This window comes from Ranitomeya variabilis, chromosome 6 (genome assembly GCF_051348905.1).
Source record: "Ranitomeya variabilis isolate aRanVar5 chromosome 6, aRanVar5.hap1, whole genome shotgun sequence".
Classification (NCBI taxonomy): domain Eukaryota; kingdom Metazoa; phylum Chordata; class Amphibia; order Anura; family Dendrobatidae; genus Ranitomeya; species Ranitomeya variabilis.
In genome coordinates, this window is record NC_135237.1 from 61197 (window position 1) to 133285 (window position 72089).

The window sequence follows — 72089 nt, forward strand, 5'->3', positions numbered from 1 at the left end:
TGCCTCATCTACCACATAGTGATCCATACTCCTCAGTGTCTCATCTGCCACATAGTGATCCATACACCTCAGTGCCTCATCTGCCACATAGTGATCCATACACCTAACCCCTAACCCTAACCCGAAACTTTACCGTAACCCTAACCCTCATCTGCCACATAGTGATCCATACACCTCAGTGCCTCATCTGCCACATAGTGATCCATACACCTCAGTGCCTCATCTGCCACATAGTGATCCATACACCTCAGTGCCTCATCTGCCACATAGTGATCCATACACCTAACCCTATACCCTAACCCTAAGCCTAACCCCTAACCCTAACCCTAACCCTAACTGTAACCTTAACCCTCATCTGCCACATAGTGATCCATACACCTCAGTGCCTCATCTGCCACATAATGATCCATACACCTCAGTGCCTCATCTGCCACATAATGATCCGTACACCTCAGTGCCTCATCTGCCACATAGTGATCCACATACCTCATTGCTTCATCTGCCACATAGTGATCCGTACACCTCAGTGCCTCATCTGACACATAGTGACCCTAACCCCTCACCCTAACCCTAACCCTTATCTGCCACATAGTGATCCATACACCTCAGTGCCTCATCTGCCATGTAGTGATCCGTACACCTCAGTGCCTCATCTGCCACAGTGATCCATACACCTCAGTGCCTCATCTGCCACATAGTGATCCATACACCTCAGTGCCTCATCTGCCACATAGTGATCCATACACCTCAGTGCCTCATCTGCCACATAGTGATCCATACACCTCAGTGTCTCATCTGCCACATAGTGATCCATACACCTCAGTGCCTCATCTGCCACATAGTGATCCATACACCTAACCCTATACCCTACCCCTAACCCTAACCCTAACCCCTAACCCTAACCCTAACCCTAACCGTAACCCTAACCCTCATCTGCCACATAGTGATCCATACACCTAACCCTATACCCTAACCCTAACCCTAACCCCTAACCCTAACCCTAACCGTAACCCTAACCCTCATCTGCCACATAGTGATCCATACACCTCAGTGCCTCATCTGCCACAGTGATCCATACACCTCAGTGCCTCATCTGCCACATAGTGATCCGTACACCTCAGTGCCTCATCTGACACAGTGACCTTAACCCTAACCCTAACCCTTACCCTAACCCCTAACCCCTAACCCTAACCCTAACCCTCATCTGCCACATAGTGATCCATACACCTCAGTGCCTCATCTGCCACATAATGATCCATACACCTCAGTGCCTCATCTGCCACATAATGATCTGTACACCTCAGTGCCTCATCTGCCACAGTGATCCATACACCTCAGTGCCTCCTCTGCCACATAGTGATCCATACACCTCAGTGCCTCATCTGCCACATAGTGATCCATACACCTCAGTGCCTCATCTGCCACATAGTGATCCATACTCCTCAGTGTCTCATCTGCCACATAGTGATCCATACACCTCAGTGCCTCATCTGCCACATAGTGATCCATACACCTAACCCCTAACCCTAACCCGAAATCTAACCGTAACCCTAACCCTCATCTGCCACATAGTGATCCATACACCTCAGTGCCTCATCTGCCACATAATGATCCATACACCTCAGTGCCTCATCTGCCACATATTGATCCGTACACCTCAGTGCCTCATCTGCCACATAGTGATCCGTACACCTCAGTGCCTCATCTGACACATAGTGACCCTAAACCTAACCCTAACCCCTAACCCCAACCCCTAACCCCTACCCTAACCCTAACGCTAACCCCTAACCCCTAACCCTAACCCTCATCTGCCACATAGTGATCCATACACCTCAGTTCCTCATCTGCCACATAATGATCCATACACGTCAGTGCCTCATCTGCCACATAATGATCCGTACACCTCAGTGCCTCAACTGCCACATAGTGATGCATGCACCTCAGTGCCTCATCTGCCACATAATGATCCATACACCTCAGTGCCTCATCTGCCACATAATGATCCGTACACCTCAGTGCCTCAGCTGCCACATAGTGATCCATACACCTCAGTGCCTCATCTGCCACATAATGATCCATACACCTCAGTGCCTCATCTGACACATAGTGACCCGAACCCTAACCCTGACCCTGACCCTGACCATAACCCTCATCTGCCACATAGTGATCCATACACCTCAGTGCCTCATCTGCCACATAATGATCCGTACACCTCAGTGCCTCATCTGCCACAGTGATCCATACACCTCAGTGCCTCCTCTGCCACATAGTGATCCATAAACCTCAGTGCCTCATCTGCCACATAGTGATCCATACACCTCAGTGCCTCATCTACCACATAGTGATCCATACTCCTCAGTGTCTCATCTGCCACATAGTGATCCATACACCTCAGTGCCTCATCTGCCACATAGTGATCCATACACCTAACCCCTAACCCTAACCCGAAACTTTACCGTAACCCTAACCCTCATCTGCCACATAGTGATCCATACACCTCAGTGCCTCATCTGCCACATAGTGATCCATACACCTCAGTGCCTCATCTGCCACATAGTGATCCATACACCTCAGTGCCTCATCTGCCACATAGTGATCCATACACCTAACCCTATACCCTAACCCTAAGCCTAACCCCTAACCCTAACCCTAACCCTAACCGTAACCTTAACCCTCATCTGCCACATAGTGATCCATACACCTCAGTGCCTCATCTGCCACATAATGATCCATACACCTCAGTGCCTCATCTGCCACATAATGATCCGTACACCTCAGTGCCTCATCTGCCACATAGTGATCCACATACCTCATTGCTTCATCTGCCACATAGTGATCCGTACACCTTAGTGCCTCATCTGACACATAGTGACCCTAACCCCTCACCCTAACCCTAACCCTTATCTGCCACAGTGATCCATACACCTCAGTGCCTCATCTGCCATGTAGTGATCCGTACACCTCAGTGCCTCATCTGCCACAGTGATCCATACACCTCAGTGCCTCATCTGCCACATAGTGATCCATACACCTCAGTGCCTCATCTGCCACATAGTGATCCATACACCTCAGTGCCTCATCTGCCACATAGTGATCCATACACCTCAGTGTCTCATCTGCCACATAGTGATCCATACACCTCAGTGCCTCATCTGCCACATAGTGATCCATACACCTAACCCTATACCCTACCCCTAACCCTAACCCTAACCCCTAACCCTAACCCTAACCCTAACCGTAACCCTAACCCTCATCTGCCACATAGTGATCCATACACCTAACCCTATACCCTAACCCTAACCCTAACCCCTAACCCTAACCCTAACCGTAACCCTAACCCTCATCTGCCACATAGTGATCCATACACCTCAGTGCCTCATCTGCCACAGTGATCCATACACCTCAGTGCCTCATCTGCCACATAGTGATCCGTACACCTCAGTGCCTCATCTGACACAGTGACCTTAACCCTAACCCTAACCCTAACCCTAACCCTTACCCTAACCCCTAACCCTAACCCTAACCCTCATCTGCCACATAGTGATCCATACACCTCAGTGCCTCATCTGCCACATAATGATCCATACACCTCAGTGCCTCATCTGCCACATAATGATCTGTACACCTCAGTGCCTCATCTGCCACAGTGATCCATACACCTCAGTGCCTCCTCTGCCACATAGTGATCCATACACCTCAGTGCCTCATCTGCCACATAGTGATCCATACACCTCAGTGCCTCATCTGCCACATAGTGATCCATACTCCTCAGTGTCTCATCTGCCACATAGTGATCCATACACCTCAGTGCCTCATCTGCCACATAGTGATCCATACACCTAACCCCTAACCCTAACCCGAAACCTAACCGTAACCCTAACCCTCATCTGCCACATAGTGATCCATACACCTCAGTGCCTCATCTGCCACATAATGATCCATACACCTCAGTGCCTCATCTGCCACATAATGATCCGTACACCTCAGTGCCTCATCTGCCACATAGTGATCCGTACACCTCAGTGCCTCATCTGACACATAGTGACCCTAAACCTAACCCTAACCCCTAACCCTAACCCCTAACCCCTACCCTAACCCTAACGCTAACCCCTAACCCCTAACCCCTAACCCTAACCCTCATCTGCCACATAGTGATCCATACACCTCAGTTCCTCATCTGCCACATAATGATCCATACACGTCAGTGCCTCATCTGCCACATAATGATCCGTACACCTCAGTGCCTCAACTGCCACATAGTGATGCATGCACCTCAGTGCCTCATCTGCCACATAATGATCCATACACCTCAGTGCCTCATCTGCCACATAATGATCCGTACACCTCAGTGCCTCATCTGACACATAGTGACCCGAACCCTAACCCTGACCCTGACCCTGACCATAACCCTCATCTGCCACATAGTGATCCATACACCTCAGTGCCTCATCTGCCACATAATGATCCATACACCTCAGTGCCTCATCTGACACATAGTGACCCGAACCCTAACCCTGACCCTGACCCTGACCATAACCCTCATCTGCCACATAGTGATCCATACACCTCAGTGCCTCATCTGCCACATAATGATCCGTACACCTCAGTGCCTCATCTGCCACAGTGATCCATACACCTCAGTGCCTCCTCTGCCACATAGTGATCCATAAACCTCAGTGCCTCATCTGCCACATAGTGATCCATACACCTCAGTGCCTCATCTACCACATAGTGATCCATACTCCTCAGTGTCTCATCTGCCACATAGTGATCCATACACCTCAGTGCCTCATCTGCCACATAGTGATCCATACACCTAACCCCTAACCCTAACCCGAAACTTTACCGTAACCCTAACCCTCATCTGCCACATAGTGATCCATACACCTCAGTGCCTCATCTGCCACATAGTGATCCATACACCTCAGTGCCTCATCTGCCACATAGTGATCCATACACCTCAGTGCCTCATCTGCCACATAGTGATCCATACACCTAACCCTATACCCTAACCCTAAGCCTAACCCCTAACCCTAACCCTAACCGTAACCTTAACCCTCATCTGCCACATAGTGATCCATACACCTCAGTGCCTCATCTGCCACATAATGATCCATACACCTCAGTGCCTCATCTGCCACATAATGATCCGTACACCTCAGTGCCTCATCTGCCACATAGTGATCCACATACCTCATTGCTTCATCTGCCACATAGTGATCCGTACACCTCAGTGCCTCATCTGACACATAGTGACCCTAACCCCTCACCCTAACCCTAACCCTTATCTGCCACATAGTGATCCATACACCTCAGTGCCTCATCTGCCATGTAGTGATCCGTACACCTCAGTGCCTCATCTGCCACAGTGATCCATACACCTCAGTGCCTCATCTGCCACATAGTGATCCATACACCTCAGTGCCTCATCTGCCACATAGTGATCCATACACCTCAGTGCCTCATCTGCCACATAGTGATCCATACACCTCAGTGTCTCATCTGCCACATAGTGATCCATACACCTCAGTGCCTCATCTGCCACATAGTGATCCATACACCTAACCCTATACCCTACCCCTAACCCTAACCCTAACCCCTAACCCTAACCCTAACCCTAACCGTAACCCTAACCCTCATCTGCCACATAGTGATCCATACACCTAACCCTATACCCTAACCCTAACCCTAACCCCTAACCCTAACCCTAACCGTAACCCTAACCCTCATCTGCCACATAGTGATCCATACACCTCAGTGCCTCATCTGCCACAGTGATCCATACACCTCAGTGCCTCATCTGCCACATAGTGATCCGTACACCTCAGTGCCTCATCTGACACAGTGACCTTAACCCTAACCCTAACCCTTACCCTAACCCCTAACCCCTAACCCTAACCCTAACCCTCATCTGCCACATAGTGATCCATACACCTCAGTGCCTCATCTGCCACATAATGATCCATACACCTCAGTGCCTCATCTGCCACATAATGATCTGTACACCTCAGTGCCTCATCTGCCACAGTGATCCATACACCTCAGTGCCTCCTCTGCCACATAGTGATCCATACACCTCAGTGCCTCATCTGCCACATAGTGATCCATACACCTCAGTGCCTCATCTGCCACATAGTGATCCATACTCCTCAGTGTCTCATCTGCCACATAGTGATCCATACACCTCAGTGCCTCATCTGCCACATAGTGATCCATACACCTAACCCCTAACCCTAACCCGAAACTTTACCGTAACCCTAACCCTCATCTGCCACATAGTGATCCATACACCTCAGTGCCTCATCTACCACATAGTGATCCATACTCCTCAGTGTCTCATCTGCCACATAGTGATCCATACACCTCAGTGCCTCATCTGCCACATAGTGATCCATACACCTAACCCCTAACCCTAACCCAAAACTTTACCGTAACCCTAACCCTCATCTGCCACATAGTGATCCATACACCTCAGTGCCTCATCTGCCACATAGTGATCCATACACCTCAGTGCCTCATCTGCCACATAGTGATCCATACACCTCAGTGCCTCATCTGCCACATAGTGATCCATATACCTAACCCTATACCCTAATCCTAAGCCTAACCCCTAACCCTAACCCTAACCCCTAACCCTAACCCTAACCCTAACCGTAACCTTAACCCTCATCTGCCACATAGTGATCCATACACCTCAGTGCCTCATCTGCCACATAATGATCCATACACCTCAGTGCCTCATCTGCCACATAATGATCCGTACACCTCAGTGCCTCATCTGCCACATAGTGATCCACATACCTCATTGCTTCATCTGCCACATAGTGATCCGTACACCTCAGTGCCTCATCTGACACATAGTGACCCTAACACCTCACCCTAACCCTAACCCTTATCTGCCACAGAGTGATCCATACACCTCAGTGCCTCATCTGCCATGTAGTGATCCGTACACCTCAGTGCCTCATCTGCCACAGTGATCCATACACCTCAGTGCCTCATCTGCCACATAGTGATCCATACACCTCAGTGCCTCATCTGCCACATAGTGATCCATACACCTCAGTGCCTCATCTGCCACATAGTGATCCATACACCTCAGTGTCTCATCTGCCACATAGTGATCCATACACCTCAGTGCCTCATCTGCCACATAGTGATCCATACACCTAACCCTATACCCTACCCCTAACCCTAACCCTAACCCCTAACCCTAACCCTAACCCTAACCGTAACCCTAACCCTCATCTGCCACATAGTGATCCATACACCTAACCCTATACCCTAACCCTAACCCTAACCCCTAACCCTAACCCTAACCGTAACCCTAACCCTCATCTGCCACATAGTGATCCATACACCTCAGTGCCTCATCTGCCACAGTGATCCATACACCTCAGTGCCTCATCTGCCACATAGTGATCCGTACACCTCAGTGCCTCATCTGACACAGTGACCTTAACCCTAACCCTAACCCTAACCCTTACCCTAACCCCTAACCCCTAACCCTAACCCTAACCCTCATCTGCCACATAGTGATCCATACACCTCAGTGCCTCATCTGCCACATAATGATCCATACACCTCAGTGCCTCATCTGCCACATAATGATCTGTACACCTCAGTGCCTCATCTGCCACAGTGATCCATACACCTCAGTGCCTCCTCTGCCACATAGTGATCCATACACCTCAGTGCCTCATCTGCCACATAGTGATCCATACACCTCAGTGCCTCATCTGCCACATAGTGATCCATACTCCTCAGTGTCTCATCTGCCACATAGTGATCCATACACCTCAGTGCCTCATCTGCCACATAGTGATCCATACACCTAACCCCTAACCCTAACCCGAAACCTAACCGTAACCCTAACCCTCACCTGCCACATAGTGATCCATACACCTCAGTGCCTCATCTGCCACATAATGATCCATACACCTCAGTGCCTCATCTGCCACATAATGATCCGTACACCTCAGTGCCTCATCTGCCACATAGTGATCCGTACACCTCAGTGCCTCATCTGACACATAGTGACCCTAAACCTAACCCTAACCCCTAACCCTAACCCCTAACCCCTACCCTAACCCTAACGCTAACCCCTAACCCCTAACCCTAACCCTCATCTGCCACATAGTGATCCATACACCTCAGTTCCTCATCTGCCACATAATGATCCATACACGTCAGTGCCTCATCTGCCACATAATGATCCGTACACCTCAGTGCCTCAACTGCCACATAGTGATGCATGCACCTCAGTGCCTCATCTGCCACATAATGATCCATACACCTCAGTGCCTCATCTGCCACATAATGATCCGTACACCTCAGTGCCTCAGCTGCCACATAGTGATCCATACACCTCAGTGCCTCATCTGCCACATAATGATCCATACACCTCAGTGCCTCATCTGACACATAGTGACCCGAACCCTAACCCTGACCCTGACCCTGACCATAACCCTCATCTGCCACATAGTGATCCATACACCTCAGTGCCTCATCTGCCACATAATGATCCGTACACCTCAGTGCCTCATCTGCCACAGTGATCCATACACCTCAGTGCCTCCTCTGCCACATAGTGATCCATAAACCTCAGTGCCTCATCTGCCACATAGTGATCCATACACCTCAGTGCCTCATCTACCACATAGTGATCCATACTCCTCAGTGTCTCATCTGCCACATAGTGATCCATACACCTCAGTGCCTCATCTGCCACATAGTGATCCATACACCTAACCCCTAACCCTAACCCGAAACTTTACCGTAACCCTAACCCTCATCTGCCACATAGTGATCCATACACCTCAGTGCCTCATCTGCCACATAGTGATCCATACACCTCAGTGCCTCATCTGCCACATAGTGATCCATACACCTCAGTGCCTCATCTGCCACATAGTGATCCATACACCTAACCCTATACCCTAACCCTAAGCCTAACCCCTAACCCTAACCCTAACCGTAACCTTAACCCTCATCTGCCACATAGTGATCCATACACCTCAGTGCCTCATCTGCCACATAATGATCCATACACCTCAGTGCCTCATCTGCCACATAATGATCCGTACACCTCAGTGCCTCATCTGCCACATAGTGATCCACATACCTCATTGCTTCATCTGCCACATAGTGATCCGTACACCTCAGTGCCTCATCTGACACATAGTGACCCTAACCCCTCACCCTAACCCTAACCCTTATCTGCCACATAGTGATCCATACACCTCAGTGCCTCATCTGCCATGTAGTGATCCGTACACCTCAGTGCCTCATCTGCCACAGTGATCCATACACCTCAGTGCCTCATCTGCCACATAGTGATCCATACACCTCAGTGCCTCATCTGCCACATAGTGATCCATACACCTCAGTGCCTCATCTGCCACATAGTGATCCATACACCTCAGTGTCTCATCTGCCACATAGTGATCCATACACCTCAGTGCCTCATCTGCCACATAGTGATCCATACACCTAACCCTATACCCTACCCCTAACCCTAACCCTAACCCCTAACCCTAACCCTAACCCTAACCGTAACCCTAACCCTCATCTGCCACATAGTGATCCATACACCTAACCCTATACCCTAACCCTAACCCTAACCCCTAACCCTAACCCTAACCGTAACCCTAACCCTCATCTGCCACATAGTGATCCATACACCTCAGTGCCTCATCTGCCACAGTGATCCATACACCTCAGTGCCTCATCTGCCACATAGTGATCCGTACACCTCAGTGCCTCATCTGACACAGTGACCTTAACCCTAACCCTAACCCTAACCCTTACCCTAACCCCTAACCCCTAACCCTAACCCTAACCCTCATCTGCCACATAGTGATCCATACACCTCAGTGCCTCATCTGCCACATAATGATCCATACACCTCAGTGCCTCATCTGCCACATAATGATCTGTACACCTCAGTGCCTCATCTGCCACAGTGATCCATACACCTCAGTGCCTCCTCTGCCACATAGTGATCCATACACCTCAGTGCCTCATCTGCCACATAGTGATCCATACACCTCAGTGCCTCATCTGCCACATAGTGATCCATACTCCTCAGTGTCTCATCTGCCACATAGTGATCCATACACCTCAGTGCCTCATCTGCCACATAGTGATCCATACACCTAACCCCTAACCCTAACCCGAAACCTAACCGTAACCCTAACCCTCATCTGCCACATAGTGATCCATACACCTCAGTGCCTCATCTGCCACATAATGATCCATACACCTCAGTGCCTCATCTGCCACATAATGATCCGTACACCTCAGTGCCTCATCTGCCACATAGTGATCCGTACACCTCAGTGCCTCATCTGACACATAGTGACCCTAAACCTAACCCTAACCCCTAACCCTAACCCCTAACCCCTACCCTAACCCTAACGCTAACCCCTAACCCCTAACCCTAACCCTCATCTGCCACATAGTGATCCATACACCTCAGTTCCTCATCTGCCACATAATGATCCATACACGTCAGTGCCTCATCTGCCACATAATGATCCGTACACCTCAGTGCCTCAACTGCCACATAGTGATGCATGCAACCACAGTGCCTCATCTGCCACATAATGATCCATACACCTCAGTGCCTCATCTGCCACATAATGATCCGTACACCTCAGTGCCTCAGCTGCCACATAGTGATCCATACACCTCAGTGCCTCATCTGCCACATAATGATCCATACACCTCAGTGCCTCATCTGCCACATAATGATCCGTACACCTCAGTGCCTCATCTGCCACAGTGATCCATACACCTCAGTGCCTCCTCTGCCACATAGTGATCCATACACCTCAGTGCCTCATCTGCCACATAGTGATCCATACACCTCAGTGCCTCATCTACCACATAGTGATCCATACTCCTCAGTGTCTCATCTGCCACATAGTGATCCATACACCTCAGTGCTTCATCTGCCACATAGTGATCCATACACCTAACCCCTAACCCTAACCCTAACCCGAAACTTTACCGTAACCCTAACCCTCATCTGCCACATAGTGATCCATACACCTCAGTGCCTCATCTGCCACATAGTGATCCATACACCTCAGTGCCTCATCTGCCACATAGTGATCCATACACCTCAGTGCCTCATCTGCCACATAGTGATCCATACACCTAACCCTATACCCTAACCCTAAGCCTAACCCCTAACCCTAACCCTAACCCTAACCGTAACCCTAACCCTCATCTGCCACATAGTGATCCATACACCTCAGTGCCTCATCTGCCACATAATGATCCATACACCTCAGTGCCTCATCTGCCACATAATGATCCGTACACCTCAGTGCCTCATCTGCCACATAGTGATCCACATACCTCATTGCTTCATCTGCCACATAGTGATCCGTACACCTCAGTGCCTCATCTGACACATAGTGACCCTAACCCTAACCCCTCACCCTAACCCTAACCCTTATCTGCCACATAGTGATCCATACACCTCAGTGCCTCATCTGCCACGTAGTGATCCGTACACCTCAGTGCCTCATCTGCCACAGTGATCCATACACCTCAGTGCCTCATCTGCCACATAGTGATCCATACACCTCAGTGCCTCATCTGCCACATAGTGATCCATACACCTCAGTGCCTCATCTGCCACATAGTGATCCATACACCTCAGTGCCTCATCTGCCACATAGTGATCCATACACCTCAGTGTCTCATCTGCCACATAGTGATCCATACACCTAACTCTATACCCTACCCCTAACCCTAACCCTAACCCTAACCCTAACCCCTAACCCTAACCCTAACCCTAACCGTAACCCTAACCCTCATCTGCCACATAGTGATCCATACACCTAACCCTATACCCTAACCCTAACCCTAACCCCTAACCCTAACCCTAACCCTAACCGTAACCCTAACCCTCATCTGCCACATAGTGATCCATACACCTCAGTGCCTCATCTGCCACATAATGATCCATACACCTCAGTGCCTCATCTGCCACATAATGATCCGTACACCTCAGTGCCTCATCTGCCACAGTGATCCATACACCTCAGTGCCTCCTCTGCCACATAGTGATCCATACACCTCAGTGCCTCATCTGCCACATAGTGATCCATACACCTCAGTGCCTCATCTACCACATAGTGATCCATACTCCTCAGTGTCTCATCTGCCACATAGTGATCCATACACCTCAGTGCCTCATCTGCCACATAGTGATCCATACACCTAACCCCTAACCCTAACCCGAAACTTTACCGTAACCCTAACCCTCATCTGCCACATAGTGATCCATACACCTCAGTGCCTCATCTGCCACATAGTGATCCATACACCTCAGTGCCTCATCTGCCACATAGTGATCCATACACCTCAGTGCCTCATCTGCCACATAGTGATCCATACAACTAACCCTATACCCTAACCCTAACCCTAACCCTAACCCTAACCGTAACCCTAACCCTCATCTGCCACATAGTGATCCATACACCTCAGTGCCTCATCTGCCACATAATGATCCATACACCTCAGTGCCTCATCTGCCACATAATGATCCGTACACCTCAGTGCCTCATCTGCCACATAGTGATCCACATACCTCATTGCTTCATCTGCCACATAGTGATCCGTACACCTCAGTGCCTCATCTGACACATAGAGACCCTAACCCTAACCCCTCACCCTAACCCTAACCCTCATCTTCCACATAGTGATCCATACACCTCAGTTCCTCATCTGCCACATAATGATCCATACACGTCAGTGCCTCATCTGCCACATAATGATCCGCACACCTCAGTGCCTCAACTGCCACATAGTGATGCATGCACCTCAGTGCCTCATCTGCCACATAATGATCCATACACCTCAGTGCCTCATCTGCCACATAATGATCCGTACACCTCAGTGCCTCAGCTGCCACATAGTGATCCATACACCTCAGTGCCTCATCTGCCACATAATGATCCATACACCTCAGTGCCTCATCTGACACATAGTGACCCGAACCCTAACCCTGACCCTGACCCTGACCATAACCCTCATCTGCCACATAGTGATCCATACACCTCAGTGCCTCATCTGCCACATAATGATCCATACACCTCAGTGCCTCATCTGCCACATAATGATCCGTACACCTCAGTGCCTCATCTGCCACAGTGATCCATACACCTCAGTGCCTCATCTGCCACATAGTGATCCATACACCTAACCCCTAACCCTAACCCGAAACTTTACCGTAACCCTAACCCTCATCTGCCACATAGTGATCCATACACCTCAGTGCCTCATCTGCCACATAGTGATCCATACACCTCAGTGCCTCATCTGCCACATAATGATCCGTACACCTCAGTGCCTCATCTGCCACATAGTGATCCACATACCTCATTGCTTCATCTGCCACATAGTGATCCGTACACCTCAGTGCCTCATCTGACACATAGTGACCCTAACCCTAACCCCTCACCCTAACCCTAACCCTTATCTGCCACATAGTGATCCATACACCTCAGTGCCTCATCTGCCATGTAGTGATCCGTACACCTCAGTGCCTCATCTGCCACAGTGATCCATACACCTCAGTGCCTCATCTGCCACATAGTGATCCATACACCTCAGTGCCTCATCTGCCACATAGTGATCCATACACCTCAGTGCCTCATCTACCACATAGTGATCCATACTCCTCAGTGTCTCATCTGCCACATAGTGATCCATACACCTCAGTGCCTCATCTGCCACATAGTGATCCATACACCTAACCCCTAACCCTAACCCGAAACTTTACCGTAACCCTAACCCTCATCTGCCACATAGTGATCCATACACCTCAGTGCCTCATCTGCCACATAGTGATCCATACACCTCAGTGCCTCATCTGCCACATAGTGATCCATACACCTCAGTGCCTCATCTGCCACATAGTGATCCATACAACTAACCCTATACCCTAACCCTAACCCTAACCCTAACCCTAACCGTAACCCTAACCCTCATCTGCCACATAGTGATCCATACACCTCAGTGCCTCATCTGCCACATAATGATCCGTACACCTCAGTGCCTCATCTGCCACATAGTGATCCACATACCTCATTGCTTCATCTGCCACATAGTGATCCGTACACCTCAGTGCCTCATCTGACACATAGAGACCCTAACCCTAACCCCTCACCCTAACCCTAACCCTCATCTTCCACATAGTGATCCATACACCTCAGTTCCTCATCTGCCACATAATGATCCATACACGTCAGTGCCTCATCTGCCACATAATGATCCGCACACCTCAGTGCCTCAACTGCCACATAGTGATGCATGCACCTCAGTGCCTCATCTGCCACATAATGATCCATACACCTCAGTGCCTCATCTGCCACATAATGATCCGTACACCTCAGTGCCTCAGCTGCCACATAGTGATCCATACACCTCAGTGCCTCATCTGCCACATAATGATCCATACACCTCAGTGCCTCATCTGACACATAGTGACCCGAACCCTAACCCTGACCCTGACCCTGACCATAACCCTCATCTGACACATAGTGATCCATACACCTCAGTGCCTCATCTGCCACATAATGATCCATACACCTCAGTGCCTCATCTGCCACATAATGATCCGTACACCTCAGTGCCTCATCTGCCACAGTGATCCATACACCTCAGTGCCTCATCTGCCACATAGTGATCCATACACCTAACCCCTAACCCTAACCCGAAACTTTACCGTAACCCTAACCCTCATCTGCCACATAGTGATCCATACACCTCAGTGCCTCATCTGCCACATAGTGATCCATACACCTCAGTGCCTCATCTGCCACATAATGATCCGTACACCTCAGTGCCTCATCTGCCACATAGTGATCCACATACCTCATTGCTTCATCTGCCACATAGTGATCCGTACACCTCAGTGCCTCATCTGACACATAGTGACCCTAACCCTAACCCCTCACCCTAACCCTAACCCTTATCTGCCACATAGTGATCCATACACCTCAGTGCCTCATCTGCCATGTAGTGATCCGTACACCTCAGTGCCTCATCTGCCACAGTGATCCATACACCTCAGTGCCTCATCTGCCACATAGTGATCCATACACCTCAGTGCCTCATCTGCCACATAGTGATCCATACACCTCAGTGCCTCATCTGCCACATAGTGATCCATACACCTCAGTGTCTCATCTGCCACATAGTGATCCATACACCTCAGTTCCTCATCTGCCACATAATGATCCATACACGTCAGTGCCTCATCTGCCACATAATGATCCGTACACCTCAGTGCCTCAACTGCCACATAGTGATGCATGCACCTCAGTGCCTCATCTGCCACATAATGATCCATACACCTCAGTGCCTCATCTGCCACATAATGATCCGTACACCTCAGTGCCTCAGCTGCCACATAGTGATCCATACACCTCAGTGCCTCATCTGCCACATAATGATCCATACACCTCAGTGCCTCATCTGACACATAGTGACCCGAACCCTAACCCTGACCCTGACCATAACCCTCATCTGCCACATAGTGATCCATACACCTCAATGCCTCATCTGCCACATAATGATCCATACACCTCAGTGCCTCATCTGCCACATAATGATCCGTACACCTCAGTGCCTCATCTGCCACAGTGATCCATACACCTCAGTGCCTCCTCTGCCACATAGTGATCCATACACCTCAGTGCCTCATCTGCCACATAGTGATCCATACACCTCAGTGCCTCATCTACCACATAGTGATCCATACTCAGTGTCTCATCTGCCACATAGTGATCCATACACCTCAGTGCCTCATCTGCCACATAGTGATCCATACACCTAACCCCTAACCCTAACCCGAAACTTTACCGTAACCTTAACCCTCATCTGCCACATAGTGATCCATACACCTCAGTGCCTCATCTGCCACATAGTGATCCATACACCTCAGTGCCTCATCTGCCACATAGTGATCCATACACCTCAGTGCCTCATCTGCCACATAGTGATCCATACACCTAACCCTATACCCTAACCCTAAGCCTAACCCCTAACCATAACCCTAACCCTAACCGTAACCCTAACCCTCATCTGCCACATAGTGATCCATACACCTCAGTGCCTCATCTGCCACATAATGATCCATACACCTCAGTGCCTCATCTGCCACATAATGATCCGTACACCTCAGTGCCTCATCTGCCACATAGTGATCCACATACCTCATTGCTTCATCTGCCACATAGTGATCCGTACACCTCAGTGCCTCATCTGACACATAGTGACCCTAACCCTAACCCCTCACCCTAACCCTAACCCTTATCTGCCACATAGTGATCCATACACCTCAGTGCCTCATCTGCCACGTAGTGATCCGTACACCTCAGTGCCTCATCTGCCACAGTGATCCATACACCTCAGTGCCTCATCTGCCACATAGTGATCCATACACCTCAGTGCCTCATCTGCCACATAGTGATCCATACACCTCAGTGCCTCATCTGCCACATAGTGATCCATACACCTCAGTGTCTCATCTGCCACATAGTGATCCATACACCTCAGTGCCTCATCTGCCACATAGTGATCCATACACCTAACCCTATACCCTACCCCTAACCCTAACCCTAACCCCTAACCCTAACCCTAACCCTAACCGTAACCCTAACCCTCATCTGCCACATAGTGATCCATACACCTAACCCTATACCCTAACCCTAACCCCTAACCCTAACCCTAACCGTAACCCTAACCCTCATCTGCCACATAGTGATCCATACACCTCAGTGCCTCATCTGCCACATAATGATCCATACACCTCAGTGCCTCATCTGCCACATAATGATCTGTACACCTCAGTGCCTCATCTGCCACATAGTGATCCATACACCTCAGTGCCTCATCTGCCACATAGTGATCCTTACACCTCAGTGCCTCATCTGACACATAGTGACCCTAACCCTAACCCCTAACCCTAACCCCTAACCCCTACCCTAACCCTAACCCCTAACCCTATCCCTAACCCTAACCCTCATCTGCCACATAGTGATCCATACACCTCAGTGCCTCATCTGCCACATAATGATCCATACACCTCAGTGCCTCATCTGCCACATAGTGATCCATACACCTCAGTGCCTCATCTGCCACAGTGATCCATACACCTCAGTGCCTCATCTGCCACATAATGATCCATACACCTCAGTGCCTCATCTGCCACATAATGATCCGTACACCTCAGTGCCTCAGCTGCCACATAGTGATCCATACACCTCAGTGCCTCATCTGCCACATAATGATCCATACACCTCAGTGCCTCATCTGCCACATAATGATCCGTACACCTCAGTGCCTCATCTGCCACATAGTGATCCATACACTTCAGTGCCTCATCTGCCACATAGTGATCCATACACCTAACCCTATACCCTAACCCTAACCCTAAGCCTAACCCCTAACCCTAACCCTAACCCTAACCGTAACCCTAACCCTCATCTGCCACATAGTGATCCATACACCTCAGTGCCTCATCTGCCACATAATGATCCATACACCTCAGTGCCTCATCTGCCACATAATGATCCGTACACCTCAGTGCCTCATCTGCCACATAGTGATCCACATACCTCATTGCTTCATCTGCCACATAGTGATCCGTACACCTCAGTGCCTCATCTGACACATAGTGACCCTAACCCTAACCCCTCACCCTAACCCTAACCCTTATCTGCCACATAGTGATCCATACACCTCAGTGCCTCATCTGCCATGTAGTGATCCGTACACCTCAGTGCCTCATCTGCCACAGTGATCCATACACCTCAGTGCCTCATCTGCCACATAGTGATCCATACACCTCAGTGCCTCATCTGCCACATAGTGATCCATACACCTCAGTGCCTCATCTGCCACATAGTGATCCATACACCTCAGTGCCTCATCTGCCACATAATGATCCATACACCTCAGTGCCTCATCTGCCACATAATGATCCGTACACCTCAGTGCCTCATCTGCCACATAGTGATCCATACACCTCAGTGCCTCATCTGCCACATAGTGATCCGTACACCTCAGTGCCTCATCTGACACAGTGACCTTAACCCTAACCCTAACCCTAACCCTTACCCTAACCCCTAACCCCTAACCCTAACCCTAACCCTAACCCTCATCTGCCACATAGTGATCCATACACCTCAGTGCCTCATCTGCCACATAATGATCCATACACCTCAGTGCTTCATCTGCCACATAATGATCTGTACACCTCAGTGCCTCATCTGCCACAGTGATCCATACACCTCAGTGCCTCCTCTGCCACATAGTGATCCATACACCTCAGTGCCTCATCTGCCACATAGTGATCCATACACCTCAGTGCCTCATCTGCCACATAGTGATCCATACTCCTCAGTGTCTCATCTGCCACATAGTGATCCATACACCTCAGTGCCTCATCTGCCACATAGTGATCCATACACCTAACCCCTAACCCTAACCCGAAACCTAACCGTAACCCTAACCCTCATCTGCCACATAGTGATCCATACACCTCAGTGCCTCATCTGCCACATAATGATCCATACACCTCAGTGCCTCATCTGCCACATAATGATCCGTACACCTCAGTGCCTCATCTGCCACATAGTGATCCGTACACCTCAGTGCCTCATCTGACACATAGTGACCCTAAACCTAACCCTAACCCTAACCCCTAACCCCTACCCTAACCCTAACGCTAACCCCTAACCCCTAACCCTAACCCTAACCCTCATCTGCCACATAGTGATCCATACACCTCAGTTCCTCATCTGCCACATAATGATCCATACACGTCAGTGCCTCATCTGCCACATAATGATCCGTACACCTCAGTGCCTCAACTGCCACATAGTGATGCATGCACCTCAGTGCCTCATCTGCCACATAATGATCCATACACCTCAGTGCCTCATCTGCCACATAATGATCCGTACACCTCAGTGCCTCAGCTGCCACATAGTGATCCATACACCTCAGTGCCTCATCTGCCACATAATGATCCATACACCTCAGTGCCTCATCTGACACATAGTGACCCGAACCCTAACCCTTACCCTGACCCTGACCATAACCCTCATCTGCCACATAGTGATCCATACACCTCAGTGCCTCATCTGCCACATAATGATCCATACACCTCAGTGCCTCATCTGCCACATAATGATCCGTACACCTCAGTGCCTCATCTGCCACAGTGATCCATACACCTCAGTGCCTCCTCTGCCACATAGTGATCCATACACCTCAGTGCCTCATCTGCCACATAGTGATCCATACACCTCAGTGCCTCATCTACCACATAGTGATCCATACTCCTCAGTGTCTCATCTGCCACATAGTGATCCATACACCTCAGTGCCTCATCTGCCACATAGTGATCCATACACCTAACCCCTAACCCTAACCCGAAACCTAACCGTAACCCTAACCCTCATCTGCCACATAGTCATCCATACACCTCAGTGCCTCATCTGCCACATAGTGATCCATACACCTCAGTGCCTCATCTGCCACATAGTGATCCATACACCTAACCCTATACCCTAACCCTAACCCCTAACCCTAACCCTAACCGTAACCCTAACCCTCATCTGCCACATAGTGATCCATACACCTCAGTGCCTCATCTGCCACATAATGATCCATACACCTCAGTGCCTCATCTGCCACATAATGATCCGTACACCTGAGTGCCTCATCTGCCACATAGTGATCCATACACCTCAGTGCCTCATCTGCCACATAGTGATCCGTACACCTCAGTGCCTCATCTGACACATAGTGACCCTAACCCTAACCCTAACCCTAACCCCTAACCCTAACCCCTAACCCCTACCCTAACCCTAACCCCTAACCCTAACCCTAACCCTCATCTGCCACATAGTGATCCATACACCTCAGTGCCTCATCTGCCACATAATGATCCATGCACCTCAGTGCCTCATCTGCCACATAGTGATCCATACACCTCAGTGCCTCATCTGCCACATAATGATCCATACACCTCAGTGCCTCATCTGCCACATAATGATCCGTACACCTCAGTGCCTCATCTGCCACATAGTGATCCATACACCTCAGTGCCTCATCTGCCACATAGTGATCCGTACACCTCAGTGCCTCATCTGACACATAATGACCCTAACCCTAACCCCTAACTCTAACCCTAACCCTCATCTGCCACATAGTGATCCATACACCTCAGTGCCTCATCTGCCACATAATGATCCATACACCTCAGTGCCTCATCTGCCACATAATGATCCGTACACCTCAGTGCCTCATCTGCCACAGTGATCCATACACCTCAGTGCCTCATCTGCCACATAGTGATCCATACACCTCAGTGCCTCATCTGCCACATAGTGATCCATACACCTCAGTGCCTCATCTGCCACATAGTGATCCATACACCTCAGTGCCTCATCTGCCACATAGTGATCCATACACCTCAGTGCCTCATCTGCCACATAGTGATCCATACACCTAACCCTATACCCTAACCCTAACCCTAACCCCTAACCCTAACCCTAACCCTAACCGTAACCCTAACCCTCATCTGCCACATAGTGATCCATACACCTCAGTGCCTCATCTGCCACATAATGATCCATAGACCTCAGTGCCTCATCTGCCACATAATGATCTGTACACCTCAGTGCCTCATCTGCCACATAGTGATCCATACACCTCAGTGCCTCATCTGCCACATAGTGATCCGTACACCTCAGTGCCTCATCTGACACATAGTGACCCTAACCCTAACCCTAACCCCTAACCCTAACCCCTAACCCCTACCCTAACCCTAACCCTAACCCCTAACCCTATCCCTAACCCTAACCCTAACCCTCATCTGCCACATAGTGATCCATACACCTCAGTGCCTCATCTGCCACATAATGATCCATACACCTCAGTGCCTCATCTGCCACATAGTGATCCATACACCTCAGTGCCTCATCTGCCACATAATGATCCATACACCTCAGTGCCTCATCTGCCACATAATGATCCGTACACCTCAGTGCCTCAGCTGCCACATAGTGATCCATACACCTCAGTGCCTCATCTGCCACATAATGATCCATACACCTCAGTGCCTCATCTGCCACATAATGATCCGTACACCTCAGTGCCTCATCTGCCACATAGTGATCCATACACCTCAGTGCCTCATCTGCCACATAGTGATCCATACACCTAACCCTATACCCTAACCCTAACCCTAAGCCTAACCCCTAACCCTAACCCTAACCCTAACCGTAACCCTAACCCTCATCTGCCACATAGTGATCCATACACCTCAGTGCCTCATCTGCCACATAATGATCCATACACCTCAGTGCCTCATCTGCCACATAATGATCCGTACACCTCAGTGCCTCATCTGCCACATAGTGATCCACATACCTCATTGCTTCATCTGCCACATAGTGATCCGTACACCTCAGTGCCTCATCTGACACATAGTGACCCTAACCCTAACCCTAACCCCTCACCCTAACCCTAACCCTTATCTGCCACATAGTGATCCATACACCTCAGTACCTCATCTGCCACGTAGTGATCCGTACACCTCAGTGCCTCATCTGCCACAGTGATCCATACACCTCAGTGCCTCATCTGCCACATAGTGATCCATACACCTCAGTGCCTCATCTGCCACATAGTGATCCATACACCTCAGTGCCTCATCTGCCACATAGTGATCCATACACCTAACCCTATACCCTACCCCTAACCCTAACCCCTAACCCTAACCCTAACCCTAACCGTAACCCTAACCCTCATCTGCCACATAGTGATCCATACACCTCAGTGCCTCATCTGCCACATAATGATCCATACACCTCAGTGCCTCATCTGCCACATAATGATCCGTACACCTCAGTGCCTCATCTGCCACATAGTGATCCATACACCTCAGTGCCTCATCTGCCACATAGTGATCCGTACACCTCAGTGCCTCATCTGACACAGTGACCTTAACCCTAACCCTAACCCTTACCCTAACCCCTAACCCCTAACCCTAACCCTAACCCTCATCTGCCACATAGTGATCCATACACCTCAGTGCCTCATCTGCCACATAATGATCCATACACCTCAGTGCCTCATCTGCCACATAATGATCTCTACACCTCAGTGCCTCATCTGCCACAGTGATCCATACACCTCAGTGCCTCCTCTGCCACATAGTGATCCATACACCTCAGTGCCTCATCTGCCACATAGTGATCCATACACCTCAGTGCCTCATCTGCCACATAGTGATCCATACTCCTCAGTGTCTCATCTGCCACATAGTGATCCATACACCTCAGTGCCTCATCTGCCACATAGTGATCCATACACCTACCCCTAACCCTAACCCGAAACCTAACCGTAACCCTAACCCTCATCTGCCACATAGTGATCCATACACCTCAGTGCCTCTTCTGCCACATAATGATCCATACACCTCAGTGCCTCATCTGCCACATAATGATCCGTACACCTCAGTGCCTCATCTGCCACATAGTGATCCGTACACCTCAGTGCCTCATCTGGCACATAGTGACCCTAAACCTAACCCTAACCCCTAACCCTAACCCCTAACCCCTACCCTAACCCTAACGCTAACCCCTAACCCTAACCCTAACCCTAACCCTCATCTGCCACATAGTGATCCATACACCTCAGTTCCTCATCTGCCACATAATGATCCATACACGTCAGTGCCTCATCTGCCACATAATGATCCGTACACCTCAGTGCCTCAACTGCCACATAGTGATCCATGCACCTCAGTGCCTCATCTGCCACATAATGATCCATACACCTCAGTGCCTCATCTGCCACATAATGATCCGTACACCTCAGTGCCTCAGCTGCCACATAGTGATCCATACACCTCGGTGCCTCATCTGCCACATAATGATCCATACACCTCAGTGCCTCATCTGACACATAGTGACCCGAACCCTAACCCTGACCCTGACCCTGACCATAACCCTCATCTGCCACATAGTGATCCGTACACCTCAGTGCCTAATCTACCACATAGTGATCCATGTACTTGTGCCTCATAGTGATCAATATACCTCAGCGCCTCATCTGCCACATAATGATCCAGTGTCTATAGAAAAAACAGCCGCACACTCAAGACTTGCAGATTTTTACGTGAAAGTTGTATTTTTTATTATTAGTACAGGCATCACCAAATGCTTATAAGTAGAGTTGAGCGACTTTCATTTTTTTAAGATCGAGTCGGGTTTTGTGAAACCCGATTTTGTCCAGAGTCGAGTCGAGTGCAGTCGGCCGATTATCGCTAAAAGTCGGGGATCGACCGAAACACGAAACCCAATGCAAGTCAATGGGGAAGCATAGTCGGCAGTGAGTGGAGGCCAGGAAAACACCTACAGTGCCCATTTTAATGCCAAAAACATCCATTCTTGTTTCTGAAGCTTGTCAATCTTAATTAACTTTATAATAATAGTTGGGCATAGGGAATTGGGGGTCATTTGGCAAAAGTTGTGGGGGGAGTAGGGCCGGCTCAAGTTTTTCGTGGGCCCAGGAAATGCGGACTACGTCACGGCGGTTTTGCAGGGAAAGGTAAGTATTTCAACGTTGCAAGTGCTGTGATCCTGAGCAAGCAGGGGGGGCCCACTCGTTCGCATTGGCACTGGCACAGGGCCCCTCAAAGTACAGCGATGTGTGTTTGCATGGCGGGGGCGCCTCCCACCAGCAGCGACACTTTTGCGTACTCTGAGGGGCCCTGTGCCAGTGACGTCGCCAACGAGTATGCCCCCCCACCTGATGAAGGAACCTGCACTTTCATCTGCACCTTCCTCTCTGTCCCTGTGTAAGGTGGTATAACATGCGGGAAGGGGAACCTTACTTTCAGCAGGGTCAGATTCTGGCTGTGTAGAGTATAAGGGGAATGTAGTGGTCTAGGTCAATGTACCAGCAGACTCATCTAGCAGTGGCTGGGCAATGGGCAGGATGAGGAGGAAACAGATATAGGGCCAAAGAATAAAGTAGGCTAAATGCAGTTCAAAATTGGTAACAGGACTAAACAGGCGGCATTGCTTTGTTCAGTGGAGTAGCAAACCCAAGAGCAGCAGACACTGTTTCAAGGGCATAACCACACTAGTAGGCCAAATGCAGTTTAATATCTGATAGTATAGGGCGAAAGCCAGAATGTGGAAGCTCAGCTTTGTTCAGTTGAGGACAACACCAGGCAGGGGCAGACAGACACCTTTAGTAGGCCGGAACAGCCAATTGCATTTTTAAAAATGGTAATTTGGAACAGAAGGTAGAAGCTCAGCTTTATTCAGTTGAGGACAACACCAGGCAGGGGCAGACAGACACCTTTAGTAGGCCGGAACAGCCAATTGCTTTTTTAAAAATGGTAATTTGGAACAGAAGGTTGAAGCTCAGCTTTATTCAGTTGAGGACAACACCAGGCAGGGGCAGACAGACACCTTTAGTAGGCCGGAACAGCCAATTTTTAAAAAAAACAGCAGTTAGTAAGAGGCAGAAGGTAGAAGCTCAGCTTTATTCAGTTGAGGACAACACCAGGCAGGGGCAGACAGACACCTTTAGTAGGCCGGAACAGCCAATTGCATTTTTAAAAATGGTAATTTGGAACAGAAGGTAGAAGCTCAGCTTTATTCAGTTGAGGACAACACCAGGCAGGGGCAGACAGACACCTTTAGTAGGCCGGAACAGCCAATTGCTTTTTTAAAAATGGTAATTTGGAACAGAAGGTTGAAGCTCAGCTTTATTCAGTTGAGGACAACACCAGGCAGGGGCAGACAGACACCTTTAGTAGGCCGGAACAGCCAATTGCATTTTTAAAAATGGTAATTTGGAACAGAAGGTTGAAGCTCAGCTTTATTCAGTTGAGGACAACACCAGGCAGGGGCAGACAGACACCTTTAGTAGGCCGGAACAGCCAATTTTTTAAAAAAACAGCAGTTAGTAAGAGGCAGAAGGTAGAAGCTCAGCTTTATTCAGTTGAGGACAACACCAGGCAGGGGCAGACAGACACCTTTAGTAGGCCGGAACAGCCAATTTTTTTAAAAAACAGCAGTTAGTAAGAGGCAGAAGGTAGAAGCTCAGCTTTATTCAGTTGAGGACAACACCAGGCAGGGGCAGACAGACACCTTTAATAGGCCGGAACAGCCAATTGCTTTTTTAAAAATGGTAATTTGGAACAGAAGGTTGAAGCTCAGCTTTATTCAGTTGCAGCTTCTTGGCAATAATATAAAGAAGACGAGACAGGACAACACTCGTTGGATGCCATATCTGTGTTTTCACTGGAAAAAAAACTGTCAGTTAACTACTTGTAGGAGAAAGTTTTTGTAGCTGGAGGCCACTTTTTGTATTGTACCAGTTTTCTGTTGTATGTTTGGAACTGAAGGTTGAAGCTCAGCTTTATTCAGTTGAGGACAACACCAGGCAGGGGCAGACACCTTTAGAAGGACGGAACAGCCAATTTTTTTAAAAACAGCAGTTAATCAGAGCCACAAGGTAGAAGCTCAGCTTTATTCAGTTGAGGACAACTTGAATTAGGGACTGCAGACAGACTTTGCAGGCTGTCCCCTGTGTGGACCATGCATCCAATACATTAACCCATTTAGCCACAAAGGACACGTAACCTTCCGTGGCCAGGCCTACAGGTCCATGTGTCTGTTGTCAGGAATACCTTTGGACTGACAAATTGACAGAATGCAAGGACAATGCGGTCTTTAACATGCAGGTGGAGGGGTGGGATGGCTTTTCTCGCAAAAGAATTGTCAACTGGGTAGCTCATAGCGTGGTATATCGTAGTTCATCCTGGCTTTATTAATATTAAATTAAATAAAAAAAATAGGCTCTAGGCACTTTATTATTGGTTCCAGGGGTACACGGGCAGCAGTGGTCAGGTGAGTGGAGGCCTAGTGGAAGGAGGGACCTTAGACAGGCTTCGAAGGCCTAACATAATAAAATGGGCTGGCGGTAGGCACTTTATTATTGGTTCCAGGGGTACACGGGCAGCAGTGGTCTGGTCAGTGGAGGCCTAGTGGAAGGAGGGACCGCAGACAGGCTTCAAAGGCCTAACATAATAAAATGGGCTGGCTGTAGGCACTTTATTATTGGTTCCAGGGGTACACGGGCAGCAGTGGTCAGGTGAGTGGAGGCCTAGTGGAAGGAGGGACCGCAGACAGGCTTCGAAGGCCTAACACAATAAAATGGGCTGGCTGTAGGCACTTTAAAATTGGTTCCAGGGGTACACGGGCAGCAGTGGTCTGGTCAGTGGAGGCCTAGTGGAAGGAGGGACCGCAGACAGGCTTCGAAGGCCTAAAATAACAAACAATAGGCTCATGGCAGTTTTACAGCGGTTACATGGATACACGGGCAGCTTGGTGGTGAGTGGAGGAGTATTTAAAGTAGGGACCGCAGACAGGCTATCAAAGGCCTAAAATAACAAACAATAGGCTCATGGCAGTTTTACAGCGGTTACATGGATACACGGGCAGCTTGGTGGTGAGTGGAGGAGTATTTAAAGTAGGGACCGCAGACAGGCTATCAAAGGCCTAAAATAACAAACAATAGGCTCATGGCAGCTTTACAGCGGTTACATGGATACACAGGCAGCTTGGTGGTGAGTGGAGGAGTATTTAAAGTAGGGACCGCAGACAGGCTATCAAAGGCCTAAAATAACAAACAATAGGCTCATGGCAGTTTTACAGCGGTTACATGGATACACGGGCAGGCAGCTTGGTGGTCAGTGGAGGAGTATTTAAAGTAGGGACCGCAGACAGGCTATCAAAGGCCTAAAATAACAAACAATAGGCTCATGGCAGCTTTACAGCGGTTACATGGATACACGGGCAGGCAGCTTGGTGGTCAGTGGAGGAGTATTTAAAGTAGGGACCGCAGACAGGCTATCAAAGGCCTAAAATAACAAACAATAGGCTTATGGCAGTTTTACAGCGGTTACATGGATACACGGGCAGGCAGCTTGGTGGTCAGTGGAGGAGTATTTAAAGTAGGGACCGCAGACAGGCTATCAAAGGCCTAAAATAACAAACAATAGGCTCATTGCAGCTTTACAGCGGTTACACGGATACACGGGCAGGCAGCTTGGTGGTCAGTGGAGGAGTATTTAAAGTAGGGACCGCAGACAGGCTATCAAAGGCCTAAAATAACAAACAATAGGCTTATGGCAGTTTTACAGCGGTTACATGGATACACGGGCAGGCAGCTTGGTGGTCAGTGGAGGAGTATTTAAAGTAGGGACCGCAGACAGGCTATCAAAGGCCTAAAATAACAAACAATAGGCTCATGGCAGTTTTACAGCGGTTACATGGATACACGGGCAGGCAGCTTGGTGGTCAGTGGAGGAGTATTTAAAGTAGGGACCGCAGACAGGCTATCAAAGGCCTAAAATAACAAACAATAGGCTCATGGCAGCTTTACAGCGGTTACATGGATACACAGGCAGCTTGGTGGTCAGTGGAGGAGTATTTAAAGTAGGGACCGCAGACAGGCTATCAAAGGCCTAAAATAACAAACAATAGGCTCATGGCAGTTTTACAGCGGTTACATGGATACACGGGCAGCTTGGTGGTGAGTGGAGGAGTATTTAAAGTAGGAACCGCAGACAGGCTATCAAAGGCCTAAAATAACAAACAATAGGCTCATGGCAGTTTTACAGCGGTTACATGGATACACGGGCAGCTTGGTGGTCAGTGGAGGAGTATTTAAAGTAGGGACCGCAGACAGGCTATCAAAGGCCTAAAATAACAAACAATAGGCTCATGGCAGCTTTACAGCGGTTACATGGATACACAGGCAGCTTGGTGGTGAGTGGAGGAGTATTTAAAGTAGGGACCGCAGACAGGCTATCAAAGGCCTAAAATAACAAACAATAGGCTCATGGCAGCTTTACAGCGGTTACATGGATACACAGGCAGCTTGGTGGTGAGTGGAGGAGTATTTAAAGTAGGGACCGCAGACAGGCTATCAAAGGCCTAAAATAACAAACAATAGGCTCATGGCAGTTTTACAGCGGTTACATGGATACACGGGCAGGCAGCTTGGTGGTCAGTGGAGGAGTATTTAAAGTAGGGACCACAGACAGGCTATCAAAGGCCTAAAATAACAAACAATAGGCTCATGGCAGTTTTACAGCGGTTACATGGATACACGGGCAGGCAGCTTGGTGGTGAGTGGAGGAGTATTTAAAGTAGGGACCGCAGACAGGCTATCAAAGGCCTAAAATAACAAACAATAGGCTCATGGCAGCTTTACAGCGGTTACATGGATACACAGGCAGCTTGGTGGTGAGTGGAGGAGTAGTGCAAGGAGTGTCTGTCCCAGTACTCCCAAAATATAAATAGATGTTAATGTCTCGCAAAACAACCAAAACAAAAAAAAAGGTGGCATACTTAGGTACAGGGGTGGGCTCATCTACTGAGTTTCTGACATAGTAATTTGGCAGTAACTATTTAATGGTGCCAATATAGGACACAGACACAGACTACTTTAAGTTGCATCATAGATGTCTACAAATTTGTATTGTCAGTGCCAGACATTGAATGATGTCAGCGAATAGACTAAAGATTGGTGGAGCTGTGCGACATAATTTTGCACGTGGTAGAGCACATTTTGAGCTGGGGTAGGGGGGAACTCTCTTGAGGCCGGCGGGACCGCCCCAGGGCCCCTCATGTTACAACGGTGTGTCTGACGTTGGGTGCGCACCACCACCGCCAGAGACACTACATTGTACTATGAGGGACCCAGTAGCAATGCCGTCAACCAAAAGCGAGCACACCCACCTCTTCAGACAAACAGCAGTCTCACGGGTGCTTGCGCCAAGTCACGATACCACGGCCCCGTGTGGGGAGTTTTGCCATTTAGGGAGGTGTAAACATGTCGTATGCTGTACAATCAGCTGCAGCAAATTAGACATTAGAAAAGTAATTCACAGGCAAGAGCTTTTCATAGGAAAGCTAGGTGTCGGCCGGGCAAGGTGGGGCAAAAGATTTCGAAATCCAGTTGTGGTTCATTTTAATGAATGTTAGATCGTCAACATTTTGGGTAGCCAGACGAGTCCTTTTTTCGGTTAATATTGAACCTGCAGCACTGAATACTCTTTCTGATAGGACACTTGCTGCCGGGCAAGCAAGCTCCTGCAATGCATATTCTGCCAATTCTGGCCAGGTGTCTAATTTGGAGGCCCAGTAATCAAATGGGAATGACGGTTGAGGGAGAACATCGATAAGGGATGAAAAATAGTTAGTAACCATACTGGACAAATGTTGTCTCCTGTCACTTTCAATTGATGCAGCAGTACCTGTCCTGTCTGCGGTCATAGCAAAATCACTCCACAACCTGGTCAGAAAACCCCTCTGTCCAACGCCACTTCTGATGTGTGCACCCCTAACACTCCTAGTCTGCTGCCCCCTGGAGCTCGTGTGAGAACGATCACGTGCGCTGTGTGCTGGGAATGCCTGAAGCAAACGGTCAACAAGAGTTGATTGTTTGGTTGCTAATATTAGTTCCAAGTTCTCATGTGGCATAATATTTTGCAATTTGCCTTTATAGCGTGGATCAAGGAGGCAGGCCAACCAGTAATCGTCATCGTTCATCATTTTCGTAATGCGTGTGCAGGGGCTGGCTGGCAAATTTTGGCCTGGGGGGCAAGTACACAGCAGTGGCCCATTACCGGCAGCCCATCCTTACTGTGTTTACCTGTGGCTGATTCATAAAGGGAGTAGAGGTAACAAGGCTATAAAAAGATAAAGCTGGAAAAATGATGGGATATTTGTGGTCAAATGGCGACTAAATTCTCATCCACTTCTATCAGTCAGCTACTCAGAGAGGTGTCTGAGACTAGTTTGCACCAGGGTCAGCGTTAGGGGCATGCAGACCAGTTAGCTGCCTAGGGCCCCCGCACCTCCAGTGGCCCGAGTAAGAGGGGCACGGTGTCGCCCCCCTGCATCGTGCATTCCACTTATTGGCTGATACAGTTGAAAGCAGTGATGGATGAGAGTGCGTCAGGTGACACTACCTCTCCCATCACTCCCCCTCTGCCTCTGAAGCTAAGATGCCCTGTATTGTGCACGTGTGCACATACCCTAAGGAGGCCGGGAAACAAGTGTCAAACGACTTCAATATTGTCGATCACGCTCGTTTAGCAGCCTGAACTCAGCACAAGTAAATACAGCTGAAATGTTTCTATCCGATGGTGCAATATGTTAGAATTTGGGGACCCACTTTAAACTTTTGCCCAGGGCCCTGCTTTGTCTAAAACCGGCCCTGGTTGGCATGTGACTAGTGTTGAGCGATACCTTCCGATACTTGAAAGTATCGGATATCGCCGATACCCGATACCAATACAAATCAATGGGACACAAGTATCGGAAGGTATCCTGGATGGTTCCCAGGGTGTGAAGGAGAGGAAACTCTCCTTCAGGCCCTGGGATCCATATTCATGTGTAAAATAATGAATAAAAATAAAAAATATTGATATACTCACCCCTCCGGCGGCCCCGGCTCTCACCGGTCCAAGCGTCTGCCTCCGTTCATAAGAATGCAGGGAGTGAAAGACCTACGATGACGTCGCGGCTTGTGATTGGTCACGTGAGCGGTCACGTGACCGCTCACGCGACCAATCACAAGCTGCGACGTCATCGAAGGTCCTTCACTCATTCATTCTTAGGAACGGAGGCTGCCGGTTGCAGCGTTTACAACCAGGGCGCGTCAGAGGCTGAGTATATCCCTATTTTTTATTTTTATTCTTTATTTTACACATGAATATGGATCACAGGGCCTGAAGGAGAGTTTCCTCTCCTCCAGACCCTGGGAACCATACACTGGGAACTTCCGATATCACAAAAATATCGGATCTCGGTATCGGAATTCCGATACCGCAAGTATCGGCCGATACCCGATACTTGCGGTATCGGAATGCTCAACACTACACCTGACTATAACTATGCAAACTCATACTTGCAATCACTATGCTGGGAACACAAACACGTGACAGTGTGTGCACAGCACTCTATCACAATTCAATAACCTGCCACACACAGACTGACTGCAGAAATTTGTCTAGAGCCCAGAAATCAGTGTTAGAAAAAAAAGTATGAGGCTTGGAAATGTTGTCCTCATAGCATTGATTCATATACACTCACCTCCATTGTGAAACAGACAAAACAGTCCACATTAAGAAGCCGCCATTAACTTGTTTTCTCCAAACCTGTGTAAATTTTAGTTTAGTGTTGTTTCAGTGTGTTAAGATACTCACTGATTGCAGCGTGTAAGTGTGGTAGTATACTCACATATTGCCGTCTTCTCCTGTGTCTAGCGTTGCTCCACTCTTCTAAGTCACCTGACGGCTATTCAATCTCTCCAGGTCACGCTGGGCTCTATATGACACATAAGTGGCTTTTACAATATAAGTCTATGGAGCGTGAGAATGAGGCTCACAATGAGGATCCATAGGATTACATTGTAAAGACATGTCCAGGTCACATAAAGCATAGCGGGAGCCGGAGTCTGAAGAGTGAAGAGTAGACGTCACTCAGAGGAGAAGCAGAGCGGTGATGGATACTGGAGAACACGGCGCTAGGTGAGTATATTAACACACTGACACTTCTCTAACATCTACAAGGAAACTAGGGGAAAAACTGTTAATGGGAGGATTACAGGCGACAAATGGTATGTACTGGATAATATGTTACTTATATATTGTGCTATGACTCTGAGTACAGACATCATATATTATACTATTCCCACTTTATCCTGGATAGAACATCAGATGTTTATGCACACAGTAAATTACATAAAGTATACTGTACAGGACAATATATGACTGGTATGCGATATACAGACATCAGACATTACATTAGTCACGTATTATCCTGTACTAACCATCTTATGTCTCTGTACACAGTATGGGCGAATCATTTTTCAGAGGGGCCACATGACACCACAACTGTCATGGAGGCCAAACCAAAAGACTGAAATGAATTCTGCTCAATATTATTATTAACATATTAATTACAATTTATATTAAAATCTAATAATTATATCATATAATATTAAAGGTCATGTGGGGGCTCTGCTTCATGTGGATGACACATCCTACATCATCCAGTGTTCCCCATCACGCTCCTGTGCAGGCGGCAGGGGCTCTTCTATCTACCCTGCTGAGGGAAGAGCAAAGTGCTGTTCTGCACATGTGCGGGAAAGGCCAAAGAGCATCGGCGCATGCGCATTGCAGTACTGTGCTCTGCCCTTGATAAGGCACATAGACGTGTGCCTGCTGCCTGTGCAGAAGTGCGATGGTGAGAACTGAATGGATGACGCAGGACATGTCATCCAAACGAAGCAGGGAAGAAGAACGTCATCGCAAGAAGAGAAGAGGCACTGGATCAAGAGCAGAGACATCCATTGGTCTGGACCGCACCGTATGTGAGTATAATCAAACCCTTTTTTTTTACCTTACAGGGCATCATATACAGCATTCCATAACACTGTCACATGGGGTTGAAAGGTGGTGGTCATAAGTTATATGGGAAAGACCTGGTGACAGGATCTCTTTAAGTATCCTGACATCTTCCCTATATACAGTATGAGTCCACACACAGCCCCCCATATGCAATATGAGCCTCCACATAACCTCTCTATCTACAGTATGATTTGTAACACAGCCTCTTATATGCAGTGTGAGCCCCACAAGACCCACCTATATTCAGCATGAGCCCTCACATAGCCTCTTTATACAGTATGAGCCCCATATAGCCCCTATATACAGTATGAGTCCTGACATAGCCTCCTAGACACAGTATGAGCCTTCACATAACCTCTCTATGTACAGTACAAACAGCCACATAGCCCTTTATATACACTGTGATTCCCCACATGTTCCCCTATATTCAGCATGAGCCCTCACATACGGTAGCCTCTCTATGTACAGTATGAGTCCCTATATACAATATGAGCCCTCACATAGTCTCCTATATTCAGTATGGGTCCTCACATAGCCTCCTATATATAGGCGTACATCCTATACACATAAATAAACACACTCATCTTGCTCCTGTTCCCCTGGAGTCTTTGCACAGCAGACACTTTGAAGTGACATCATCACGTCTGCGCGCTCAGTCGCACACATTGATTGGTGGAAGAAGGTGTTGGCGGCTCTGTGCTCCACCAATGTATTCTGTAGAAACGATATACGGCACTCCTTGCTGTGAGATGAGCTGCCAAAGTAGAGTTTCAACCCATAGATAATGCAATAGAAAAACTTGGCACTGAGGAAGTTGCAGTGAAAGAAAGCAAATTTCATTTGGCAATCCTTATTATTGTTGATGTTTTGGTTCTACATATGGGCTTTCATCAGAACTGACTGCCTCTTGCGATAAGAATGTTTATACCGTGTGCAGCAGCATGTGGCATTGCGCCATTAGCTAGTGACCAGGGTTGCATTACAATGCGCTGATATATGCAGTCTAAATATCCTTGTCTCAAGATGCAGTCAGTTCTGATGAAAGCCCATATGTAGGACCAAAAGAATCATAAGGATTGCCAAATATAATTAGCTTTCTTTCACTACAACTTCCTGAGTGCCAAGTATTTCTATTGCATGCTCCACCAATGTATTCACCGCTGTCTGCATCCTGAGGGATGCAGGCCTGGGAGGGCATAGTGCAGCCCGTGGACCACAGTTTCAGGCCTAAGGCCGGGGTCACATTTGCGAGTGTGATGCGAGAAATTTGCGCGAGTCTCTTGCATCAATACCCGGCACTCAGGACCGGAGCGTGCGGGTGTATGTATTTCTATGCAGTCGCACACTCCGGTCCCCAGTTGCGCCAGCAGCACCGGGGGGTGAAGCGCGAGCTTGCAAATATGAACCCGGCCTTGGGCTGGGCATACGTTGCGGATTGTATGCGTTTTTGCCAAGTTTTTTTCACGGCATAAACACATACACAACACAACCCATTGAATTCAATGGGATTCCGCAATGCTGTGCTAATGCTGCATATTTTTCTGCGGCGGAATCGCATTCCGGAAAAATATGCAGCATGCTCATTCTTTGTGAGGAATCACAGCGATTCCATACACATACGAGTGCATTGATCTGCTTACTTCCCGCATGGGGCTATGCCCACCATACACAAAGTAAGCGAATCATGTGCGGATGGTACCCGGGGTGGAGGAGAGGGGACTCTCCTCCAGGCCATGGGAATAAAAAATAGTTATATACTCACCTTCTGCTGGCCCCCGGATCCAGCCCAGGCCTTAGCGATGCTCCCGGCAGCTCCCGTTCCCAGTGATGCCTTGCACAATGACCTGTGATGACGTAGCGGTCCTGTGTGATGCTACGTCATCTGGGGTCATTGCCGCGAGGCATCGCTGGGAACAGGAGCTGCCGGGAGCATCGCAAGGAGCAAGAAGGCTGCAGCGGCTGCCGGAAGGTGAGAATAGAACAATTTTTTATTTTAACATTATATCTTTTTACTATTGATGCTGCATAGGCTGCATCTATAGTAAAAAGATGGTCACACTTGTCAAACACTATGTTTGTGGACCAACCTGTCAATCAGTTTTCCAGGCAATGCTACAGATCGCTTGGAAAATGTTAGCATTCTGCAAGCTAATTACGCTTGCAAAATGCTAGTGTTTAGCGGGAAAATGCATGCGAATTCCGCATGCTTATTTCTCGCTGCAGGGAGTTGCGGAATTGCCACAGAAAGTTCTGTGGCAATTCCGAACGTGTGCATATAGCCTAAGGACTGCACTTTGCCCAAGTCTAGTGTATGATATACTGTGACTACAGTCATGAGACGTCTGGTGTCTGTATTACAATATTACATCCCAGTCATACACTAATCTGTGCACTGATGTACTATACTATGTGCACATGCCTGCAGTGTTACATGCACGGATTATACCTGGACCTCACATTATAATGGATGGAATTATATATGATATATGGTGTCCTGGAGCCAGGCTCATGAGCAGTCAGGATGACTGTATACTTGTGTCTGACCCTGACTGGGAGTTATTGCATCAGCTTGAACGGGTGATGCAGGAGCCGAAAACTCCACTGATAGTGACCTGAGCTGCATGAAAGGTCAAATGGGTGCAATAAATCATCACACTCACTGTGCCTCAGAGCGACTGCAGACACAAGAAGCAGGATCCGGCCGGGTCCTTGATCTCCTGACCCCTGCAGACCTCTTCTCTCAAACTGCTCTCCAGTCCTCCACGAGGAAGCAACCCGGCCAGCGCGCTGCTGAGGTGAGATCAGAAGACAGTGCACGGCCACACAGTGTGCAGAGTGGGTGTGTCTACAATTCAGGGATGGCCGGCCACCACTTACAGGATAAAGTACAACAGTGCCAAAAGCCATCTTCTAGGCAGCAGAAAGCCCGGCGGCCCGCATCTGCTGCTGAGGAGACAGGCCCGGGGGGCGCTTGCCCCTGTGCCACCTGGCCCAGCCCGCCCCTGTGCGTGTGTCCCTTTTTAGGATACGTAAGGCATAATCCGCCATGTGGGCCAAAGTTCCAGTTGTCAAATCTCCGGTTGTGATTGGTTGAGGGGCAGTTGCAGGCAAATCTACGTCACTTGTGTCCCTCAAAAAACCAGAACCCGGCCGTGACACGCAACCAATTTCCTGTGCCCCCGGGAAAGGTTCGGCATTAAAAATATACTCATCCCCATCATCCTCCTCGTCCTCCACCTCCTCTTCGCCCGCTACCTCGTCCTGTACACTGCCCTGACCAGACAATGGCTGACTGTCATCAAGGCTTTCCTCTTCCTCTGGTGCAGACGCCTGCTCCTTTATGTGCGTCAAACTTTGCATCAGCAGACGCATTAGGGGGATGCTCATGCTTATTACGGCGTTGTCTGCACTAACCAGCCGTGTGCATTCCTCAAAACACTGAAGGACTTGACACATGTCTTGTATCTTAGACCACTGCACACCTGACAACTCCATGTCTGCCATCCTACTGCCTGCCCGTGTATCCTCCCACAAATAAATAACAGCACGCCTCTGTTCGCACAGTCTCTGAAGCATGTGCAGTGTTGAGTTCCACCTTGTTGCAACGTCTATGATTAGGCGATGCTGGGGAAGGTTCAAAGACCGCTGATAGGTCTGCATACGGCTGGCGTGTACAGGCGAACGTCGGATATGTGAGCAAAGTGCACGCACTTTGAGGAGCAGGTCGGAGAACCCAGGATAAGTTTTCAATAAGCACTGCACCACCAGGTTTAAGGTGTGAGCCAGGCAAGGAATGTGTTTCAGTTGGGAAAGGGAGATGGCAGCCATGAAATTCCTTCCGTTATCACTCACTACCTTGCCTGCCTCAAGATCTACTGTGCCCAGCCACGACTGCGTTTCTTGTTGCAAGAACTCGGATAGAACTTCCGCGGTGTGTCTGTTGTCGCCCAAACACTTCATAGCCAATACAGCCTGCTGACGCTTGGCAGTAGCTGGCCCATAATGGGACAACTGGTGTGCAACAGTGTCATCTGCCGATGGAGTGGTTGGCAGACTGCGTTCTGTGGAAGAGCTGTAGCTTCTGCAGGAGGACGAGGAGGAGGAGGAGGAGGGGGTGCGAACGCCTACAGCCAACTGTTTCCTAGACCGTGGGCTAGGCACAACTGTCCCTAAATTGATGTCGCCTGTGGACCCTGCATCCACCACATTCACCCAGTGTGCCGTGATGGACACATAACGTCCCTGGCCATGCCTACTGGTCCATGCATCTGTAGTCAGGTGCACCTTTGTACTCACAGATTGCCTGAGTGCATGGACGATGCGCTGTTTAACATGCTGGTGCAGGGCTGGGATGGCTTTTCTGGAAAAAAAGTGTCGACTGGGTAGCTCGTATCGTGGTTCAGCGTACTCCATCAGGGCTTTGAAAGCTTCGCTTTCAACTAACCGGTAGGGCATCATCTCTAACGAGATTAGTCTAGCTATGTGGGCGTTAAAACCCTGTGTACGCGGATGCGAGGATAAGTACTTCCTTTTTCTAACCAGAGTCTCATGTAGGGTGAGCTGGACTGGAGAGCTGGAGATCGTGGAACTTTCGGGTGTGCCGGTGTACATGGCAGACTGAGAGACGGTTGGAGACGGTATTGTTTCCGCCGGTGCCCTAGATGCAATATTTCCTCCTACAAAACTGGTGGTTCCCTGACCCTGACTGCTTTTGGCTGGCAAAGAAACCTGCACAGATACTGCCGGTGGTGCGGAAAATGGTGGCCTTACAGTGACGGAAGGGATGTTGCGTTGCTGACTAACTTCATTGGCCGAGGGTGCTACAACCTTAAGGGACGTTTGGTAGTTAGTCCAGGCTTGAAAATGCATGGTGGTTAAGTGTCTATGCATGCAACTAGTATTTAGACTTTTCAGATTCTGACCTCTGCTTAAGCTAGTTGAACATTTTTGACAGATGACTTTGCGCTGATCAGTTGGATGTTGTTTAAAAAAATGCCAGACTGCACTCTTCCTAGACTCGGATCCCTTTTCAGGGATTGCAGACTGAGCTTTAACCGGATGGCCACGCTGTCCTCCAACAGGTTTTGGCTTTGACACGCGTTTTGGGCCAGATACGGGCCCGGCAGATGGAACCTGTTGCGATGTTGATGCCTGCTGCGGCCCCTCCTCCACCTCCGCTTCTGAACTACTGCCGCCTGCACCCTGTTCCCCCAATGGCTGCCAATCGGGGTCAATAACTGGGTCATCTATTACCTCCTCTTCGAGCTCGTGTGCAACTTCGTCTGTGTCACTGTGTCGGTCGGTGGTATAGCGTTCGTGGCGGGGCAACATAGTCTCATCAGGGTCTGATTGTGGATCTGTACCCTGAGAGGGCAATGTGGTGGTCTGAGTCAAAGGAGCAGCATAGTACTCTGGCTGTGGCTGTGCATCAGTGCACTCCATGTCAGAATATACTTGTAATGGGCATGGCCTGTTAAATGTTTCACTTTCTAAGCCAGGGACGGTATGTGTAAAGAGCTCCATGGAGTGACCCGTTGTGTCGCCTGCTGCATCCTTCTCTCTTGTTGTAGTTTTTGCTGAGGAGGACAAGGAAGCGACTTGTCCCTGACCGTGAACATCCACAAGCGACGCGCTGCTTTTACATTTACCAGTTTCGGAAGAGGAGGCAAAAGAGCTAGAGGCTGAGTCTGCAATGTAAGCCAAAACTTGCTGTTGCTGCTCTGCCTTTAAAAGCGGTTTTCCTACTCCCAGAAAAGAGAGCGTTCGAGGCCTTGTGTAGCCTGACGACGAAACTGGCTCCACAGCTCCAGACTTAGGTGGAATATTTTTATCCCCACGACCACCTGATGCTCCACTACCACTACCATCATTACCAGCTGACAATGAACGCCCACGACGACCTCTTGCACCAGACTTCCTCATTGTTTTAAAATCTTAACCAAAGTAACTTTATTTGTTGCTGTCAAACAACTTACACGGTGAGCTATAACTTCAGTATGATTTCAATATCCCTTAACAGGTTGGTGAGACCACAAGGAAAATCAGGCACAATGTTACACACTCTGTTTTCTGTGGCACAAAATCACAGAGATGACACACATGCAGGACTGTCACTCAAGCACTAATGTCAATATTAATCTCCCACCTAATTTATTTTTTTTTTTTTTTCAGGGAGACTTTAGAAACCAAATAATATTAAAAAAACCAAAAAAATAAATAGGCTTTCTATGGCCCACTGAATGAGAGAGAGGTGGCACACCCAGGAGTCAAGACTGGCACACAAGCTGAAAGGGCAATATTACTCTCCCACTGTTTTTTTAAGTTTTTTTTTTTTTATTTTCAGGGAGACTTTAGAAACCAAATAATATTAAAAAAACCAAAAAAATAAATAGGCTTTCTATGGCCCACTGAATGAGAGAGAGGTGGCACACCCAGGAGTCAAGACTGGCACACAAGCTGAAAGGGCAATATTACTCTCCCACTGTTTTTTTTTTTTTTTTTTTTTTTTTCAGGGAGACTTTAGAAACCAAATAATAAGAAAAAAAATAAATAAATAAATAGGCAGTGGCACACAAGCCCTGACTGAGGCCAATATTTTTCTCCCACTGATTGATGTAGTGTTTTTGTGTTGAGGTAGATTTTAGAACACAAATCAAGGAAAAAAAAAAATGCTTTCTATGGCCCACTGAATGAGAGAGGTGGCACACCCAGGAGTCAAGACTGGCACACAAGCTGAAAGGGCAATATTACTCTCCCACTGTTTTTTTATGTATTTTTTGTTTTTTAAGGGAGACTTTAGAAACCCAATAATATTTAAAAAAAAAAATAAATAGGCTTTCTATGGCCCACTGAATGAGAGAGGTGGCACACCCAGGAGTCAAGACTGGCACACAAGCTGAAAGGGCAATATTACTCTCCCACTGTTTTTTTAAGTTTTTTTATTTTTATTTTCAGGGAGACTTTAGAAACCAAATAATATTAAAAAAACCAAAAAAATAAATAGGCTTTCTATGGCCCACTGAATGAGAGAGAGGTGGCACACCCAGGAGTCAAGACTGGCACACAAGCTGAAAGGGCAATATTACTCTCCCACTGTTTTTTTTTTTTTTTTTTTTTTTCAGGGAGACTTTAGAAACCAAATAATAAGAAAAAAAAATAAATAAATAAATAGGCTTTCTATAGCCCACTGAATGAGAGATAGCACACACAGCAGTGGCACACAAGCCCTGACTGAGGCCAATATTTTTCTCCCACTGATTGATGTAGTGTTTTTGTGTTGAGGTAGATTTTAGAACACAAATCAAGGAAAAAAAAAATGCTTTCTATGGCCCACTGAATGAGAGAGGTGGCACACCCAGGAGTCAAGACTGGCACACAAGCTGAAAGGGCAATATTACTCTCCCACTGTTTTTTTATGTATTTTTTGTTTTTTAAGGGAGACTTTAAGAAACCCAATAATATTTAAAAAAATAAATAAATAGGCTTTCTATGGCCCACTGAATGAGAGAGGTGGCACACCCAGGAGTCAAGACTGGCACACAAGCTGAAAGGGCAATATTACTCTCCCGCTGTTTTTTTAAGTTTTTTTTTATTTATTTTCAGGGAGACTTTAGAAACCAAATAATATTAAAAAAACCAAAAAAATAAATAGGCTTTCTATGGCCCACTGAATGAGAGAGAGGTGGCACACCCAGGAGTCAAGACTGGCACACAAGCTGAAAGGGCAATATTACTCTCCCACTGTTTTTTTTTTTTTTTTTTTTTTTTCAGGGAGACTTTAGAAACCAAATAATAAGAAAAAAAATAAATAAATAAATAGGCTTTCTATAGCCCACTGAATGAGAGATAGCACACACAGCAGTGGCACACAAGCCCTGACTGAGGCCAATATTTTTCTCCCACTGATTGATGTAGTGTTTTTGTGTTGAGGTAGATTTTAGAACACAAATCAAGGAAAAAAAAAAAATGCTTTCTATGGCCCACTGAATGAGAGAGGTGGCACACCCAGGAGTCAAGACTGGCACACAAGCTGAAAGGGCAATATTACTCTCCCACTGTTTTTTTATGTATTTTTTGTTTTTTAAGGGAGACTTTAGAATCCCAATAATATTTAAAAAAAAAAAAAAATAGACTTTCTATGGCCCACTGAATGAGAGAGGTGGCACACCCAGGAGTCAAGACTGGCACACAAGCTGAAAGGGCAATATTACTCTCCCACTGTTTTTTTAATTTTTTTTTTTTTATTTTCAGGGAGACTTTAGAAACCAAATAATATTAAAAAAACCAAAAAAATAAATAGGCTTTCTATGGCCCACTGAATGAGAGAGAGGTGGCACACCCAGGAGTCAAGACTGGCACACAAGCTGAAAGGGCAATATTACTCTCCCACTGTTTTTTTATGTATTTTTTTTTTTTTCAGGGAGACTTTAGAAACCAAATAATATTAAAAAAAAACCAAAAAAAAAAATAGCCTTTCTATGGCCCACTGAATGAGAGAGAGAGGTGGCACACCCAGGAGTCAAGACTGGCACACAAGCTGAAAGGGCAATATTACTCTCCCACTGTTTTTTTTTTTTTTTTTTTTTTTTCAAGGAGACTTTAGAAACCAAATAATAAGAAAATAAATAAATAAATAAATAGGCTTTCTATAGCCCACTGAATGAGAGATAGCACACACAGCAGTGGCACACAAGCCCTGACTGAGGCCAATATTTTTCTACCACTGATTGATGTAGTGTTTTTGTGTTGAGGTAGAATTTAGAACACAAATCACGGAAAAAATAAATAGGCTTTCTATGGCCCACTCAGTGAGAGATGGCACACACAGGGATGGCACTGTAGCAGAAATGCCAATCTTAATCTCCCACAAAAAAAAAAAAAAAAAACAGGGACTGTCCTACAATTACTATCTCCCTGCAGTAATCTAAGCCAGGTATGGCAGGCAGCAATAGGAGTGGACTGATGCACAAATTAAATAAAAAGTGTGGACAAACAAAAAAGATAGCTGTGCAGAAAGGAACAAGAGGATATGTGCTTTGAAAAAAGCAGTTGGTTTCCACAGTGGCGTACACACAGCAATACAGCTATCACGGAGCCTTCTAGGGCAGCCCAATGAGCTACAGCGCTGAGGAAAAAAAAATAAAAAATAGCTTCCACTGTTCCTGCACACCGAAGGTGGTGTTGGACAGTGGAAATCGCTACAGCACAAGCGGTTTGGTGGTTAGTGGACCCTGCCTAACGCTCTCCCTGCTTCTGACGAAGCGGCAGCAACCTCTCCCTAAGCTCAGATCAGCAGCAGTAAGATGGCGGTCGGCGGGAACGCCCCTTTATAGCCCCTGTGACGCCGCAGACAGCAAGCCAATCACTGCAATGCCCTTCTCTAAGATGGTGGGGACCAGGATCTATGTCATCACGCTGCCCACACTCTGCGTTCACCTTCATTGGCTGAGAAATGGCGCTTTTCGCGCCATTGAAACGCGACTTTGGCGCGAAAGTCGCGTACCGCATGGCCGACAAGCACAGGGGTCGGATCGGGTTTCATGAGACGCCGACTTAGCCAAAAGTCGGCGACTTTTGAAAATGATCAACCCGTTTCGCTCAACCCTACTTATAAGTGTTCAGAGAAAATGACGGATACTTTGAGTTACAATTACATTTCGACCAAGGCTGGTCTTTGTCAAAACCACACTTCTAATGGAGGGTAGAAAAGGTGCAGAAGCAGTCCGGAGTGGGCAGAGTCTGCAGGGGTCCTGTAGCACTGAGTCCGTCTCATTGGTGATGCAGTCAACCCTAATGATCCATACACCTCAGTGCCTCATCTGCCACATAGTGATACATACACCTCAGTGCCTCATCTGCCACATAGTGATCCATACACCTCAGTGCCTCATCTGCCACATAGTGATCCATACTCCTCAGTGTCTCATCTGCCACATAGTGATCCATACACCTTAGTGCCTCATCTGCCACATAATGATCCATACACCTCAGTGCCTCATCTGCCACATAATGATCCGTACACCTCAGTGCCTCATCTGCCACATAGTGATCCATACACCTCAATGCCTCATCTGCCACATAATGATCCATACACCTCAGTGCCTCATCTGTCACATAGTGATCCGTACACCTCAGTGCCTCACCTGACACATAGTGACCCTAACCCTAACCCTAACCCCTAACCCTAACCCTAACCCTCATCTGCCACATAGTGATCCATACACCTCAGTGCCTCATCTGCCACATAATGATCCATACACCTCAGTGCCTCATCTGCCACATAGTGATCCATACACCTCAGTGCCTCATCTGCCACATAGTGATCCGTACACCTCAGTGCCTCATCTGACACATAGTGACCCTAACCCTAACCCTAACCCTAACCCCTACCCTAACCCTAACCCCTAACCCTATCCCTAACCCTAACCCTAACCCTCATCTGCCACATAGTGATCCATACACCTCAGTGCCTCATCTGCCACATAATGATCCATACACCTCAGTGCCTCATCTGCCACATAGTGATCCATACACCTCAGTGCCTCATCTGCCACATAATGATCCATACACCTCAGTGCCTCATCTGCCACATAATGATCCGTACACCTCAGTGCCTCAGCTGCCACATAGTGATCCATTCACCTCAGTGCCTCATCTGCCACATAATGATCCATACACCTCAGTGCCTCATCTGCCACATAATGATCCGTACACCTCAGTGCCTCATCTGCCACATAGTGATCCATCCACCTCAGTGCCTCATCTGCCACATAGTGATCCATACACCTAACCCTATACCCTAACCCTAACCCTAAGCCTAACCCCTAACCCTAACCCTAACCGTAACCCTAACCCTCATCTGCCACATAGTGATCCATACACCTTAGTGCCTCATCTGCCACATAATGATCCATACACCTCAGTGCCTCATCTGCCACATAATGATCCGTACACCTCAGTGCCTCATCTGCCACATAGTGATCCACATACCTCATTGCTTCATCTGCCACATAGTGATCCGTACACCTCAGTGCCTCATCTGACACATAGTGACCCTAACCCTAACCCTAACCCCTCACCCTAACCCTAACCCTTATCTGCCACATAGTGATCCATACACCTCAGTGCCTCATCTGCCACGTAGTGATCCGTACACCTCAGTGCCTCATCTGCCACAGTGATCCATACACCTCAGTGCCTCATCTGCCACATAGTGATCCATACACCTCAGTGCCTCATCTGCCACATAATGATCCATACACCTCAGTGCCTCATCTGCCACATAATGATCCGTACACCTCAGTGCCTCAGCTGCCACATAGTGATCCATACACCTCAGTGCCTCATCTGCCACATAATGATCCATACACCTCAGTGCCTCATCTGCCACATAATGATCCGTACACCTCAGTGCCTCATCTGCCACATAGTGATCCATACACCTCAGTGCCTCATCTGCCACATAGTGATCCATACACCTAACCATATACCCTAACCCTAAGCCTAACCCCTAACCCTAACCCTAACCGTAACCCTAACCCTCATCTGCCACATAGTGATCCATACACCTCAGTGCCTCATCTGCCACATAATGATCCATACACCTCAGTGCCTCATCTGCCACATAATGATGCGTACACCTCAGTGCCTCATCTGCCACATAGTGATCCATACACCTCAGTGCCTCATCTGCCACATAGTGATCCGTACACCTCAGTGCCTCATCTGACACATAATGACCCTAACCCTAACCCCTAACCCTAACCCTAACCCTCATCTGCCACATAGTGATCCATACACCTCAGTGCCTCATCTGCCACATAATGATCCATACACCTCAGTGCCTCATCTGCCACATAATGATCTGTACACCTCAGTGCCTCATCTGCCACAGTGATCCATACACCTCAGTGCCTCATCTGCCACATAGTGATCCATACACCTCAGTGCCTCATCTGCCACATAGTGATCCATACACCTCAGTGACTCATCTGCCACATATTGATCCATACACCTCAGTGCCTCATCTGCCACATAGTGATCCATACACCTCAGTGCCCCATCTGCCACATAGTGATCCATACACCTAACCCTATACCCTAACCCTAACCCCTAACCCTAACCCTAACCCTAACCGTAACCCTAACCCTCATCTGCCACATAGTGATCCATACACCTCAGTGCCTCATCTGCCACATAATGATCCATACACCTCAGTGCCTCATCTGCCACATAATGATCCGTACACCTCAGTGCCTCATCTGCCACATAGTGATCCATACACCTCAGTGCCTCATCTGCCACATAGTGATCCGTACACCTCAGTGCCTCATCTGACACATAGTGACCCTAACCCTAACCCCTAACCCTAACCCCTAACCCCTACCCTAACCCTAACCCTAACCCCTAACCCTATCCCTAACCCCAACCCTAACCCTCATCTGCCACATAGTGATCCATACACCTCAGTGCCTCATCTGCCACATAATGATCCATACACCTCAGTGCCTCATCTGCCACATAGTGATCCATACACCTCAGTGCCTCATCTGCCACATAATGATCCATACACCTCAGTGCCTCATCTGCCACATAATGATCCGTACACCTCAGTGCCTCAGCTGCCACATAGTGATCCATACACCTCAGTGCCTCATCTGCCACATAATGATCCATACACCTCAGTGCCTCATCTGCCACATAATGATCCGTACACCTCAGTGCCTCATCTGCCACATAGTGATCCATACACCTCAGTGCCTCATCTGCCACATAGTGATCCATACACCTAACCCTATACCCTAACCCTAACCCTAAGCCTAACCCCTAACCCTAACCCTAACCATAACCCGAACCCTCATCTGCCACATAGTGATCCATACACCTCAGTGCCTCATCTGCCACATAATGATCCATACACCTCAGTGCCTCATCTGCCACATAATGATCCATACACCTCAGTGCCTCATCTGCCACATAGTGATCCACATACCTCATTGCTTCATCTGCCACATAGTGATCCGTACACCTCAGTTCCTCATCTGACACATAGTGACCCTAACCCTAACCCTAACCCCTCACCCTAACCCTAACCCTTATCTGCCACATAGTGATCCATACACCTCAGTGCCTCATCTGCCATGTAGTGATCCGTACACCTCAGTGCCTCATCTGCCACAGTGATCCATACACCTCAGTGCCTCATCTGCCACATAGTGATCCATACACCTCAGTGCCTCATCTGCCACATAGTGATCCATACACCTCAGTGCCTCATCTGCCACATAGTGATCCATACACCTCAGTGTCTCATTTGCCACATAGTGATCCATACACCTCAGTGCCTCATCTGCCACATAGTGATCCATACACCTAACCCTATACCCTACCCTAACCCTAACCCCTAACCCTTACCCTAACCCCTAACCCCTAACCCTAACCCTAACCCTCATCTGCCACATAGTGATCCATACACCTCAGTGCCTCTTCTGCCACATAATGATCCATACACCTCAGTGCCTCATCTGCCACATAATGATCCGTACACCTCAGTGCCTCATCTGCCACAGTGATCCATACACCTCAGTGCCTCCTCTGCCACATAGTGATCCATACACCTCAGTGCCTCATCTGCCACATAGTGATCCATACACCTCAGTGCCTCGTCTACCACATAGTGATCCATACTCCTCAGTGTCTCATCTGCCACATAGTGATCCATACACCTCAGTGCCTCATCTGCCACATAGTGATCCATACACCTAACCCCTAACCCGAAACCTAACCGTAACCCTAACCCTCATCTGCCACATAGTGATCCATACACCTCAGTGCCTCATCTGCCACATAATGATCCATACACCTGAGTGCCTCATCTGCCACATAGTGATCCATACACCTCAGTGCCTCATCTGCCACATAGTGATCCGTACACCTCAGTGCCTCATCTGACACATAGTGACCCTAACCCTAACCCCTAACCCTAACCCCTAACCCCTACCCTAACCCTAACCCTAACCCCTAACCCTATCCCTAACCCTAACCCTAACCCTCATCTGCCACATAGTGATCCATACACCTCAGTGCCTCATCTGCCACATAATGATCCATGCACCTCAGTGCCTCATCTGCCAGATAGTGATCCATACACCTCAGTGCCTCATCTGCCACATAATGATCCATACACCTCAGTGCCTCATCTGCCACATAATGATCCGTACACCTCAGTGCCTCATCTGCCACATAGTGATCCATACACCTCAGTGCCTCATCTGCCACATAGTGATCCGTACACCTCAGTGCCTCATCTGACACATAATGACCCTAACCCTAACCCTAACCCCTAACCCTAACCCTAACCCTCATCTGCCACATAGTGATCCATACACCTCAGTGCCTCATCTGCCACATAATGATCCATACACCTCAGTGCCTCATCTGCCACATAATGATCCGTACACAGCAGTGCCTCATCTGCCACAGTGATCCATACACCTCAGTGCCTCATCTGCCACATCGTGATCCATACACCTCAGTGCCTCATCTGCCACATAGTGATCCATACACCTCAGTGCCTCATCTGCCACATAGTGATCCATACACCTCAGTGCCTCATCTGCCACATAGTGATCCATACACCTCAGTGCCTCATCTGCCACATAGTGATCCATACACCTAACCCTATACCCTAACCCTAACCCTAACTCCTAACCCTAACCCTAACCCTAACCGTAACCCTAACCCTCATCTGCCACATAGTGATCCATACACCTCAGTGCCTCATCTGCCACATAATGATCCATACACCTGAGTGCCTCATCTGCCACATAGTGATCCATACACCTCAGTGCCTCATCTGCCACATAGTGATCCGTACACCTCAGTGCCTCATCTGACACATAGTGACCCTAACCCTAACCCCTAACCCTAACCCCTAACCCCTACCCTAACCCTAACCCTAACCCCTAACCCTATCCCTAACCCTAACCCTAACCCTCATCTGCCACATAGTGATCCATACACCTCAGTGCCTCATCTGCCACATAATGATCCATGCACCTCAGTGCCTCATCTGCCAGATAGTGATCCATACACCTCAGTGCCTCATCTGCCACATAATGATCCATACACCTCAGTGCCTCATCTGCCACATAATGATCCGTACACCTCAGTGCCTCATCTGCCACATAGTGATCCATACACCTCAGTGCCTCATCTGCCACATAGTGATCCGTACACCTCAGTGCCTCATCTGACACATAATGACCCTAACCCTAACCCTAACCCCTAACCCTAACCCTAACCCTCATCTGCCACATAGTGATCCATACACCTCAGTGCCTCATCTGCCACATAATGATCCATACACCTCAGTGCCTCATCTGCCACATAATGATCCGTACACAGCAGTGCCTCATCTGCCACAGTGATCCATACACCTCAGTGCCTCATCTGCCACATCGTGATCCATACACCTCAGTGCCTCATCTGCCACATAGTGATCCATACACCTCAGTGCCTCATCTGCCACATAGTGATCCATACACCTCAGTGCCTCATCTGCCACATAGTGATCCATACACCTCAGTGCCTCATCTGCCACATAGTGATCCATACACCTAACCCTATACCCTAACCCTAACCCTAACTCCTAACCCTAACCCTAACCCTAACCGTAACCCTAACCCTCATCTGCCACATAGTGATCCATACACCTCAGTGCCTCATCTGCCACATAATGATCCATACACCTCAGTGCCTCATCTGCCACATAATGATCTGTACACCTCAGTGCCTCATCTGCCACATAGTGATCCATACACCTCAGTGCCTCATCTGCCACATAGTGATCCGTACACCTCAGTGCCTCATCTGACACATAGTGACCCTAACCCTAACCCCTAACCCTAACCCCTAACCCCTACCCTAACCCTAACCCTAACCCCTAACCCTATCCCTAACCCTAACCCCTAACCCTAACCCTAACCATAACCGTAACCCTAACCCTCATCTGCCACATAGTGATCCATACACCTCAGTGCCTCATCTGCCACATAATGATCCATACACCTCAGTGCCTCATCTGCCACATAATGATCTGTACACCTCAGTGCCTCATCTGCCACATAGTGATCCATACACCTCAGTGCCTCATCTGCCACATAATGATCCATACACCTCAGTGCCTCATCTGCCACATAGTGATCCATACACCTCAGTGCCTCATCTGCCACATAATGATCCATACACCTCAGTGCCTCATCTGCCACATAATGATCCGTACACCTCAGTGCCTCAGCTGCCACATAGTGATCCATACACCTCAGTGCCTCATCTGCCACATAATGATCCATACACCTCAGTGCCTCATCTGCCACATAATGATCCGTACACCTCATTGCCTCATCTGCCACATAGTGATCCATACACCTCAGTGCCTCATCTGCCACATAGTGATCCATACACCTAACCCTATACCCTAACCCTAACCCTAAGCCTAACCCCTAACCCTAACCCTAACCGTAACCCTAACCCTCATCTGCCACATAGTGATCCATACACCTCAGTGCCTCATCTGCCACATAATGATCCATACACCTCAGTGCCTCATCCGCCACATAATGATCCGTACACCTCAGTGCCTCATCTGCCACATAGTGATCCACATACCTCATTGATTCATCTGCCACATAGTGATCCGTACACCTCAGTGCCTCATCTGACACATAGTGACCCTAACCCTAACCCCTCACCCTAACCCTAACCCTTATCTGCCACATAGTGATCCATACACCTCAGTGCCTCATCTGCCACGTAGTGATCCGTACACCTCAGTGCCTCATCTGCCACAGTGATCCATACACCTCAGTGCCTCATCTGCCACATAGTGATCCATACACCTCAGTGCCTCATCTGCCACATAGTGATCCATACACCTCAGTGCCTCATCTGCCACATAGTGATCCATACACCTCAGTGTCTCATCTGCCACATAGTGATCCATACACCTCAGTGCCTCATCTGCCACATAGTGATCCATACACCTAACCCTATACCCTACCCCTAACCCTAACCCTAACCCCTAACCCTAACCCTAACCCTAACCGTAACCCTAACCCTCATCTGCCACATAGTGATCCATACACCTCAGTGCCTCATCTGCCACATAATGATCCATACACCTCAGTGCCTCATCTGCCACATAATGATCCGTACACCTCAGTGCCTCATCTGCCACATAGTGATCCATACACCTCAGTGCCTCATCTGCCACATAGTGATCCGTACACCTCAGTGCCTCATCTGACACAGTGACCTTAACCCTAACCCTAACCCTAACCCTTACCCTAACCCCTAACCCCTAACCCTAACCCTAACCCTCATCTGCCACATAGTGATCCATACACCTCAGTGCCTCATCTGCCACATAGTGATCCATACACCTCAGTGTCTCATCTGCCACATAGTGATCCATACACCTCAGTGTCTCATCTGCCACATAGTGATCCATACACCTCAGTGCCTCATCTGCCACATAGTGATCCATACACCTAACCCTATACCCTACCCCTAACCCTAACCCTAACCCCTAACCCTAACCCTAACCCTAACCGTAACCCTAACCCTCATCTGCCACATAGTGATCCATACACCTCAGTGCCTCATCTGCCACATAATGATCCATACACCTCAGTGCCTCATCTGCCACATAATGATCCGTACACCTCAGTGCCTCATCTGCCACATAGTGATCCATACACCTCAGTGCCTCGTCTGCCACATAGTGATCCATACACCTCAGTGTCTCATCTGCCACATAGTGATCCATACACCTCAGTGCCTCATCTGCCACATAGTGATCCATACACCTAACCCTATACCCTACCCCTAACCCTAACCCTAACCCCTAACCCTAACCCTAACCCTAACCGTAACCCTAACCCTCATCTGCCACATAGTGATCCATACACCTCAGTGCCTCATCTGCCACATAATGATCCATACACCTCAGTGCCTCATCTGCCACATAATGATCCGTACACCTCAGTGCCTCATCTGCCACATAGTGATCCATACACCTCAGTGCCTCATCTGCCACATAGTGATCCGTACACCTCAGTGCCTCATCTGACACAGTGACCTTAACCCTAACCCTAACCCTAACCCTAACCCTTACCCTAACCCCTAACCCCTAACCCTAACCCTAACCCTCATCTGCCACATAGTGATCCATACACCTCAGTGCCTCATCTGCCACATAATGATCCATACACCTCAGTGCCTCATCTGCCACATAATGATCCATACACCTCAGTGCCTCATCTGCCACAGTGATCCATACACCTCAGTGCCTCCTCTGCCACATAGTGATCCATACACCTCAGTGCCTCATCTGCCACATAGTGATCCATACACCTCAGTGCCTCATCTGCCACATAGTGATCCATACTCCTCAGTGTCTCATCTGCCACATAGTGATCCATACACCTCAGTGCCTCATCTGCCACATAGTGATCCATACACCTAACCCCTAACCCGAAACCTAACCTTAACCCTAACCCTCATCTGCCACATAGTGATCCATACACCTCAGTGCCTCATCTGCCACATAATGATCCATACACGTCAGTGCCTCATCTGCCACATAATGATCCGTACACCTCAGTGCCTCATCTGCCACATAGTGATCCATACACCTCAGTGCCTCATCTGCCACGTAGTGATCCGTACACCTCAGTGCCTCATCTGACACATAGTGACCCTAAACCTAACCCTAACCCCTAACCCTAACCCCTAACCCCTACCCTAACCCTAACGCTAACCCCTAACCCCTAACCCTAACCCTAACCCTCATCTGCCACATAGTGATCCATACACCTCAGTTCCTCATCTGCCACATAATGATCCATACACGTCAGTGCCTCATCTGCCACATAATGATCCGTACACCTCAGTGCCTCAACTGCCACATAGTGATCCATGCACCTCAGTGCCTCATCTGCCACATAATGATCCATACACCTCAGTGCCTCATCTGCCACATAATGATCCGTACACCTCAGTGCCTCAGCTGCCACATAGTGATCCATACACCTCAGTGCCTCATCTGCCACATAATGATCCATACACCTCAGTGCCTCATCTGACACATAGTGACTAGTGTTGAGCATTCCGATGCTGCAAGTATCGGGTATCGGCCGATACTTGCTGTATCGGAATTCCGATACCGGGATTCCGATACTCTTGTGGTATCGGGTATCGGGTATCGCAACAACACTAATGTTAAAATGTGTAAAAGAGAGAATTAAAATAAAAAATATCGCTATACTCACCTCTCCGACGCAGCCGGGACTTCAGCGAGGGAATCGGCAGCGTTGTTTGTTTAAAATTCGCGCTATTACTTGGTTACGTGAATTCCCGGCTTGTGATTGGTCAGGTCGGCCATGTTGCCGGGACGCGGACCAATCACAGCAAGCCGTGACAAAATTACGTCACGGCTTGCTGTGATTGGTCCGCGTCCCGGCAATATGGCCGCCCTGACCAATCACAAGCCGTGACGTCACGGGAGGCTGGACACGCGCCCATTTTAAAATGAGCGCGTCCAGCCTCCCGGCTTGTGATTGGTTGACCGCGGCGCAACCAATCACAAGCCGTGACGTCACGGGAGGCTGGACACGCGCCCATTTTAAAATGAGCGCGTCCAGCCTCCCGGCTTGTGATTGGTTGACCGCGGCGCAACCAATCACAAGCCGTGACGTCACGGGAGGCTGGACACGCGCCCATTTTAAAATGAGCGCGTGTCCAGCCTCCCGTGACGTCACGGCTTGTGATTGGTCAGGGCGGCCATATTGCCGGGACGCGGACCAATCACAGCAAGCCGTGACGTAATTTCGTCACGGCTTGCTGTGATTGGTCCGCGTCCCGGCAACATGGCCGACCTGACCAATCACAAGCCGGGAATTCACGTAACCAAGTAATAGCGCGAATTTTAAACAAACAACGCTGCCGGTTCCCTCGCTGAAGTCCCGGCTGCGTCGGACAGGTGAGTATAGCGATATTTTTTATTTTAATTCTTTCTTTTACACATTTATATGGTTCCCAGGGCCTGAAGGAGAGTTTCCTCTCCTTCAGACCCTGGGAACCATCAGGAATACCGTCCGATACCTGAGTCCCATTGACTTGTATTGGTATCGGGTATCGGTATCGGATTGGATCCGATACTTTGCCGGTATCGGCCGATACTTTCCGATACCGATACTTTCAAGTATCGGACGGTATCGCTCAACACTAATAGTGACCCGAACCCTAACCCTGACCCTGACCCTGACCATAACCCTCATCTGCCACATAGTGATCCGTACACCTCAGTGCCTAATCTACCACATAGTGATCCATGTACTTGTGCCTCATAGTGATCAATATACCTCAGCGCCTCATCTGCCACATAATGATCCAGTGTCTATAGAAAAAACAGCCGCACACTCAAGACTTGCAGATTTTTACGTGAAAGTTGTATTTTTTATTATTAGTACAGGCATCACCAAATGCTTATTAGTAGAGTTGAGCGACTTTCATTTTTTTAAGATCGAGTCGGGTTTTGTGAAACCCGATTTTGTCCAGAGTCGAGTCGAGTGCAGTCGGCCGATTATCGCTAAAAGTCGGGGATCGACCGAAACACGAAACCCAATGCAAGTCAATGGGGAAGCATAGTCGGCAGTGAGTGGAGGCCAGGAAAACACCTACAGTGCCCATTTTAATGCCAAAAACATCCATTCTTGTTTCTGAAGCTTGTCAATCTTAATTAACTTTATAATAATAGTTGGGCATAGGGAATTGGGGGTCATTTGGCAAAAGTTGTGGGGGGAGTAGGGCTGGCTCAAGTTTTTCGTGGGCCCAGGAAATGCGGACTACGTCACGGCGGTGTTGCAGGGAAAGGTAAGTATTTCAACGTTGCAAGTGCTGTGATCCTGAGCAAGCAGGGGGGGCCCACTCGTTCGCATTGGCACTGGCACAGGGCCCCTCAAAGTACAGCGGTGTGTTTGCATGGCGGGGGCGCCTCCCACCAGCAGCGACACTTTTGCGTACTCTGAGGGGCCCTGTGCCAGTGACGTCGCCAACGAGTATGCCCCCCCACCTGATGAAGGAACCTGCACTTTCATCTGCACCTTCCTCTCTGTCCCTGTGTAAGGTGGTATAACATGCGGGAAGGGGAACCTTACTTTCAGCAGGGTCAGATTCTGGCTGTGTAAAGTATAAGGGGAATGTAGTGGTCTAGGTCAATGTACCAGCAGACTCATCTAGCAGTGGCTGGGCAATGGGCAGGATGAGGAGGAAACAGATATAGGGCCAAAGAATAAAGTAGGCTAAATGCAGTTCAAAATTGGTAACAGGACTAAACAGGCGGCATTGCTTTGTTCAGTGGAGTAGCAAACCCAAGAGCAGCAGACACTGTTTCAAGGGCCTAACCACACTAGTAGGCCAAATGCAGTTTAATATCTGATAGTATAGGGCGAAAGCCAGAATGTGGAAGCTCAGCTTTGTTCAGTTGAGGACAACACCAGGCAGGGGCAGACAGACACCTTTAGTAGGCCGGAACAGCCAATTTTTTTAAAAAACAGCAGTTAGTAAGAGGCAGAAGGTAGAAGCTCAGCTTTATTCAGTTGAGGACAACACCAGGCAGGGGCAGACCCCTTTAGTAGGCCGGAACAGCCAATTGCATTTTTAAAAATGGTAATTTGGAACTGAAGGTTGAAGCTCAGCTTTATTCAGTTGAGGACAACACCAGGCAGGGGCAGACATGCAGACATTCACCTTTAGTAGGCCGGACCAGCCAATTGCATTTTTAAAAATGGTAATTTGGAACTGAAGGTTGAAGCTCAGCTTTATTCAGTTGAGGACAACACCAGGCAGGGGCAGACAGACACCTTTAGTAGGCCGGAACAGCCAATTGCATTTTTAAAAATGGTAATTTGGAACTGAAGGTTGAAGCTCAGCTTTATTCAGTTGCAGCTTCTTGGCAATAATATAAAGAAGACGAGACAGGACAACACTCGTTGGATGCCATATCTGTGTTTTCACTGGAAAAAAAACTGTCATTTAACTACTTGTAGGAGAAAGTTTTTGTAGCTGGAGGCCACTTTTTGTATTGTACCAGTTTTTGGTTGTATGTTTGGAACTGAAGGTTGAAGCTCAGCTTTATTCAGTTGAGGACAACACCAGGCAGGGGCAGACAGACACCTTTAGTAGGCCGGAATAGCCAATTGCATTTTTAAAAATGGTAATTTGGAACTGAAGGTTGAAGCTCAGCTTTATTCAGTTGAGGACAACACCAGGCAGGGGCAGACATTCACCTTTAGTAGGCCGGAACAGCCAATTGCATTTTTAAAAATGGTAATTTGGAACTGAAGGTTGAAGCTCAGCTTTATTCAGTTGAGGACAACACCAGGCAGGGGCAGACAGACACCTTTAGTAGGCCGGAACAGCCAATGGCATTTTTAAAAATGGTAATTTGGAACAGAAGGTTGAAGCACAGCTTTGTTCAGTTGAGGACAACACCAGGCAGGGGCAGACAGACACCTTTAGTAGGCCGGAACAGCCAATTGCATTTTTAAAAATGGTAATTTGGAACTGAAGGTTGAAGCTCAGCTTTATTCAGTTGAGGACAACACCAGGCAGGGGCAGACAGTCACCTTTAGTAGGCCGGAACAGCCAATTGCATTTTTAAAAATGGTAATTTGGAACTGAAGGTTGAAGCTCAGCTTTATTCAGTTGAGGACAACACCAGGCAGGGGCAGACATTCACCTTTAGTAGGCCGGAACAGCCAATTGCATTTTTAAAAATGGTAATTTGGAACTGAAGGTTGAAGCTCAGCTTTATTCAGTTGAGGACAACACCAGGCAGGGGCAGACAGTCACCTTTAGTAGGCCGGAACAGCCAATTGCATTTTTAAAAATGGTAATTTGGAACTGAAGGTTGAAACTCAGCTTTATTCAGTTGAGGACAACACCAGGCAGGGGCAGACACCTTTAGTAGGCCGGAACAGCCAATTTCATTTTTAAAATTCGTAATTTGGAACAGAAGGTTGAAGCACAGCTTTATTCAGTTGCAGCTTCTTGGCAATAATATAAAGAAGACGCGACAGGACAACACTCGGTGGATGCCATATCTGTGTTTTCAATGGAAAAAAACCTTTCAGTTAACTACTTGCAGGAGAAAGTTTTTGTAGCTGGTGGACAATTTTTGTACTGTACCAGTTTTTTGTTGTATGTGTTTTTGTTTTTAATGTTAAAATGTCTGCATTTGATATCTCTCCAGTATTTTCTTTTTTATAAGCAAAATACTGCAGTTTTACATCGGTTACATGGATACACGGGCAGGCAGCTTGGTGGTCAGTGGAGGAGTATTTAAAGTAGGGACCGCAGACAGGCTATCAAAGGCCTAAAATAACAAACAATAGGCTCATGGCAGCTTTACATCGGTTACATGGATACACAGGCAGCTTGGTGGTCAGTGGAGGAGTATTTAAAGTAGGGACCGCAGACAGGCCATCAAAGGCCTAAAATAACAAACAATAGGCTCATGGCAGTTTTACATCGGTTACATGGATACACGGGCAGGCAGCTTGGTGGTCAGTGGAGGAGTATTTAAAGTAGGGACCGCAGACAGGCTATCAAAGGCCTAAAATAACAAACAATAGGCTCATGGCTGTTTTACATCGGTTACATGGATACACGGGCAGGCAGCTTGGTGGTCAGTGGAGGAGTATTTAAAGTAGGGACCGCAGACAGGCTATCAAAGGCCTAAAATAACAAACAATAGGCTCATGGCTGTTTTACATCGGTTACATGGATACACGGGCAGGCAGCTTGGTGGTCAGTGGAGGAGTATTTAAATTAGGGACCGCAGACAGGCTATCAAAGGACTAAAATAACAAACAATAGGCTCATGGCAGTTTTACATCGGTTACATGGATACACGGGCAGGCAGCTTGGTGGTCAGTGGAGGAGTATTTAAAGTAGGGACCGCAGACAGGCTATCAAAGGCCTAAAATAACAAACAATAGGCTCATGGCTGTTTTACATCGGTTACATGGATACACGGGCAGGCAGCTTGGTGGTCAGTGGAGGAGTATTTAAAGTAGGGACCGCAGACAGGCTATCAAAGAACTAAAATAACAAACAATAGGCTCATGGCTGTTTTACATCGGTTACATGGATACACGGGCAGGCAGCTTGGTGGTCAGTCGAGGAGTATTTAAAGTAGGGACTGCAGACAGGCTATCAAAGGCCTAAAATAACAAACAATAGGCTCATGGCAGTTTTACATTGGTTACATGGATACACGGGCAGGCAGCTTGGTGGTCAGTGGAGGAGTATTTAAAGTAGGAACCGCAGACAGGCTATCAAAGGCCTAAAATAACAAACAATAGGCTCATGGCTGTTTTACATCGGTTACATGGATACACGGGCAGGCAGCTTGGTGGTCAGTGGAGGAGTATTTAAAGTAGGGACCGCAGACAGGCTATCAAAGGCCTAAAATAACAAACAATAGGCTCATGGCAGTTTTACATCGGTTACATGGATACACGGGCAGGCAGCTTGGTGGTCAGTGGAGGAGTATTTAAAGTAGGGACCACAGACAGGCTATCAAAGGCCTAAAATAACAAACAATAGGCTCATGGCTGTTTTACATCGGTTACATGGATACACGGGCAGGCAGCTTGGTGGTCAGTGGAGGAGTATTTAAAGTAGGGACCGCAGACAGGCTATCAAAGGCCTAAAATAACAAACAATAGGCTCATGGCAGTTTTACATCGGTTACATGGATACAAGGGCAGGCAGCTTGGTGGTCAGTGGAGGAGTATTTAAAGTAGGGACCGCAGACAGGCTATCAAACGCCTAAAATAACAAACAATAGGCTCATGGCAGTTTTACATCGGTTACATGGATACACAGGCAGCTTGGTGGTCAGTGGAGGAGTATTGCAAGGAGTGTCTGTCCCAGTACTCCCAAAATATAAATAGATGTTAATGTCTCGCAAAACAACCAAAAAAAAAAAAAAGGTGGCATACTTAGGTACAGGGGTGGGCTCATCTGCTGAGTTTCTGACATAGTAATTTGGCAGTAACTATTTAATAGTGCCAATATAGGACACAGACTACTTTAAGTTGCATCATAGATGTCTACAAATTTGTATTGTCAGTGCCAGACATTGAATGATGTCAGCGAATAGACTAAAGATTGGTGGAGCTGTGCGACATAATTTTGCACGTGGTAGAGCACAGTTTGAGCTGGGGGAGGGGGGAACTCTCTTGAGGCCGGCGGGACCGCCCCAGGGCCCCTCATGTTACAACGGTGTGTCTGACGTTGGGTGCGCACCACCACCGCCAGAGACACTACATTGTACTATGAGGGACCCAGTAGCAATGCCGTCAACCAAAAGCGAGCACACCCACCTCTTCAGACAAACAGCAGTCTCACGGGTGCTTGCGCCAAGTCGCGATACCACGGCCCCGTGTGGGGAGTTTGGCCATTTAGGGAGGTGTAAACATGTCGTATGCTGTACAATCAGCTGCAGCAAATTAGACATTAGAAAAGTAATTCACAGGCAAGAGCTTTTCATAGGAAAGCTAGGTGTCGGCCGGGCAAGGTGGGGCAAAAGATTTCGAAATCCAGTTGTGGTTCATTTTAATGAATGTTAGATCGTCAACATTTTGGGTAGCCAGACGAGTCCTTTTTTCGGTTAATATTGAACCTGCAGCACTGAATACTCTTTCTGATAGGACACTTGCTGCCGGGCAAGCAAGCTCCTGCAATGCATATTCTGCCAATTCTGGCCAGGTGTCTAATTTTGATACCCAGTAATCAAATGGGAATGACGGTTGAGGGAGAACATCGATAAGGGATGAAAAATAGTTAGTAACTATACTGGACAAATGTTGTCTCCTGTCACTTTCAATTGATGCAGCAGTACCTGTCCTGTCTGCGGTCATAGCAAAATCACTCCACAACCTGGTCAGAAAACCCCTCTGTCCAACGCCACTTCTGATGTGTGCACCCCTAACACTCCTAGTCTGTTGCCCCCTTGAGCTCGTGTGAGAACGATCACGTGCGCTGTGTGCTGGGAATGCCTGAAGCAAACGGTCAACAAGAGTTGATTGTTTGGTTGCTAATATTAGTTCCAAGTTCTCATGTGGCATAATATTTTGCAATTTGCCTTTATAGCGTGGATCAAGGAGGCAGGCCAACCAGTAATCGTCATCGTTCATCATTTTCGTTATGCGTGTGTCCCTTTTTAGGATACGTAAGGCATAATCCGCCATGTGGGCCAAAGTTCCAGTTGTCAAATCTCCGGTTGTGATTGGGTGAGGGGCAGTTGCAGGCAAATCTACGTCACTTGTGTCCCTCAAAAAACCAGAACCCGGCCTTGACACGCAACCAATTTCCAGTGCCCCCGGGAAAGGTTCCGCATTAAAAATATACTCATCCCCATCATCCTCCTCGTCCTCCACCTGCTCTTCGCCCGCTACCTCGTCCTGTACACTGCCCTGACCAGACAATGGCTGACTGTCATCAAGGCTTTCCTCTTCCTCTGGTGCAGACGCCTGCTCCTTTATGTGCGTCAAACTTTGCATCAGCAGACGCATTAGGGGGATGCTCATGCTTATTACGGCGTTGTCTGCACTAACCAGCCGTGTGCATTCCTCAAAACACTGAAGGACTTGACACATGTCTTGTATCTTCGACCACTGCACACCTGACAACTCCATGTCTGCCATCCTACTGCCTGCCCGTGTATGTGTATCCTCCCACAAAAACATAACAGCCCGCCTCTGTTGGCACAGTCTCTGAAGCATGTGCAGTGTTGAGTTCCACCTTGTTGCAACGTCTATGATTAGGCAATGCTGGGGAAGGTTCAAAGACCGCTGATAGGTCTGCATACGGCTGGCGTGTACAGGCGAACGTCGGATATGTGAGCAAAGTCCACGCACTTTGAGGAGCAGGTCGGAGAACCCAGGATAAGTTTTCAATAAGCACTGCACCACCAGGTTTAAGGTGTGAGCCAGGCAAGGAATGTGTTTCAGTTGGGAAAGGGAGATGGCAGCCATGAAATTCCTTCCGTTATCACTAACTACCTTGCCTGCCTCAAGATCTACTGTGCCCAGCCACGACTGCGTTTCTTGTTGCAAGAACTCGGACAGAACTTCCGCGGTGTGTCTGTTGTCGCCCAAACACTTCATAGCCAATACAGCCTGCTGACGCTTGCCAGTAGCTGGCCCATAATGGGACAACTGGTGTGCAACAGTGTCATCTGCCGATGGAGTGGTTGGCCGACTGCGGTCTGTGGAAGAGCTGTAGCTTCTGCAGGAGGACGAGGAGGAGGAGGAGGAGGGGGTGCGAACGCCTACAGCCAACTGTTTCCTAGACCGTGGGCTAGGCACAACTGTCCCGAAATTGATGTCCCCTGAGGACCCTGCATCCACCACATTCACCCAGTGTGCCGTGATGGACACATAACGTCCCTGGCCATGCCTACTGGTCCATGCATCTGTAGTCAGGTGCACCTTTGTACTCACAGATTGCCTGAGTGCATGGACGATGCGCTGTTTAACATGCTGGTGCAGGGCCGGGATGGCTTTTCTGGAAAAAAAGTGTCGACTGGGTAGCTCGTATCGTGGTTCAGCGTACTCCATCAGGGCTTTGAAAGCTTCGCTTTCAACTAACCGGTAGGGCATCATCTCTAACGATATTAGTCTAGCTATGTGGGCGTTAAAACCCTGTGTACGCGGATGCGAGGATAAGTACTTCCTTTTTCTAACCAGAGTCTCATGTAGTGTGAGCTGAACTGGAGAGATGGAGATCGTGGAACTTGCGGGTGTGCCGGTGGACATGGCAGACTGCGAGACGGTTGGAGATGGTATTGTTTCCGCCGGTGACCTAGATGCAATATTTCCTCCTACAAAACTGGTGATTCCCTGACCCTGAGTGCTTTTGGCTGGCAAAGAAACCTGCACAGATACTGCCGGTGGTGCGGAAAATGGTGGCCTTACAGTGACGGAAGGGATGTTGCGTTGCTGACTAGCTTCATTGGCCGAGGGTGCTACAACCTTAAGGGACGTTTGGTAGTTAGTCCAGGCTTGAAAATGCATGGTGGTTAAGTGTCTATGCATGCAACTAGTATTGAGACTTTTCAGATTCTGACCTCTGCTTAAGCTAGTTGAACATTTTTGACAGATGACTTTGCGCTGATCAATTGGATGTTGTTTAAAAAAATGCCAGACTGCACTCTTCCTAGCATCGGATCCCTTTTCAGGGATTGCAGACTGAGCTTTAACCGGATGGCCACGCTGTCCTCCAACAGGTTTTGGCTTTGACACGCGTTTTGGGCCAGATACGGGCCCGGCAGATGGAACCTGTTGTGATGTTGATGCCTGCTGTGGCCCCTCCTCCACCTCCGCTTCTGAACTACTGCCGCCTGCACCCTGTTCCCCCAATGGCTGCCAATCGGGGTCAATAACTGGGTCATCTATTAACTCCTCTTCGAGCTCGTGTGCAACTTCGTCTGTGTCACTGTGTCGGTCGGTGGTATAGCGTTCGTGGCGGGGCAACATAGTCTCATCAGGGTCTGATTGTGGATCAGTACCCTGAGAGGGCAATGTGGTGGTCTGAGTCAAAGGAGCAGCATAGTACTCTGGCTGTGGCTGTGCATCAGTGCACTCCATGTCAGAATCAACTTGTAATGGGCATGGCCTGTTAAGTGTTTCACTTTGTAAGCCAGGGACGGTATGTGTAAAGAGCTCCATGGAGTAACCCGTTGTGTCGCCTGCTGCATCCTTCTCTCTTGTTGTAGTTTTTGCTGAAGAGGACAAGGAAGCGACTTGTCCCTGACCGTGGACATCCACAAGTGACGCGCTGCTTTTACATTTACCAGCTTCAGAAGAGGAGGCAAAAGAGCTAGAGGCTGAGTCTGCAATGTAAGCCAAAACTTGCTGTTGCTGCTCCGCCTTTAAAAGCGGTTTTCCTACTCCCAGAAAAGAGAGCGTTCGAGGCCTTGTGTAGCCAGACGACGAAACTGGCTCCACAGCTCCAGACTTACGTGGAATATTTTTATCCCCACGACCACCTGATGCTCCACTACCACTACCATCATTACCAGCTGACAATGAACGCCCACGACGACCTCTTGCACCAGACTTCCTCATTGTTTTAAAAACTTAACCAAAGTAACTTTATTTGTTGCTGTCAAACAACTTACACGGTGCGCTATAACTTCAGTATGATTTCAATATCCCTTAACAGGTTGGTGAGACCACAAGGAAAATCAGGCACAATGTTACACACTCTGTTTTCTGTGGCACCAAATCACAGAGATGCCACACACGCAGGAATGTCACTCAAACACAAATGTCAATATTAATCTCCCACCTATTTTTTTTTTCCCTCAGGGAGACTTTAGAAACCAAATAAGATAAATTGTTTTTTTCAGGGACAATTTAGAAACCAAATAATAATAATAATAAAAAAAAAAGCTTTCTATGGCCCAGTGCCCACTGAGTGAGAGATGGCACACACAGGAGTCAGGATAAGGAGTGGCACACAAGCCCTGAGGACAGTATTAATCTCCCACTGATGGATGTAGTGTTTTTTTTTCAGGTAGATTTTAGAACCCAAATCAAGCAAAAAAATAAATAGGCCTTCTATGGCCCACTGAGTGAGAGATGGCGCTCACAGGAGTCAGGATCAGGAGTGGCACACAAGCCCTGAGGACAGTATTAATCTCCCACTGATGGATGTAGTGTTTTTTTTTTCAGGTAGATTTTAGAACCCAAATCAAGCAAAAAAATAAATAGGCTTTCTATGGCCCACTGAGTGAGAGATGGCGCTCACAGGAGTCAGGATCAGGAGTGGCACACAAGCCCTGAGGACAGTATTAATCTCCCACTGATGGATGTAGTGTTTTTTTTTTCAGGTAGATTTTAGAACCCAAATCAAGCAAAAAAATAAATAGGCTTTCTATGGCCCACTGAGTGAGAGATGGCGCTCACAGGAGTCAGGATCAGGAGTGGCACACAAGCCCTGAGGACAGTATTAATCTCCCACTGATGGATGTAGTGATTTTTTTTTCAGTTAGATTTTAGAACCCAAATCAAGCAAAAAAATAAATAGGCTTTCTATGGCCCACTGAGTGAGAGATGGCGCGCACAGGAGTCAGGATCAGGAGTGGCACACAAGCCCTGAGGACAGTATTAATCTCCCACTGATGGATGTAGTGTTTTTTTTTTCAGGTAGATTTTAGAACCCAAATCAAGCAAAAAAATAAATAGGCTTTCTATGGCCCACTGAGTGAGAGATGGCGCGCACAGGAGTCAGGAGTGGCACACAAGCCCTGAGGACAGTATTAATCTCCCACTGATGGATGTAGTGTTTTTTTTTTCAGGTAGATTTTAGAACCCAAATCAAGCAAAAAAATAAATAGGCTTTCTATGGCCCACAATTAGAGAGAGAGAGGTGGCACACCCAGGAGTCAAGACTGGCACACAAGCTGAAAGGGCAATATTACTCTCCCACTGTTTTTTTATGTATTTTTTTTTTTCAGGGAGACTTTAGAAACCAAATAATATTAAACAAAGCAAAAAAATAAATAGGCTTTCTATGGCCCACAATTAGAGAGAGAGAGGTGGCACACCCAGGAGTCAAGACTGGCACACAAGCTGAAAGGGCAATATTACTCTCCCACTGTTTTTTTATGTTTTGTTTTTTTTTTCACGGAGACTTTAGAAACCCAATAATATAAAAAAAAACAAAAAAATAAATAGGCTTTGTATGGCCCACTGAATGAGAGATGGCACACACAGGAGTGGCACACAAGCCCTGACTGAGGCCAATATTTTTCTCCCACTGATTGATGTAGTGTTTTTGTGTTGAGGTAGATTTTAGAACACAAATCAAGGAAAAAAATAAATAGGCTTTCTATGGCCCACTCAGTGAGAGATGGCACACACAGGGATGGCACTGTAGCAGAAATGCCAATCTTAATCTTCCACAAAAAAAAAAAAAAAAAACAGGGACTGTCCTACAATTACTATCTCCCTGCAGTAATGTAAGCCAGGTATGGCAGGCAGCAATAGGAGTGGACTGATGCACAAATTAAATAAAAAGTGTGGACAAACAAAAAAGATAGCTGTGCAGAAAGGAAGGAACAAGAGGATATGTGCTTTGAAAAAAGCAGTTGGTTTCCACAGTGGCGTACACACAGCAATACAGCTATCACGGAGCCTTCTAGGGCAGCCCAATGAGCTACAGCGCTGAGGAAAAAAAAATAAATAAATAGCTTCTAGTGTCCCTGCACACCGAAGGTGGTGTTGGACAGTGGAAATCGCTACAGCACAAGCGGTTTGGTGGTTAGTGGACCCTGCCTAACGCTATCCCTGCTTCTGACGAAGCGGCAGCAACCTCTCCCTAAGCTCAGATCAGCAGCAGTAAGATGGCGGTCGGCGGGAACGCCCCTTTATAGCCCCTGTGACGCCGCAGACAGCAAGCCAATCACTGCAATGCCCTTCTCTAAGATGGTGGGGACCAAGACCTATGTCATCACGCTGCCCACACTCTGCGTTCACCTTCATTGGCTGAGAAATGGCGCTTTTCGCGTCATTGAAACGCGACTTTGGCGCGAAAGTCGCGTACTGCATGGCCGACAAGCACAGGGGTCGGATCGGGTTTCATGAGATGCCGACTTAGCCAAAAGTCGGCGACTTTTGAAAATGAACGACCCGTTTCGCTCAACCCTACTTATTAGTGTTCAGAGAAAATGACGGATACTTTGAGTTACAATTACATTTCGACCAAGGCTGGTCTTTGTCAAAACCACACTTCTAATGGAGGGTAGAAAAGGTGCAGAAGCAGTCCGGAGTGGGCAGAGTCTGCAGGGGTCCTGTAGCACTGAGTCCGTCTCATTGGTGATGCAGTCAACCCTAATGATCCATACACCTCAGAGCCTCATCAGCCACATAGTGATCCATACACCTCAGTGCCTCATCTGCCACATAGTGATCCATACACCTAACCCTATACCCTAACCCTAACCCTAACCCTAACCCTAACCCTCATCTGCCACATAGTGATCCATACACCTCAGTGCCTCATCTGCCACATAATGATCCATACACCTCAGTGCCTCATCTGCCACATAATGATCCGTACACCTCAGTGCCTCATCTGCCACATAGTGATCCATACACCTCAGTGCCTCATCTGCCACATAGTGATCCGTACACCTCAGTGCCTCATCTGACACACAGTGACCCTAACCCTAACCCCTAACCCTAACCCCTAAACCCTACCCTAACCCTAACCCTAACCCCTAACCCTATCCCTAACCCTAACCCTAACCCTCATCTGCCACATAGTGATCCATACACCTCAGTGCCTCATCTGCCACATAATGATCCATACACCTCAGTGCCTCATCTGCCACATAGTGATCCATACACCTCAGTGCCTCATCTGCCACATAATGATCCATACACCTCAGTGCCTCATCTGCCACATAATGATCCGTACACCTCAGTGCCTCATCTGCCACATAGTGATCCATACACCTCAGTGCCATATCTGCCACATAATGATCCATACACCTCAGTGCCTCATCTGCCACATAATGATCCGTACACCTCAGTGCCTCATCTGCCACATAGTGATCCATACACCTCAGTGCCTCATCTGCCACATAGTGATCCATACACCTAACCCTATACCCTAACCCTAAGCCTAACCCCTAACCCTAACCCTAACCGTAACCCTAACCCTCATCTGCCACATAGTGATCCATACACCTCAGTGCCTCATCTGCCACATAATGATCCGTACACCTCAGTGCCTCATCTGCCACATAGGATCCACATACCTCATTGCTTCATCTGCCACATAGTGATCCGTACACCTCAGTGCCTCATCTGACACATAGTGACCCTAACCCTAACCCTAACCCCTCACCCTAACCCTAACCCTCATCTGCCACATAGTGATCCATACACCTCAGTGCCTCATCTTCCACATAATGATCCGTACACCTCAGTGCCTCATCTGCCACATAGGATCCACATACCTCATTGCTTCATCTGCCACATAGTGATCCGTACACCTCAGTGCCTCATCTGACACATAGTGACCCTAACCCTAACCCTAACCCCTCACCCTAACCCTAACCCTTATCTGCCACATAGTGATCCATACACCTCAGTGCCTCATCTGCCACGTAGTGATCCGTACACCTCAGTGCCTCATCTGCCACAGTGATCCATACACCTCAGTGCCTCATCTGCCACATAGTGATCCATACACCTCAGTGCCTCATCTGCCACATAGTGATCCATACACCTCAGTGCCTCATCTGCCACATAGTGATCCATACACCTCAGTATCTCATCTGCCACATAGTGATCCATACACCTCAGTGCCTCATCTGCCACATAGTGATCCATACGCCTAACCCTATACCCTACCCCTAACCCTAACCCTAACCCCTAACCCTAACCCTAACCCTAACCGTAACACTAACCCTCATCTGCCACATAGTGATCCATACACCTCAGTGCCTCATCTGCCACATAATGATCCATACACCTCAGTGCCTCATCTGCCACATAATGATCCGTACACCTCAGTGCCTCATCTGCCACATAGTGATCCATACACCTCAGTGCCTCATCTGACACATAGTGACATTAACCCTAACCCTTACCCTAACCCCTAACCCCTAACCCTAACCCTAACCCTCATCTGCCACATAGTGATCCATACACCTCAGTGCCTCATCTGCCACATAATGATCCATACACCTCAGTGCCTCATCTGCCACATAATGATCTGTACACCTCAGTGCCTCATCTGCCACAGTGATCCATACACCTCAGTGCCTCCTCTGCCACATAGTGATCCATACACCTCAGTGCCTCATCTGCCACATAGTGATCCATACACCTCAGTGCCTCATCTGCCACATAGTGATCCATACTCCTCAGTGTCTCATCTGCCACATAGTGATCCATACACCTCAGTGCCTCATCTGCCACATAGTGATCCATACACCTAACCCCTAACCCTAACCTGAAACCTAACCGTAACCCTAACCCTCATCTGCCACATAGTGATCCATACACCTCAGTGCCTCATCTGCCACATAGTGATCCATACACCTAACCCTATACCCTAACCCTAACCCTAACCCTAACCCTAACCCTCATCTGCCACATAGTGATCCATACACCTCAGTGCCTCATCTGCCACATAATGATCCATACACCTCAGTGCCTCATCTGCCACATAATGATCCGTACACCTCAGTGCCTCATCTGCCACATAGTGATCCATACACCTCAGTGCCTCATCTGCCACATAGTGATCCGTACACCTCAGTGCCTCATCTGACACATAGTGACCCTAACCCTAACCCCTAACCCTAACCCCTAACCCCTACCCTAACCCTAACCCTAACCCCTAACCCTATCCCTAACCCTAACCCTAACCCTCATCTGCCACATAGTGATCCATACACCTCAGTGCCTCATCTGCCACATAATGATCCATACACCTCAGTGCCTCATCTGCCACATAGTGATCCATACACCTCAGTGCCTCATCTGCCACATAATGATCCATACACCTCAGTGCCTCATCTGCCACATAATGATCCGTACACCTCAGTGCCTCAGCTGCCACATAGTGATCCATACACCTCAGTGCCTCATCTGCCACATAATGATCCATACACCTCAGTGCCTCATCTGCCACATAATGATCCGTACACCTCAGTGCCTCATCTGCCACATAGTGATCCATACACCTCAGTGCCTCATCTGCCACATAGTGATCCATACACCTAACCCTATACCCTAACCCTAACCCTAAGCCTAACCCCTAACCCTAACCCTAACCGTAACCGTAACCCTAACCCTCATCTGCCACATAGTGATCCATACACCTCAGTGCCTCATCTGCCACATAATGATCCATACACCTCAGTGCCTCATCTTCCACACAATGATCCGTACACCTCAGTGCCTCATCTGCCACATAGGATCCACATACCTCATTGCTTCATCTGCCACATAGTGATCCGTACACCTCAGTGCCTCATCTGACACATAGTGACCCTAACCCTAACCCTAACCCCTCACCCTAACCCTAACCCTTATCTGCCACATAGTGATCCATACACCTCAGTGCCTCATCTGCCACGTAGTGATCCGTACACCTCAGTGCCTCATCTGCCACAGTGATCCATACACCTCAGTGCCTCATCTGCCACATAGTGATCCATACACCTCAGTGCCTCATCTGCCACATAGTGATCCATACACCTCAGTGCCTCATCTGCCACATAGTGATCCATACACCTCAGTGTCTCATCTGCCACATAGTGATCCATACACCTCAGTGCCTCATCTGCCACATAGTGATCTGTCATGATTCTCAATGGCGAGAGAACATAGCCCAGCATATATGAGAACTAGCTCTTGGAAGATGGAAACTATACTGACCATGAACTAAACCTGCCGCACAACTAGAAGTGGCCGGGTAGCATGCCTACGTTTTTTAACCCTAGATGCCCAGCGCCAGCCGGAGAACTACCTAATCCTAGCAGAGGAAAAGACAGTCCTGGCTCACCTCTAGAGAAATTTTCCCAAAAGGCAGACAGAGGCCCCCACATATATTGGCGGTGATTTTAGATGAAATAACAAACGTAGTATGAAAATAGGTTTAGCAAAATCGAGGTCCGCTTTCTAGATAGCAGGAAGACAGAAAGGACACTTTCATGGTCAGCAGAAAACCCTATCAAAACACCATCCAGAAATTCCTTTAAGACTCTAGCATTAACTCATAACACCAGAGTGGCAATTTCCGATCACAAGAGCTTTCCAGACACAGTAACGAAACAGCAGCTGTGAACAGGAACAAAATGCAAAAACACACAAGGACAAAAGTCCAACTTAGCTGGGAGTTGTCTAGTAGCAGGAACAAGCACAGAAGGCTTCTGATTACATTGTTGACCGGCAAGAAACTGACAGAGGAGCAAGGTTATATAGCGACTCCCACATCCTGATAGGAGCAGGTGAACAGAGGGGATGATGCACAAAAGTTCAATTCCACAAGTGGCCACCGGGGGAGCCCAGAATCCAATTTCACAACAGTACCCCCCCCCCTCAAGGAGGGGGCACCGAACCCTCACCAGAACCACCAGGGCGATCAGGATGAGCCCTATGAAAGGCACGGACAAGATCGGAGGCATGAACATCAGAGGCAGTGACCCAAGAATTATCCTCCTGACCGTATCCCTTCCATTTGACCAGATACTGGAGTCTCCGTCTGGAAACACGAGAGTCTAAGATCTTTTCCACAACGTACTCCAACTCACCCTCAACCAACACCGGAGCAGGAGGCTCAATGGAAGGCACAACCGGTACCTCATACCTGCGCAACAATGACCGATGAAAAACATTATGAATCGAAAAGGATGCAGGGAGGTCCAAACGGAAGGACACAGGGTTAAGAATCTCCAATATCTTGTACGGGCCGATGAACCGAGGCTTAAACTTAGGAGAAGAAACCCTCATAGGGACAAAACGAGAAGACAACCACACCAAGTCCCCAACACAAAGCCGAGGACCAACACGACGACGGCGGTTGGCAAAAAGCTGAGTCTTCTCCTGGGACAACTTCAAATTGTCCACCACCTGCCCCCAAATCTGATGCAACCTCTCCACCACAGCATCCACTCCAGGACAATCCGAAGATTCCACTTGACCGGAGGAAAATCGAGGATGAAACCCCAAATTACAGAAAAACGGGGACACCAAGGTGGCAGAGCTGGCCCGATTATTGAGGGCGAACTCCGCCAAAGGCAAAAAAGCAACCCAATCATCCTGATCCGCAGACACAAAACACCTCAAATATGTCTCCAAGGTCTGATTAGTCCGCTCAGTCTGGCCATTAGTCTGAGGATGGAAAGCAGACGAAAAAGACAAATCTATGCCCATCCTAGCACAGAATGCCCGCCAAAATCTAGACACGAATTGGGTCCCTCTGTCAGAAACGATATTCTCAGGAATACCATGCAAACGAACAACATTTTGAAAAAACAGAGGAACCAACTCGGAAGAAGAAGGCAACTTAGGCAAGGGAACCAGATGGACCATCTTAGAGAAACGGTCACACACCACCCAGATGACAGACATCTTCTGAGAAACAGGCAGATCCGAAATAAAATCCATCGAGATGTGCGTCCAAGGCCTCTTCGGGATAGGCAAGGGCAACAACAATCCACTAGCCCGAGAACAACAAGGCTTGGCCCGAGCACAAACGTCACAAGACTGCACAAAGCCTCGCACATCTCGTGACAGGGAAGGCCACCAGAAGGACCTTGCCACCAAATCCCTGGTACCAAAGATTCCAGGATGACCTGCCAACGCAGAAGAATGAACCTCAGAGATGACTCTACTGGTCCAATCATCAGGAACAAACAGTCTACCAGGTGGGCAACGATCAGGTCTATCCGCCTGAAACTCCTGCAAGGCCCGCCGCAGGTCTGGAGAAACGGCAGACAATATCACTCCATCTTTAAGGATACCTGTGGGCTCAGAATTACCAGGGGAGTCAGGCTCAAAACTCCTAGAAAGGGCATCCGCCTTAACATTCTTAGAACCCGGTAGGTACGACACCACAAAATTAAACCGAGAGAAAAACAACGACCAGCGCGCCTGTCTAGGATTCAGGCGCCTGGCAGACTCAAGGTAAATTAAATTTTTGTGGTCAGTCAATACCACCACCTGATGTCTGGCCCCCTCAAGCCAGTGACGCCACTCCTCAAAAGCCCACTTCATGGCCAAAAGCTCCCGATTCCCAATATCATAATTCCGCTCGGCGGGCGAAAATTTACGGGAAAAAAAAGCACAAGGTCTCATCACGGAGCAGTCGGAACTTCTCTGCGACAACACCGCCCCAGCTCCGATTTCAGAAGCGTCGACCTCAACCTGAAAAGGAAGAGCAACATCAGGCTGACGCAACACTGGGGCGGAAGAAAAGCGGCGCTTGAGCTCCCGAAAGGCCTCCACAGCGTCAGGGGACCAATCAGCAACATCAGCAGTGCTGATTCAGCACCCTTCTTAGTCAAATCAGTCAATGGTTTTACAACATCAGAAAAACCAGCAATAAATCGACGATAAAAGTTAGCAAAGCCCAAAAATTTCTGAAGACTCTTAAGAGAAGAGGGTTGCGTCCAATCACCAATAGCCTGAACCTTGACAGGATCCATCTCGATGGAAGAGGGGGAAAAAATGTATCCCAAGAAAGAAATCTTTTGAACCCCAAAAACACACTTAGAACCCTTCACACACAAGGAATTAGACCGCAAAACCTGAAAAACCCTCCTGACCTGCTGGACATGAGAGTCCCAGTCATCCGAAAAAATCAGAATATCATCCAGATACACAATCATAAATTTATCCAAATAATCGCGGAAAATGTCATGCATAAAGGACTGGAAGACTGAAGGGGCATTTGAAAGACCAAAAGGCATCACCAAATACTCAAAATGGCCCTCGGGCGTATTAAATGCGGTTTTCCACTCATCCCCCTGCTTGATTCGCACCAAATTATACGCCCCACGGAGATCAATCTTAGAGAACCACTTGGCCCCCTTTATACGAGCAAACAAATCAGTAAGCAGTGGTAACGGATATTGATATTTAACCGTGATTTTATTCAAAAGTCGATAATCAATACACGGCCTCAAAGAGCCGTCTTTCTTAGACACAAAGAAAAAACCGGCTCCTAAGGGAGATGACGAAGGACGAATATGTCCCTTTTCCAAGGACTCCTTTATATATTCTCGCATAGCAGCGTGTTCAGGCACAGACAGATTAAATAAACGACCCTTAGGGTATTTACTACCCGGAATCAAGTCTATGGCACAATCGCACTCCCGGTGCGGAGGTAGTGAACCAACCTTGGGTTCTTCAAAAACGTCACGAAAGTCAGACAAGAATTCAGGAATCTCAGAGGGAATAGATGATGAAATGGAAACCAAAGGTACGTCCCCATGAGTTCCTTTACATCCCCAGCTTAACACAGCCATAGCTCTCCAGTCGAGGACTGGGTTATGAGATTGCAGCCATGGCAATCCCAGCACCAAAACATCATGTAGATTATACAGCACCAGAAAGCGAACAACCTCCTGGTGATCCGGATTAACACGCATAGTCACTTGTGTCCAGTATTGTGGTTTATTACTAGCCAATGGGGTGGAGTCAATCCCTTTCAGAGGTATCGGAGCCTCCAGTGGCTCCAAATCATACCCACAGCGTTTGGCAAAGGACCAATCCATAAGACTCAAAGCAGCGCCAGAGTCGACATAGGCGTCCGCGGTAATAGATGACAAAGAACAAATCAGGGTCACAGATAGAATAAACTTAGACTGTAAAGTGCTAATTGAAACAGACTTGTCAGGCTTCTTAGTACGCTTAAAGCATGCTGATATAACATGAGT